Source organism: Juglans microcarpa x Juglans regia, chromosome 8D (genome assembly GCF_004785595.1).
Source record: "Juglans microcarpa x Juglans regia isolate MS1-56 chromosome 8D, Jm3101_v1.0, whole genome shotgun sequence".
NCBI classification, from domain to species: Eukaryota; Viridiplantae; Streptophyta; class Magnoliopsida; order Fagales; family Juglandaceae; genus Juglans; species Juglans microcarpa x Juglans regia.
Genome location: NC_054608.1, coordinates 9,550,472 through 9,622,560, shown reverse-complemented (window position 1 = coordinate 9,622,560; position 72,089 = coordinate 9,550,472). Strand labels below are relative to the sequence as shown.

General features: G+C 36.8%; 3 protein-coding genes across 3 annotated transcripts; 2 read left to right on the top strand and 1 right to left on the bottom strand.

Moving 5' to 3' along the window:
* Window positions 1–1,996: 1,996 nt before the first annotated feature.
* On the bottom strand, window positions 1,997–2,413 carry LOC121242189 (precursor of CEP11-like). Its single transcript, XM_041140083.1, has one exon. It carries the CDS (start codon window positions 2,411–2,413, stop codon window positions 1,997–1,999), a length of 417 nt encoding a protein of 138 aa, XP_040996017.1.
* Window positions 2,414–27,776: 25,363 nt separating this feature from the next.
* LOC121242188 (protein FAR1-RELATED SEQUENCE 5-like) lies at window positions 27,777–36,618 on the top strand. The gene is made up of 6 exons (XM_041140082.1): window positions 27,777–27,864; window positions 33,649–33,737; window positions 34,510–34,632; window positions 34,742–35,572; window positions 35,776–36,081; window positions 36,181–36,618. Exons 1-6 carry the CDS (start codon window positions 27,777–27,779, stop codon window positions 36,616–36,618), a joined length of 1,875 nt encoding a protein of 624 aa, XP_040996016.1.
* Window positions 36,619–42,171: 5,553 nt separating this feature from the next.
* LOC121243018 (patatin-like protein 2) lies at window positions 42,172–44,323 on the top strand. Its single transcript, XM_041141064.1, has 7 exons — window positions 42,172–42,348; window positions 42,554–42,735; window positions 42,884–43,070; window positions 43,158–43,319; window positions 43,413–43,715; window positions 43,812–43,987; window positions 44,080–44,323. Exons 1-7 carry the CDS (start codon window positions 42,211–42,213, stop codon window positions 44,153–44,155), a joined length of 1,224 nt encoding a protein of 407 aa, XP_040996998.1. The 5' UTR covers window positions 42,172–42,210; the 3' UTR covers window positions 44,156–44,323.
* The last annotated feature ends 27,766 nt before the right edge of the window (window positions 44,324–72,089 follow it).

Here is a 72,089-nt window from a genome sequence, read left to right as displayed (position 1 = left end):
ACGACCTAAAATTGTTCGAACAAAATTAGTAAAATCATTCGAACATTGATACAAAACATTTGAATGTAATCGTTATTAAACGTTCAAACAACATTGGAAATCGTTCGAGTGATAACATTGAACAGAAAATCAACGTTTGAACATCGTCTCATAGAAAATCGTTCCATCGTATCATAGTTTGATCGAATGGCTTACTTAATATGTTCAAAGATATTTTACTGTTCAATTATCAAATTTTGTGTTTTAACGTTTTCCATGCCAATTTGGTTGAAGGACTGGTATCGATCGATCACTCACGAAAAACACGTTCGTACATAATTGACGATCGAACATAATGTTTGTACCGATCGATCATACTGGGATGAAATTTAATTGTCTGAAAAGAAATGTTCTGTTTGAACGCGATTAAACGGTTTTGGGATGAAATTGATATTTTTCATTCTAAAATACCTTTTGGGACATTGTTATTGGAATGATGTTTGGACAATGTTTTTACGTCCCAAGAAGTATTTTGGGACGAAATCACAATTTTTTAGACGAAAAGTTTTATCCCAAAAAACCACTTCTGTTCTAGTGGTCACAAATCACGACCCTTTTTTATTTTTTTTATTTAAAAAAGAATGGCCATTTTTCTTGCATCCAAGATACACAAATTACATGAAAGTGTGCTAATTAAGCTAGCTGATTTCCCAATTCAGAAAATTCCAACAAATATACTTACTAATTAGGATAGGTTAAATGGAGTACAAGTAGTACTACTGGGCCTTCAATTGGCCGAAGATAAGAAAGAAAAAAGAAGTGTACACACCCACACACATTACTTTGGATGGCAACATAGTGTCAACGTTGCTATCAATCTCTTTGCTTTCCTATACATAGTTGGTCTACTGTTTGGTTAAACTTTCGTCAAGGGGTATTTTATTTGATTGTGGAGATAGCTTAATTTATTTGATCATCAATTATTAGAACAAATATGAAGAGTTTATATATAGTTCGGCTTTAATGATTCTATATATCTCATATATTAATTATCAATCATTAATTAGAACAATATTAACCACAACTTAAGTTTCCTTTCATGTACTTACTACGAGACCCATTAATTTTTTTAAAATTATATTCTCACGATATTAATTTGATACTAACAAGCTAGTTATGTGTAAATTATACAACATCCATGCACTTACTACGAGACCCATTACAGTTAAAAAAATGATAAAATATAAAAACTATTTAACGTTAGTTGTGTTAAACTTCTATATATTTACGTATTACAAGAAAAACAAATATTTGTGACGGATTATCTGCGACGGATTATCTACGACAATAACGATTATTTGCGATAAAATAAACTTGTTTTAACAGAAAATAATAATTTGTACTAGAAATAATTGGTTACAGATAAACAGTTTTCTTGTAGTCATGTTTATAGTCACTGATTCATGATGTGCAGTTTGGTGTTAAGATTGGGCTTGCAGATAGTTATTTTCTTCCAATTTATTAAGATTTTTGACAGATAGAGAAATCAATGAAAACCGGAACTCCAAAAGATTTTTTTAGCCATATTCTTTCTAGTACTTATTAATTTAATACTACAACCACAAATAAATCAATAGAGAATAAAAATAATTAATATCAATTAAAATTATTTATAAAAAGGCCAACCTCAACCACTGAAATACAAACATATAATTAACAACACCCAATAATTCAGTTGATTGATACCATGCATATATATATATATATATATTTATATATATGGAATGATTTACAAACATTACACAACTAGCTAGTCGAGGAACTTAAATATATTACACATGATAAGCATCACGATCTAGCGATAAAACCAAACCAAATCCAAACACCTAAATAATCCAACAATGAAAGTAATTCACTTATTTCTCTAAACAAGTAGGGATAGATGTATTAATAATGCTCATGCGTGCAATTATATATAAGTACGTGGAGACAAACAATAAATTATGTGTATATATGTCTACAGGTTTGGAATATCTGCGCTTCGAGGCCCTTTCGAATGGCCAGCACCGGGACTGTGTCCTGGCTCAGTGGGTCGGAAATCATCAGCACCGCTTGCTTCAACATTGTCAACAGTACCAGAGCGGCCTTGATCAGCACCTGCAGCAGGTTCAGAATCTGCTTCATGGTCTAAAACGTCACGGCGCATGAAGTAGTAGTACTTGTGATTATTACCGATGTAAGTTCTTCGACTCAATATCTCTGATGATCTTTCGTTGTTATCATCACAAATGGATATTGCATGGTTTTCACACGAGTACTTCTTGTTTATTTGTGTCCTTAACTGCCTTCCCTCCATGGAAATAATCTCATTGGAGAAAACTACTACTGCAAGAAGGAAAGCACTAGTGTAAATGATCTTGAAGCTAGTGGCCATGAATGAAAGACAAAAGGGATTAATGGTTTTGGGTTTTGTTTCTGAACTGAATTCAAGTGCCAAAAGGAGAGATAAAAGCTAATTCTGATCAATGTGCATGCAGATCGTGTGTGTTGGGGAGAGAGAACTTTATAAATATAGAGGGGGAGGCTTGGGAGGCAGCAATGGTATCCTGAGTGTATATATAGACCTAGGGTTGGGGGTTGCAGATTCCATCCATCAATTCTCTTCCAAAATAAAATGTGGAAAATTTAAATTAAAATGTTAAATGGTAAACGATTCCTATGATGATGTTTGCCAAGTTCTAATGTGGGTAGAGACTGCATGCAGCATGACATCATGAGTATATTCTTTATATATATTGCTTGAGGAACTGTAATTCTATTTTGCATGTGCCATCAACTATTCTCCATTCCTCTGCATATACATGCATACATATATATACACATACATATATATGTATGTATATGATCTTTTACTTTGAAAAAATGTCTAAAGCCAGAAGTAACATCTCCACCCACAAGGCATGATGAGACGTTTCTGGTACGAATCCAACATATATATGACTTCCCAGTGTTTTGCCCTTGAATCTCTCTGATTCAAAGGCTAGCTGTACCCATCGACTGTTAATTCGTCATATGTCACGTACGAAACCATCTTTGCTTAGACCCTCTAACGTATTACATTTCTTGAGCTAGCTTCTTTGTTTGAATGAAAATGAGGTCAAGTACTATACTTTGGCCGAATATATACCAAAATATTATCTCTACATGTCTAAACTTCTTCGCAGCAATGAGATCAAGTGGCTCTATGCATGTTTTCGTCATTAATGTTTTATATTAATTATTAATTAGTTGCTTAGGTATGTACTGGATTGGAGTTATACAAATCTAGTAATTAATTATAACTATATATGCAAGTAGAAAGAAAAATAATCAACTTCTGCACTACATATATTATTTAAATACCTGCTAGCTAGTGCAAGCAATTTAATTGAGCAAGATGCGTCGTCTGGTAATGATGAAAGAATCAAGGTACGATTTGGTGTGCTAGCCTAGCCAGCTTGTTTTGCTCTGTAAAAAGACAAGAAAATAAAAGAAAAGAAAAGGAAAATCATGTTTCATGAAGCACTGATCTTCAAAATGCAATATATAGCAGACAGCATGCAGTAGTACTAGTACCTTTAATTGTTGAGCACTTAAGAAGGCTGAGAACCGCCCAGCAAAAGGAAGAGCTAGGATCGATCGAAGAATTATTGAAAATAAAAGTTATCTATCCCCAACTTCAATTCCCTGATCTCCGGCCCTCAACTGTGTGTGCGCTCATGAAGTCCTGTAACATTTTGCAGCTTTGCACTTCATGACTCTGTTAATTTCGGTACTGGTGGGACTAGGGCTCCACAAGCACTGACCTCATGTTAGCGGAGGAGCAAGCTTCCTAGTGCATGGTAACCAGGTATAGGCATTTTTGATCGTATCTCAGAGTAACAGGTCGTGCATATAGTTGCAGAAGTAGTTCGTTCACACAGGGCGAGGCCTACCAAAGTCAAAACAAATTACCAATGGCTTAAAGAAAGACGTGATATCATATATACATTAGATCTAACAATCATATGAAATTACATTAATTTACCAGTTTACTTTTGTGAGATCTATTTGTGACTGTAGCATTTTGATCTATTTATTTATTACCACATCCAATGTACCACTCCTTTGACATGGAAGATAGATAACATAAATGAATATTGAAAGTACTAGTATAACTCTTTAAAATGATATCTTATACCCTAATTAAATTATGGGTATTAAGATAAAAAAAAAGAAGAAGGTGATGTTACACAATTTTAACTTATAGAACTTAATTAATGCATGGGGGTAGGCTACAAATTATAATTTCTTTTTATAGCTTCAAATGTAACTTGTTAGTTTTTATAGAGTGGGATGCAAATTAAAGTACAAAATTAATAATATAATTGTATGCAAAATGCATCTATTTAAAAAAAAAAAAAGAGAAAGAATTAATTACATATATAGGCGCCATTCTATAAGTATATTTTCCTATTCCCATAAAGTCATGACAATCACATCATGCAAATATAGTTTAGTTTGTCAAATTGGATTTGGGGATTCCATTCAAAGATCTGATCAGTGCATTACTAAAAAAGCAATGGATCTTGACCAACTGCGCACTAACTTTTCAAGACTTTGTTCTACTAAAAGAAAGGTCTGCAGCTTCTCAAACCCCACTGACATCGGTCCTACCTGAAGGAATATTGAAGACCAAAGATACCCAGCTAGCTAATATTTGTACGTACCCTCCATTATTTGAGAAGCGCCACTACAAGAAAAGCTTTTATTTATGTCCAATTATTTTTTATTAAAATAAATATATTTTTATTATAGATAGTCATTTTTATTATAAATAATCTGTTATAAATATTCGTTTTTCTTGTAATAAGCACTATATTTATAAAGAAATTTTATAAAAATAAACTTATAAATTGACATGGCTTTATATTATACGTTAGACATATTTTATAATAAAATTAAATAATTTTATAATCTAATGTATCATATTAAACTATGTTAATTTATTGATTTATTTTTATAAAATTTTTTTTTATAATTAAAGCATTTCTCCCATTATTTATGCGGCCTCTCTCTCTTTAGATCTGATATCTATTTCCATCTGGAATGTAAAAGATAATTAGGTTGTTTGAGAATTATGGGGTTGGCTCCTCGAGTTAGGGAAGTTCATCTCCCACTCAATGTAGTTGGACCCTAGCTAGACCTTTGGGTCACTCATAGTGTGGGATAATTTTGGGGCTGACAGAGACAAGCATTTCCCATCTGTTGATTTTTATTAATTCCAGTTAAGGGCCTCATGATTATGGAATCTTTGGATGGCACCACGTGGGATTCCCATTTTTTTAATACTGTTTTAAGAGTTTTTAAACAAGTGGCACACACATGCATGGCTTGGGAATCCATATATGTTGAATGATTATTGGTGCTGATCATGTTTTTTTTTCGAATAGAATACTAATGCATTTTTTTTCCGCAAAAACCGATTATGTAACGAGGAGTGATATACCTGTAAAAAGATTACATAAAAATAATTTTAGATATTGGTGTAGTTTCATATAATCTGTTAGATTTATTTTATAATAAAAATGTCTTCATAATCTGATGAATTACATCAGTTTGTGAGATTACTTTTATATAATTTTTAAATAATATATATCTCAATAAATTTACGCATGAGCTTCTTTTATCTTTTTTTTTCTTAAAAAAAAAATGATCTTTAGCTTTCTTTATCTCATTTTGTTTTGAAAGAAAACTTTAGTTAATCTCCCCAGCCTGGTCCGTTAATTTATAGCCCATGCTGTCATGTAAAATAGCAAATATATATATATATAATATATAGAATCATGTGATTATGATTAACATAATTATATATATATCTAAATAAAATGAGTAATTAAATAACATAATATTATAAGTTGTAGTAGTAGTTTAAATTTCCAATCTGATTATGCTTATATGACTAAATTGTCTGTGAAATTAATTAGGTAAGAAAAATGAAAATTTTGCGTGGATTAAGAACGTAAAAATGTATTTGTATTGAGGTTTGTGAAAGCGGATCAGTAGGCTAATTTCGTGGTTGTAGTTGTATCAGGGATTGAAAAAGTTTTCATTATACTTTAACCATGATTAATCTTTCTACTTAGCCAAAAAAGTCGTTTTGGAACATTAATATATATTCTCTCCTGTGCTAGTAGTACTTGCTTTCACATCAAGTACTCTTTGTTAGGATGAACACACATTTTGCATCAATTAAATAGTAAGATTTGATTTATAAAATTTAAAATTTAAAATTTATATTCTAAATTAAGTTACATGCCACGTAAGCAATGTGTAGTACTATAGAGGTTTTAGAATAATAGTACTCTTAAAATAAGAAGAAGAAAAACATCCCCTTTTCTTTATCACTCATGACTTTTTTTCTCTTCTTTTTGGGTTTTATATGGAAATTCTACATTATTGTTCCTAAGGAGAGTTTGTTTGTTTGTTTGTTTTTTTTTTTTTTTTTTTTTTTTTTTTTTTTTTTTTTTTTTAAATATCATACAACGCAATTAAGTGAGCATATATGTGGCGCTCCTGACCCCATATACGAAAATGCAGGAATCGAGATATCCGGATGATAACAACACGATCACACATCCCAACAATAGTGCTAAGTGTGTGTACATGTAATAATATACAATGAACAATGCAATCGATAATTTAAGTAAGTTAACTAAGTACCATAATTTTTAATACAAATTTAAATAAGTAAAACATTTAAAAAGAGTTATATAGTTATCCCGAAAAATATAATACAAGTCCAAATACATAAACGAGTGATCCCATATCACTCCTATGGCAGAACCGAATCCACAGGCTCGCCCTCAGCATCATCTGCATCAAAATCTACGTTACAGTACTGCAGGTAAGTATAATTTAAACAACTCATGAGAATAAAAATGCATTAATGCAACTAACAATTATGCATGCATATGCTGAAATATGCATTATGCCCAAAACATCATTTTCTCCGAAAATGAATATTTTTCAACGCAAGCCAAAATCCCATTTGACCCAAAACATATCCATAAAAACATTTTCCGCCATTCTCCCTGAAAATGGCCCAAAACAAAAATCCACAATTTTCCAAAAAAATGCTTCACATAAAATCATTTTATCCAACACATGCTATTTTCTCAGAAAATAGCCCAATAATCCATTTTAACCGTATGCACTATGATCTTCCCTAGGGATCATTCGAACACCCTGGCTCCCTTCGTCACACCACGGGTAACGACCGTGCGAGTGACTTCGTAACGAGCGATGCCCAGTTTTATGCTCAACTCGTTCGTGGCCAAGCATCCTCTAACCTCAGCCAACAGAGGGGCCACGGAGTCGGTACGAGAGCATTACCATCCCGTCCGATCCTGTTGTCGGCCAACGACAACCCAGGGGACATCACTCAGTATTTTCCACTCCCGAGTGACCAGAGGAGCTCCACCGAGATAATGCTCCATCAGCTTGGAGTCGTGATACACATGCACCCAAAATCATTTATCACATGAAAACCCAGTTTTCATTTATAAACATGAACATGCGTGCAAATATGCCATGTACATGAAACGACACAATATCCAACAACCAATAAATCACAACATAATCTAGTCAGACAAACAATTCCATCCTCCAATCCATCCGACCCCCTTACTCCTCGGACTCAGTCCAGCACAACAAACCAGATCACAATAAACATGAGTTAGTGCAAAAATATATTTAAATCACGAAAGTTCTTTGGAAAAATACTTACAAAGCTATGGTATAATTTTTGAAGGATCACGGAGGTGCTAGAAGTGGCGGTACAACAACATAACAGTGCAAAATGTACTGTGGCTGTGGGTTTCAAAAACTCACTTTTGAATAGGGACAAACTAAGACTCAAGATTACTAGAGAAGAGTTTAGGGATGTCGATGAAGCTAATGGTGGTGGTGGTTGGCCGTGGGTGGCGGCATGGGAGGTGTTTGGAGGCCAAAATGCTCAAATCAGAAAAGTAGATGGTGAAACTTCACTAATGGCAGATCGGAGCTGAGGATGAGTGGTTTAGGTTGCTGGGAGGCAAAAGGTGATGTGGTGAAAAGATGGCGGCCAATGGTGGTGCGACGCACGCGCGAACACAAGAGGTGCCGCGGCTTGATGTCGTGCGTGAGGGCTCATGGCGGCGCAAGAGGGGCTAGAAACCGGAGGGTGAGGTCGCCGGCCGGAGGGAAAGAAAACGGGAGGGGTGGTAACGCATACGAGCGGTGCACGGTAGCGCTGAGGGTGGAAGAAAAAAAAACGACGTGGAAGAGAAGGGAAGGTGTAGCACGAGCGGGGAGAGAAGCAGGGAGAGAGGAGAAAAGAAAAAGAGGGGAAAAATAAAAGAAAAAGAAAAGTAAAAGAGGAAAAGAAAAAAGGAAAAACAAAAAGTGAGAGAAAGAAATGAGGTCCAATCCTTACATTTTGGGTCACACAAATGATTCAACGAAAATGATTTCAAAACAGTAAGTTAAATAAAATAATTTAAACGTAGTAATTAAATGAAAATAAAATAATTAAATCCAATAATAAACTAATTTAAAATAAAGAGCAATTTAAATGTATAACAATAACTAATATTAAGAAAGCATATCAAAATAATTTTCACAAATTAAAAATCATAAAAATAAACCAACTAAAAATCCGATAAACTTAAAATAAGAGAATCACTTTTTGAATTAATAAAAATATCATTCAATTAAAAATACACTAAAATACTGGGTGTTACATCCTCCTCCCTTAAATAAAATTTCGTCCTCGAAATTGGCAATGTCAAACATTAAAGTTAGGACAGGAATAAGATTCGACTAAGAGCAGACTTAAGAAACATACCGCCAGGGTCCACCAAACAAGTACGGATATTGCTCTCTCATGTCGGGTTCTCTCTCCCAAGAGAAATCTTGAGATAACGGATCACCCCATGACACTTTCACCAAAGATATCGTCTTGGACATTAACCTTTACTCTTTCCAATCCATGATCTGGTCAGGGCAACTTCATAAGTAAGGTTAGGTTGAAGTTGGATACGTTCAGGGTCAGCAAAACGTGGTTCTTACTGTTCAAAACTCTTCTTCAATGACGATACATGAAACACATCATGAATTTTCCCAAAATAGTTCGGCAATGCAACTCTATAAGCAACAAGCTCAACCTTCTCTATAATCTGAAAAGGGTCAACATACCTTAGACTAAGCTTTCATTTCTTACCAAAGCACTTAAAGCCTTTCATATGAGAGACTTTGAGGTAAACTCAATCACCTACCTCAAAGGATAAATCTCTTCTCCTTGTATTTGCATAACTCTTCTGATGACTTTTTGCTTCTGCCATTTTAGTCCTTATAAACCGAACTTGATATTTCATTTCTTGAATTATCTCAGGCCCAATCAATTTATTCTCGCCAACTTCATCCCAACACAAAGATGATCTACACTTCCTTCCATACAAAGCTTCTTACAGGGTCATCTGAATGGAGGCATGCAAACTATTATTATAAGCAAATTCAATTAGTGGCAGATGATTCTCCCAACTCCCCTAAAATTCCATGACATAAGATCGCAACATATCCTCAAGAGTCTAAATAGTGCGCTCTGATTGACTGTCAGTTTGAGGGTAATATGCAATACTAAACTTCAACTTAGTGCCTAAAGCTGCCTGCAAACTTTTCCAAAAATAAGACGTGAACTACGGGTCCCGATCTGACATGATACTCTTGGATACTCCATGCAAACGCACTATCTCTTTGACATACAACTGAGTCAGCTTACACAAAGAGTCGGTATTATTGATAGGTAAGAAATGGACACTCTTGGTCAACAGATCAACAATCACCCAAACCGAATTCTTCCCACTAGGGGTCCTCGGCAAACCTACTACAAAATCCATAGAAATGTCATCCCACTTCTACTCAAGAATAGGGAGAGGTTGAAGTTTACTAGTAGGTCTTTGATGCTCAGGCTTAACTTAACGGCATGTGTCACATTTCTCAATAAATATGGCGATATCCATCATACTCACATTAGTCCCCAAGTGGCACATCATGCCCAGTATTCCTAGGGTGGCTATGTTATCCAAAATCTCATTTTTCCACAAGAACCTTAATACAACATCCAGTAGATTCCAATGATTAGTAGCTCCATACCATAGTCTGTGCTAACCTCAATTGACTCCTGTGCTACAACTTCCAAACCTTCATTGTATTCTACCTTTGGTAATCTAATAGACACTTCCAAAGCTAACCGTCAATAACATAATTGGTCCAACTGAGTGATTAATCTCCATCTACAAGTATCATCTCAAAAATTCAAGTCACCACTAATTTCTCAAAATCAACACAAAATTTGAACTCCTAAGTACAATCAAAATATTACGCTCCTACAGCGCACTCTGATAATTCACCACATGCATAAAATTTGTCCTCATAAAAAAAAAGACACCATCGAGTACAAAGTGGTTTCATACCTACTAACTAGAAAACTCTTACCACATTTTGGTAGAAAGTACTCACTTTCCCAAATCATGAGTTATCACTCATATTCCTCAATTAACTCCCACTATCTTAATCAAAATCAATATTCCGCAAAATACATCCATTATCATAGACAGAAAACCAATATCAATCAATCTCAACATCCCAAATTGAAAACAAGTAACATCACCCCAAAATACACCCGTCTCATCTAAGATAAGGAACATACACTAAAAGGCTCGATTCCAATCCGTCCAACCAATAAGAGCGCCTATAAACTCCTACCTGACAACCTAAACCCAAAAGCTCATCACTTACATTCTAAATAACATCTAATTTAACGGTGACTAAACTCACTACGAACCATCATTGACTTCACCAAAACATTAACAAAACCTTCTTGGTAACTTGCCCACCTACTTCTACTCCTATAAGCTAGTATTAACACAACTAGTTTCTTTAATAGCACATCACTATTAAACCTCAAGGCAAACCATACTGCTCAAAACTTCAATCCAGCAAAAGCCATTGCAAAGCACCCGTGGATCCTATTGCTTTATTAACTCACATACTTTATCATATTATCCACCACTGATGCCTAAGCTTCAACTTCCAAGATCTTATCATACACCATACATGACGACACATTAATCTCTCTTCAAGTTAAATAACAATGTCCTTAATTCAACCAACTGGACGCTCAATCTTCAAATGAAAGTATAGCCTCAAAATTTAAATTCCTAGGTAACCTCAAGTCACAATTAATTATTGTAGATAATCACAACAATTATTGCCAATCATCATTCCATTGAGTAACCCGCTTCGACTATACACTTCGATCAACTCATCAAAAACTAAAAGTCAAGGTCTCTTGAATTTAATACTATTTTATTTACTCCTCTTCAACACCTACCAAAGCCACTTCTTCCAAGCCAAAAAAAATGAAACTAGGACCTGTACTCTCCGAAATGCATACACACTCACCATTACTTCGCATCAATCTCATGCACCCTTAGCCAAAACCAATAATCCTCCAAAAGTGCAAGTGATCCATCACTACCATTTCCATCATTTGGACCTATATCCTCGAAATCAACAAGAATTATTTCCTAAATCTGCACCATCTATTATCCTTAAAATTGATAAGGATTAAATCCTTAACCTGTCACTGTAACCTTGAGCTAAAAACAATCATTTTCTGAACTAGATCAACATCTTCAATCCTCAGAAAATACATGAACTAGATCATTACCTTCCATCTCGAAAGAAATTCTCTCCTGAAAAATTCTCATATCAGTAACTCAAGTCTGATCAATCCTATTTTAATGGTTAGCAACTAATCAATCGCTAGAATAGATCAAGCTAGTGTACCAAGTCTACAAAACTAAGAACTCAAATCCTATTATAATTCAGCTCTTCAACTCTGCAATTCTAAAACCTTAAACCAGATAAGAATCATTTTCTGAAATCCTTAAGATCGATGACCTTAAATCTAAAACATTCACCATATAAAACTTGTAAATTCTAAAGCTCCAAATGTTATCAAACTGCTTATCAAAGTCGGCAAGATCGAAAACTTCTAATCTAAGTAATCCTTCAAATGTTTGTTGAACCAACCACCTTAAATCCAATTAACTTATTTCCTAAAAACTATAGGGCCTCAAACCTTAGATGAACTTCTCATAAATCTAACCATAAAGTTCGTAGAACTTACAACCTCCTACCCCATAGACTCATTACATAAATTCTACGGATCCTAAGACCTTAATTATCCTAAGTGATTTAAAACTATTCCCCTCCTCAGTTACAACTTGAATTCCTACTCCATAGAGTCCACCCATACCATGTCGTTAGAGCCTTGATATTAAAAACAAACCAATCGCCAAGAGTTCAGGCCTACGACACTAAATGTTCAAGTCTAACAATGGCATTCACAGTTGTACCATCTTCATTCCATAGTATAACCCTTAACCTACTTTTCAACTCTGAACAAAACAAACAAAACAAAACAAAATAAAATAAAATTCCATAAATAAATAACATACAACAAAATGAATAAAACAAATGAAGTAGTACACAATAAAATAATTAAAAAAAAATAAAATAACTTACCACAAAATAAAACAAAAAAAAAATAATATACAATAAAATAAATAAACAAATAAAGTAGTATACAATAAAATAAATAAAACCAATAAAAACAACATATTTTAAATTAGATAATTTCAATTTACAACTTTTAAAATTTCTGGTACCTCACCTAAGGGACATGTGGTTTTACCCAGAGCCAAATTGCTCTGATACTCCTTGTGGCGCCCTCGACCCCAATGTAGGAAAATGCGGGAATCGAGACGCCCAGAAGATGACAACACGGTCACGCATCCCAACGAGAGTGCCAAGTGTGTGTACATACAACAGTGTATAATGAATAACGCAATGGATATTTTAAGTAAGTCAACTAAGTATCAGAATTTTTAATACAAATTTACATAAATAAAACGTTTAAAAAGAGTTATACGGTTATCCCGAAAAATATAATACAAGTCCAAATACATAAACGAGTGATCCCATATCATTCCTCTGGTGGAGCCGAATCCACAGGCTTGCCCTCAGCATCATCTGCATCGAAATCTGCATTACCATAAACGGTACCGCAAGTAAGTATAATCCAAACAACCCTTGAGAATAAAAATGCATTAATGCAACCAACAATTATGCATGCATATGATGAAATATGAATTATGCCCAAAACATCATTTTTCCCGAAAATGAATATTTTTCAACGCACGCCAAAATCTCATTTGGCCCAAAACATATTCATAAAAGCATTTCCGACCATTTTCACTGAAAATGGCCCAAAACAATAATCCATCATTTTCCAAAAAAATGGTTCATATAAAATCATTTTATCCAACACACGCCATTTTTCTAGAAAATAGCCCAATAATCCATTTGAACCGTATGCACCATGATCTCCCCTAGGGATTATCCACACACCCTGGCTCCCTTAGTCACATCACGGGTAACGACCGTGTGAGTGACTTCATAACGAGCGATGCCCAATTCCGCTCTCAGCGCGTTCATGGCCAAGCATCCTCTAACCCCCGCCAGCAGAGGGGACACAGAGTCGGCACGAGAGCTTTACCATCCCGTCTGATCCTGTTGTCGCCCAGCGACAACTCAGGGGATGTCACTTAGTATATTCCACTCCCGAGTGACCAGAGGGTCTCTACCGAGATAATGCCCCATCTCGACTTGGGGTCATGATACACACGCACCCAAAACCATTTCTAACATGAAAACCCAGTTTTCATAAAATACACATGAACATATATGCAATTATGCGAAAATCTAATTTTCATTTACAAACATAAACAAGCGTGCAAATATGCTATGTACATGAAACGATACAATTTCCAACAACCAACAAATCACAACATAATCTAGTCACACAAACAACTTCATCCTCCAATCCATCTGACTCCCTTGCTCCTCGGACTCAGTCCAGCACAACCAACCAGATCAGAATAAACATGAGTTAGTGTAAAAATACATTTAAACCACAAAAATTCTTTAGAAAAATATTTATAGCACTATAGTATAATTTTCGAAGGATCACAGAGGTGCTAGAAGTGGCGGCACAGCAACGTAACAGTACAAAATGCACTGTGGCTATGGGTCTCAAAAATCCACTTTTGAACAGGACAAACTAAGACTCGAGATTACAAGGGAAGGGCTTAGGGATGTCGATGAAGTTAATGGTAGTGGTGATTGGCCGTGGGTGGCGGCGTGGGAGGTGTTTGGAGGCCAAAATGCTCAAATCGGAAAAGTAGATTGTGGAGCTTCACCGATGGCAGATCGGAGTTGGGTATGGGTGGTTTAGGTTGCTGGGAGGTCAATGGTGATGTGGTGAAAAGATGGCGGCCAATGGTGGTGCGACGGCGGCGCGCGAACACAAGAGGTGTCGCGGCTTGATGCCGTGCGTGGGGGTTCAAGGCAGCCCGAGAGGGGCTAGAAACTAGAGGGTGAGGTCGCTGGCCGGAGGGGAAGAAAACGGGAGGGGTGGTGACACACACGAGCAACGCACGACTGCGTTGAGGGTGGAAGAAAAAAAAAACGACGGGGAAGAGAAGGGAAGGTGTCGCGCGCGTGGGGAGAGAAGCAGGGAGAAAGGAGAAAAGAAAAATAGGGGAAAAAGAAAAGGAAAAGAGGGAAAAAAAAAAGGAAAAAGAAAAAGTGAGGGAAAGAAATGAGGTCCAATCATCACATCTTGGGTCACACAAATGATCAAACGAAAAAGATTTTAAAATAGCAAGTTAAGTAAAATAATTTAAACGTAATGATTAAATAAAAATAAAATAATTAAATATAACAATAAACTAATTTAAAATAAAGAGCAATTTAAATGTATAACAATAATTAATATTAAGAAAGCATATCAAAATAGTTTTCACAAATTAAAAATCATAAAAATAAACCAATTAAAAATCCGATAAACTTAAAACAAGAGAATCAAATTTTTGAATTAATAAAAATAATCATTCAATTAAAAATACACTAAAATACGGGGTGTTACAATATATATCTTTTTTTTTCTTTTTTTTTTTTTTCTATATCTATATAATATGCATGTTTGTTAGAGTAAAAGCTAATGAATAAAACCCTTTTTAATATGGTCCTCTCCTTTCTAAAGGGTGAAATGTGTGTTCTTTACCAAGGCAAAGACATTGCATGTCCCTTGGATGTGAGTTTGAAGTGGTAAGTATGGAGGACCGTTAGCAAAACTTTGGGAAAGATTTAGCTTGATGGATCAAGAAAAACATTAATTAGTGCTTCCTATAAAAGTATTGCATGATTCTATAAAATAAAAAAAAAAGGAAAAAGAAAATAGGAGACTTTGTCTGTTAGCATTGATCGTTGCTGATAAAGGGATAAACATAGAAGCTTTTAAGAATACTATTTCGAAATTAAGTTTGATAGGTGGATTCACTTCAAAGAGGTAGGTGAAAATCGATTTATATTGGAATTCAGAGTGAACTAGATAAGGAGAAAGTTTTGATGGGTCGAACTTGGTCTTTTGATAGACTTTTGGTGTGCCTTCAAGAGTTCGACGGTAGTACTCCCCCGAAAGACATCTCTTTCACCCCGGAATTGTTCTGGATCCAACTACATGACATGTCGCTTGGCTGTATGATGAAAAAAATCAGTGAACAAATTGGAGCGGCCATAGGAAGAGTGGAAATGGTTAATACTGATGGAAAAGGATTTGGTTGAAAAAAATTTGCATGAGTTGATCAAGTAGAGATAAACATCACCAAACCACTAGCTAGTAAGAGGCAGACTCTTGAAAATTGGTGATAAACAGATGTGGATAACGTTCAAATACAAACAGCTTCTAACATTTTGTTTCTATAGTGGTACTATTAAGCATGAAAAGATGAGATGTTCAAAGATGTTCTAAAATTAGTTTTGGTCACTGGAGACTGGTCCTTTTGGTGAAAATAGTTCCCAAATTTTATTTTTCTCATGGAGACTAAATGTAACAGAATTAAATATACTTGATCTGGGATGTGGAAGAATGTGGCCTAAGTGATTTGGGTTTTCAAGGTGTTAAATATACTTGAAATAATAGTAGAGAAGGTAGATCATTTACTAAAGAAAGGCTAGATAAGGCCTTTGAGAATTCAGCTAGGTATACTTTATTTGAAGCCACCTCAGTTTGGAGCCAAGCAATCCAAAACTCAGACCATTGCTCTCTTTTGATCTCAATGAAAAGTAAGCATGATGAAAGGAGTAGAATTAATGTGTTTAGATATGAAACAAGCTGTGTATGAAGGGAGGACTGTCACTCTTTAATTACTAAAAGATGGAAGAAATGTGCTAATCTTCCAATAAGCTTTTGTCTGCTTCCATTGGCCTACAAAGATGCCAAGAGAGTTTGATCAAGTGGAGTAAAGAGGCTAATGGTAAACAAAAGGGTCTTATAAATGAGGAGTATAACTAGTTGCAGAAACTTCATAATGCTAATAATGGGGATTTGAACAAGGATATCATAGTCTTGTAGCAGGAAATGGATAAGGACCTTGAAGAAGAAAACCTCAAATGGAAGCAAAGAGCTAAGCAGAGGTGGTTGAGGGAAGGAGATAGGAATACAAAGTTCTATCACATGTGTGCAAATCATATGAGAAATGCTAACACCATCAAAAGAATAGTTGATGAGGAGGGATTTGAAGTAACAACACAAGAGGAGATTAACTTTCAGTTTCAAAGATTTTACAAAGATCTCTTTACTACCTCTCAACGGGAAGAGATTGAATAATGCCTCAGACATATGGATTTCAAGGTGATTGAAGATATGAACTCTTACTTGTTGAGAAATTTGAATGCTAAGGAAGTAGAGGAGGACATTTTTCAGATGAATCCTCTTGGTTCCCCAGGTCCAGATGGATTCTTAGATGCTTTTTATTATAACCATTGAAGCATAGTTGGAAAAGAGGTATGTGCAGCTGCCTTACACTTTCTTAATTCTAATGGTTGGTTGGATAGCATCAATGAAACCTACATTGCCTTGATTCCTAAGATAAAATCCCCTTCAAAGGTTTCTAAATTCAGACCAATTAGCTTTTGTAATGTCATGTATAAAATTCCCTAAAACATATTGGCTAATAGGTTGAAAAGCGTTCTCCCCGAGCTTATTTCTCCCACACATAGTGCTTTTGTGCCAGACGGGTTGACTTCTGACAATATATATAATTGTGGCTTTTGAATTTATACATTCCATGAACAACAACATGTAAGGAAAATCAGGTTTTAGGACCATAAAACTTGGCATGAGCAAAACTTATGATTGAATATAGTGGATATTCTTGAGAGCAATAATGCATAAATTGGGTTTTGCTGAAAGATGGATGAACTTAGTTATGAGATGTATGGAATCAGAGTGTGGCGCCCTCGACTCCATGAGTGATTTGGCGAGAGTCATGACGTCGGGGTGCTAGCCACTCGGGTCACACACCCCAGCGCTAAGTGGAAGTAAGTGTGTGTATGAGTTTGCATTATAAAAGTGTATAGTTTATAAACGTAGCGAAAAATAATAAGGTGGTTCAAAAACCCAAGTACCAGAAAATTTAAATACAACCAAGCAAAGAAATCCCCCATAGGTTTATTATAGCCATCTAGCTGATTAAAATAAAATAAGAGTCCATCAACTACAATGGGAATAAACCCCTGGTCATCACTCCTCAGGTGGGGTCGGTCCTTTATGCTCAAATATGTCCTTTGCATCAAAGTTTACGGTTCCATGAAACGGAACTATAGGTGGAAACACCACAATGAAATTTCGTAATCTTAAATCAACAACTAGGAATTTCAAACATGTTAGCAGACATACAAATGCGCACAACAATCATAAGAGATTGTCCAAAAATACACTTTTTGTATCCTTTACCAAAAGTGTTTCAATTATAGCCACTCACGCCAAAAATCACATTTATACATGGATAACATCCATTTTTTACAGTGTGCACCATGATCTCCCTTAGGGACCATTCGCACACTCTGACTCCCTTCGTCACACCACTGGGTGCGTGTGACTTCGTATAGAGCGATGTCCAGTTTCACATCCGGTGTGTACGTGACTAGAAATCGTCAAACCCTTGCCAGCAGAGGGACCACAGAGTCGTACTGAGAGCGTTACCATTTTGGCTGAGCCTGTTATTACCTGACGACAACCCAAGTGACGTCACTCAGTTTTACACGCTTTTGAGTGACCAGGGGTGCACCACCAAGATAATACCTCATCTCAGCTTGGGGTCGTGATATGCACGTACCCACAAAATCCTCATTTTTGTCATAACACCAAAAATCACAATTTTCTATTACCATAGCACAACTAGAGAAACAGAGCACATGTAATAAAATAATAACAAGTAAAGGACGTTAAGAATGCAGATGCATGATAGTCAGTTATTGGATGGCATAGCATATTATAGTAAAATCACACCCAAAACAACACATTCATCACATTTCACAGTTTCATAGTTTTCCACAACTACACGAGATTCACAACGCTCTACCCGACCTTAGGCTGACATTCATCACACGACAAATTTAATAACCCAACACTCCACAGGGCCCTTGGCCACTTTCCTTCACAACCAGACTGTATCAACATTCAATGATAGTTTTCCACGTTAGTAATTCAAGGGTCGATCTAGAAATGTACTTACCAACACAGAGGAGATTTATGGATGATCGTGACATGCTGAGTCCTAAGCTGCCGATTGTGGTAATTTCGAAATAGTTCGTGTGTGCGTCCACATGTCACTGTACAGACGGATATAGTTGGTTAGACTGATCTGAACATGACAACAAATTTAAAGTATGAGGCAAGAGGTAGAAGGGCTTACTGTGGTGGCGTTTGGAGGGGCAAAATATGGTGGTGGCAATGGCAAGGCATAGTGGACAGTGGCGGATCTAGGTTATGATAGTGGTGTTACAGTGAGGAACGAGATGGAGACAATCTGATGATAGCAGAGAGTCTAATAGAGAGAATCTCGCAGTGATTGGACGGTAAAGCAAGCGATGGTGGAGGATCTATAAGAGACACAGAGGGACAGTTGCTAGAGAGAAAGGAAATAAAAGGAGGGATCGTGGAACAAAGATATTGATGGATGACTTTCCAGCAGCAGTAGGCTTGCAGGGGAATGCTCACCGTGGTCGGGGTCGAATGGGCGTGACACGACGGGGTGTGTGGTTGAGGCTTGGTGGACGGCGACCGTGGCTTGCTGGATTGACGACGAAGTGAGAGAGAGATAGAGAGAGAGAGAGATCAAATGGGGTTTGCTAGACGATTAGAGCAGAAGAAGTGCAGCCGATGAGCTCATGGCAGGTGTGGTTGGGGAGCAAAGCTCACAAGTTGTAGGGATGATGGTGCAGCACACAGGAAAAGGGAGGGAGAGTGAATAAAAGAAGAAAAAAAAAAGATAATTAGGGTTTTCAATTGTTAGTATGAGGGGAGATGGGCTTCAAAGTCTTGGGTTGGGCTTCATATGGGCTGGGCTTCACATAGTGTCTTACTTTATTCTCATCAATGGTGTTCCACAAAATTATTTTAAACCAACAAGAGGGATTAGATAAGGTGATCCTCTCTCACCCTATCTTTTCATCTCATGTTCTGAAGTTTTGAATAATCTTCTTGTCTATGCAGAAATCTCAAGATCCATAACAGGCATCCCTCTAGCTCAAGGACAACTCCATATAAAACATCTTTTTTTTGGAGATGATAGTATTCTTGTTTGCAAGGTAAACTCTTTGGAGTGGAGTAAAGTGGTAGACCTGTTGGACACTTATGAAAGGGCATCTGGTCAAAAGCTCAATAAGGAAAAAAACTTCCATCCATTTAAGTAGAAATACCAGCAAAGAAGTACAAGATATAATCTTAAGCATAGTTGGCATCATATCTACAAACTCTTATGAGAAGTACCTTGGCCTCCCTGCCTTAGTTGGAAAATCTAGGAACAAGTCTTTCAAAAGCGTTCTAGATAGAGTTAACCACATGCTCAGTAACTATAAAATGAAATTCCTATCCCAGGCAAGGAAGGAAGTCCTACTCAAGTCAGTTATTCAAGCTCTATCCACATACAACATGGGAGTTTTCAGACTTCCGAGTTCCCTTCTCAGGTAGATCAACAGATTGATGCAAAGCTTTTGGTGGGACCTGAAAGAAAATGAAAGGAAAATTCACTGGGTCAAATGGAATAAAATGGAGGAAGGCAAAGACAGCAGGCGGTTTGGATTTTAGAGATTTGGAAAGTTTTAATCTTGTGATGTTAGCCAAGCAAGGTTGAAGATTGATCCAAAACCTTAATTCCTTACCTTCTCAAGTGCTCAAGCTGGAGTATTTTCCTCAGATCCCATTCTTCTAAGCAAAAGTAGGGAGCAAACCTTCCTTCATGTGGATGAGTATTCTAGCAGCAAGACCTTTAATAGAGGAGGGAACTTTGTGGAGGAAAGGTAATGGAGAACAAGTTTAGATATGTACGGATAAGTGGATACTGTAGCCAACTTCATAAAAAATTCAAAGTCTGGTTAGTATCTTTGACGAATCTACAAGAGTCCATGCTCTAATTGACTCAAATACTAAGCAATGGAATTTAGCCTTTATTGATGAGATTTTTTCAAGGGAAGAAGTTGAAACTATCAAGAAGATCCCCCATAGTTGTTGTCATAGGTATTATAAATTAATTTGGAGAGAAACTACAAATGGAGAATTCTTGGTTAGAAGTGCCTATTATATGCAAAAAGAGAAGCATAACATAACAAGAGGGCAGTCATCTAGTAGCAACAACAGAAAAGATATTTGGCACAGGATGTGGAAATTGACCATACCAAGTGTAGACAAAGATTTTATATGGAGAGCATGTCTTGAGACTCTCCCAGCAAATTTGAATCTTTTTAAGAAAAAAGTAGTAGAGAACCCAAACTGCTCGATATGCTTGGAGGAAAAAGAAATAGTGGAACATGCCCTCTGGGGTTGTATTGCAACACAAGATGTATGGGACCAATGTTCAATACAGATTCAGAAAAGTAGGCTGAGTAAGGAGACGTTCATGGAACTATTTGAGGCCATGTGTCAAAAGTTCTCAAATCACTATTGGAGGAAATTGCAGGAATTACTAGAAGGATTTGGATGAGAAGAAATAGAGTCATTCTCAGATCAGAAATCATTCATCCAAACACCTTGGTGCAACATGCAAAATCATATCTGCTGGATTTCCAGCAAGCATAGATTGGAAAGTCAATAAAGTCTAGCATAAGAAAGGATCAACAATAGAAATGGGAAGCTCCCTCAATGGATATAATCAAGACTAACTGGGACACAACTAAGGGTGTTAAAAAAAACTGAAAAACAAGTTGACTTGGACCGGAACGGTATATATATTTATAATTTTTTATATTATGTTATATGCTAAATTATTAATTAATGTAACGTGAAATTCTAATCTTATTACTCAAGTCTATTAATCTTATAACATAAAATTAATATAACATGTGATATAATATAAAATTCATCTTATAATTGTTAAAACAACATTTGATGTAACATATAAATTTTAGTTTTAAACATAAACATTAATATTAAGTTATTAGTATAAACTTACTTATGATATATATATATATATATATATATAAATGATAAATACATTTTTAGCATAATAACTTATAATATATATTATTTTTGTAAATAGATTTTTATACGTTTGATCATATATACTCATATAAAAAGTCTAGAACTTATTAGACTATAGTTAAATTCAATACTATATTAGTATGTATTAATTATTATAAAATAATGTACTTATACTATAATATAAATAGACTAATAGTTTAGTATATATAAATATCATATCATTACTAACATAGATAATCCGTAAATTTGAAAAAATCGGACTGGATCGGATCGAAATCGGAAAAATTAGAAGTTCCGGTTTTGGTAGTGAATCGGTCCTGTATCAATTCTTAAATTTTCAAAACCGGTATATACCAGCACTGCAAGAATATTGATTTTTTGCGACCAATTAATTTCTATCCCTACATAAATCGACGCTAAAACTTTTTTTTTTGTCCAATTTTGTTTGGTTGCTAGTTTCCGATGCTAAAAGTGATTTTGGGAAAAATGAGCTGTTGTAAATATTTTGTGACAATATGTTTAATTTTTGCGAATATTTAGTTCGACGCAATATGATTATAGGGTTTTTGCGACCATATTATTTCTGTTCATACCTAAGTGACGTGAATACATGATATTTTTGCGTCCAAGTTAAAGTTATCTCAAATTTCCATCGCAAAAGTTAGATCTAGGAAAACGAATCGTTTCACTTATATTTTCGCATCCAAATTTGGTCATTTTGCATCAGTTTTACTTGATGAAAAAAGTTTGCAGCGTGATTTTATCCTCTTGTTGTCCAGGAAGACTCCTCTTTTATAGTTTATACACTCTCGTCAGCAGCAAATCTCCCAAATTTTTTTTTCAAATTTTTTCTTTTCCCCAAATCTGCTGAACCAAACGAGCATCTATCATAGTAAATTTCTAGTGAAGTCATTTCAATAAATTCTGTGGAAGATCTTCACATCATTCCAATATTTTTTTCAAGTCATTCCATCGTTGGTTTTATTTTGAAAAGAAGGATCACGGACAATGGTTCAGAAGATTATTGATCACAAACATATTGAAATGATTATAGGTAGGCCCATGCAATCGATTTCAGTTCTTTTCTCTTTTTAATGAAGAAAGGAAATACAAGTGGTCAGAAGGTGTTTGCTGAAATGCTTTTTAGAGATATATTTATTTCACTATGGCCTCTGTTTGCTGAAATGTTTCTTAGAGAAATTGTGAACCTTAATACTTTTGGTTTCATTGCTAGAATTGATTTCTCTAGCTTTATCTACACTCTGTGATTATCATGTCTTTGTTTTTTTCATTTTTGGTTCGGTAAACAAAACATGCTATTAAGAACTAAGCATGAGTTTAAGTATTGCTTTCACCATGCTCGATCTGCTTTGCAAGTTAGAGAAATGATGAAGTTAGTTGGATCCATTTTGGTTTTTCTTTTTCAATAGGTAGATTACAAACAGTTAGGCTGCTCGTTTTACTTTTATCTAAGTTTTTATTTTAGCTATCATTATTTTCTAGGTTTGAAACTGATTTCCTAGCATCCAAGTTTATATTCATCTTAGAATAATCTGCGAATATTGATCTATTCCATATTCGATGTGTGCAAATTGAGGAATTTTGTCCATTTATCTTCTCGACTAAATATTGAACATTACAATCTAAGCATTTTCAACTGTCTAAGCCTCCTTAATGATCAAGAATTAGAAGGTGAGTGAAGAAACATGGTACAGAGTTGGAATTAGTATGATGGATTTTGTTTACAAGTTAATACTAGATGATATTCCAATTTCTGGTCATGTCTCATTTTTTACAGATGGACAAAAGTTGGATGAATATCTCCAAAAGGTTTAGGTCAAGGGAATATGCCGAAGGGGTTAGACAGTTTCTGACAATAGCTCGAGCTCATGCTCATGGAAACAATCGTGTCAAGTGTCCATGTCGTAGATGCCGTAATATGGTGTTCATACCTATAAGTGAGGTCGAACGACATCTATGTATTACTGGGATAGATCAAAATTACACGCATTGGATATTTCATGGGAGCTAGAACCCCAGGACATTAATAGTGATGATGATAATGATAATGATAATGTTGACGATTCTTACATCGATGACATAGACGATATGTTAGGTGATATTCATGCTGCTACCATTGTCGGTATTGATGAAGACATGGCTGTACATATAGCGGGTCCCTCCTTCGTTGATCCCGAACCAACTAGTTTTGAGAAACTGTTGGAAGATGCTCGTTGTCCTCTTTACGACGGTTGCACAACATTTTCTAAACTATCATTCATTGTGAAGTTGTTCCACATCAAAACAATTGGTGGGTGGAGTATAAAGTCTTTTGACATGTTGCTCAAACTATTAAAAACTGCTTTTTCCCTAATCACTCTTGCTAGACTCTTTAGATAAAGCACGGTCATTGGAGCGAGGTCTCGGATTTAGATACATAAAAATACATGCATGTCCAAATGATTGCATATTATATTGGAAGGAAAATTCCAACAAAAAAGAGTGCCCTAAGTGCAAGGCATCTAGGTGGTTGTCTACCACACCTAAGCAAATACTAGTACCCCAAAATGTTTGTGATATTTCCCACTTAAGCCAAGGTTGCAGAGATTATTTATGTTCAAGAAAACTTTAGTATCTATGAGATGTCATCAATCACAAGGGTGGGGGATGAAAACACTTTGAAGCATTTCGTGGACTCCGAGGTGTGGACAACATTTGATAGAGAGCATCGTTGGTTTGCTGAAGATGCCCGTAATGTCAGACTCAATCTTGCTAGTAATGGATTCGACCCATTCAATAATATGAGTAAACCATACAGCATATGGCCAGTGATTCTGGTTCCATATAATTTGCCTCCATAATTATATATGAAAGACTTGTTCTTCATGTTGTTTACATTAATTCCTGGGCCTAAATCACCTGGAAATGAAATTGATGTTTATTTACACCCTTTAGTTGACGAACTAAATGATTTGTGGAAAAATGGAGTAGATACATATGATGCGATGGTTGACCAACGATTCTAATTTTATGCAGCTTTACTGTGAACCATTAATGATTTTTCCGTATATGGTAATCTTTTTGGGTGGAGCATTAAGGAAAAGTTGGCATATCCATGTTGCAACCTGGATACAGATAGCATGTGATTGAGACATAGTTGGAAGCATTGTTATATGGGTCATCGTCGCTTCCTACCTTTAGGTCACATATGGAGAACAAAGAAGACGATTTTTAATAGCAAAGAAGATCACCAGATGCCACCTAGACAATTATCTAGAGAAGATATAATGCATTAGTTAAATAACATGGCTCATGTGCATTTTGGCAAACATATGGAGAACAAAGAAGATGATTTTTAATGGCAAAGATGATTTTTAAAATTTGGGAACCACACCTACATTTTAGCCCTTGCTCGTGTCTTGAAGAAATACACCGATAACCCTCTGCTTATAGTAAGGGATTTAGCAAGCTAGCCTCAGGTTCAAAGTGTGGTGTGGCCGGCGTACTTCACGATCGACAACGGAAAATACTGTATTTTCTGGATTTATTTATGTTTCTTCGCATTATATATCCTTCACTATCTAATAGGATTTCGGTAGCAGTTTTTGATAATTACTGCATGCCGACTAGATGCATGTGAGAGATTTTTCTAGCACAAGAAAAACCATGTGGGTTGCTTTACTAGGAGAAAACCATGAAGTCAGCAGCATATTGATTGTTTGTTATTGGAGATGTTTTGATGGGGTTTGGGAGATAATAGGGATGGTAGTTTCCCGAATGATTTTTAAGCATATATAAGATTTAATAGTCCATAATATTGCCTCATTGGGCAAAGGTTCTAGTTTTTTCCTAGCTGATTTCCTGTATGATTTTTTCATGTATTTTCTATATCTAACATTGTGGTCTGCTCGTATTTTTTTTCCATATCAGACATGGTGGTTAGACGCATGATTTTTTTATGTACATGCAATTTAAGCAAAGGTTTTAGTTTTTAATTTATAATCAATCGTAATATTAACTCTTTATACTTTGAAATAGTTCGAATCATCTTCTTTTATTGCAACTTAGGCAAAGGTTTTAGTTTTAATTTGTAATCAACCGTGATATTCACTCTTTATATTTTGAAACAGTTCGAATCATCTTCTTTTATTGCAACATGATGGCAATATATTTTGGCCCAGATATGTTGTATTCTTCAACCTAGCAATATAGCATAATTATCACACAAAGTACAATAAAAATGGTAGAAGCTAAATAAAAGTTGTTGCCTGCATGATAAACATGTTTATCTAAGAAATTATTTAGGATTTTCAGATACATTTGACATGATTGTATGAATGCAACATATCTAACTTAGGGGAAAACTTGATTCACAGATGACAATGGTGAGAAGTTTAAGAGGAGGAGTTCGTGGACAAAAGGGGGAGGGTTTAGGGGCTCTGCGCATAAGGAGGGTTATAGAAGATGATCAATCACCACCAACATATGAAGCTAGACTAAGAGACAACAACCCTTCCTTGTCGGAAGACTACCCAACCACCATACGTGGTATTTGAAACCAAGTTTCTAGATTGGATAGAATGTACAGGTAGATTGGCATGTCCTTTAATTCTGCATGATAGCAAATTTTATAAAACATTCGAGATTAAATTTTTTGTACATATCCAACATGCTACATGGTTAGTTTTTTGTCTGTGGCTACCATATATATAATTGACATGATTTTTTATGAAATGAGAATATACGTATGATGCGAATAAGACAAACGGCCTTGGAGGTTATTTTTTTTCCATTGATGACAACGTGCTACATGGTTAGTTTTTTATCTGTGGCTACCATATATAGTATTGACATGAGTTTTTCTGAAATGAGAATTTTAGAATCTACGAGTAAGACAAAGGGTCATGGATGGGCAAAGGGGGCCAAGTTTGACATGTTGTGAAAGCTTGGACTGATTAGTGTGATGATCAAGGATGGGGACACTAAGGTATTATGCGAGAATGCAAGTATATTTAGTGGAAGAGTGACATGGATAGTGAAACAGGATTCTAATATGAGTTATGAACGTTGGAATGATGTGCCCGAAGTGGAAAAAGATGAGCTGTGTAGTCGCATCCACATAAGGAACGAATTAATCATGTAGCCCAAGGTTTTAATTTGTTTTCATGTAGGAAGTAGTTTGGCTAATTGATGTATATTTCTGTTGTGTTTAGGCCAATTTTGTGATACAATGGGATAAAAAAACCATCGGAAGGCGGTTACCGACCAACTACGGAGGAGATTTAACTCTTTCTAGTACAAGTTGCATAAAATATACAAAAGTTATGGAAGTCATAAAATGACATTAACAAAAGGAACCTAGTTGGTGGATTAAGTGGTTTGGAGCAAATTATGCATTAAATGGGGGAGTAAAGAGTTCAAGGTAAAGCTAGCATGTCTTATTTAGATGTTTTAGTTTTAATGCCTTTCTAAATACAATTAATGCAATTCACTATATATTGTAGTTTGTCATTGGAATATACTTTGCCACTTTGGTTTAACTATGTGTTATTAATGATATTTTGGACTAGGCATTGTCATTGAAAAATAAGTTGAATAGGGAACAACTACCTAATAACCATACAGTAGGAAGGAATTCCTTTGTTCAATTACTTGAAGATAAGGTATTAATTGTACATATTCAAATAATTACATGGGTTGGTACATATTCAAAAATTTATTAATTGGTCCTATGATTTTTTTTTGTTATTGATTGTTGCAGCAAGAGAGTGTGACAAATATGGTTGATTTTTATAAAGAGAGTCAACAGTTGTGGAAGAAGGGAAAGTTTGTGACAAATGTGACTGAAGATCTCTATGTGAGTAACATTAAACAAACTGCCTCCAGCATCATTATATTGGATTCTAATTAATTGAGTCATCCTAGATTTATACTGGCTTTGTATAATGAATGGTGATTAAAACATTATCTTTGATTATTGTGAAAGAACCAAATAGCGGAGAAGCTGAATGCAATGGAACCAGAAGCTTGAACTAAGGAGGCAGCGGCAGTTGTCTTCAGAGAGGTGATGGGCAAATCACCTGGATATGTAAGGGATTTGGGTGGGACGGTTGTGTCAGAAACATTAAGAACAACGAGAAGTGGTGAAAGTGCAGGTGCATTGTCATAGGATGCTCACTTTTATAAGGACCAACATGAAGCACTAAAAGCAAATGTTCAAGGAATTCTGTTAAAACAAGCCGAGTTTGATAAATTCATGAGGTGTTCAATATCACAGCAGCAATCACAAAGAGAGTCTCCATGGGAGACTCAGTTTGCTACCTAATTTTGGTTATGTTCCAATTTTTGGATTTTTTGAATTTTGGGAGATAACATATGACAATATTTTGGCGGTCGGGTAGATAAAGAATGTTAGTGGCTTTGTTTTGGTCATGGATGGGTTTGCCTCAAGATTTTGAAAGATGATTGGTAGATTGTCAGAATTTTGTGATTCAGAATGTGAAGACAAACAAATGTACTGCTGGCTGTTTATTATAACATAAGTTGAATATTTAGAGTAGCTTAGTCATTTGCTCTTGTGATGGTACAAAAATGTTACCTTCAATCCCTTTAATTGCTTTTACAACATGATGCTATTCCATCATAGATAAGCAAATTTTATGCATGCATCTACTTTAGCATGTAATGTAGTCAAGCTTGAAGCCGTAAATAATACATTTTCTTTCATTTAGAAAAAGCATGTAATAATGGATGATGTTCGAGGCTCTAAACGAAATTAATACCATTTGAAGTTTGAACTTATCCCTTGCATCATGTGTATCCTATAATACATATATAGTTTCTTTTTTAGCAAAAAGGAAAAAAAGTACTCAATTTATTAAATATATAACATACATAAGCATTCAGTTCGGCATGTATCATGTAACATCTACGACCAAGTTTATTATGTTTTTAATGTTTTGATCGGCCCTAAAAGTCATGCCATTTTAGATCTCCATTTTGTAATACAAACCAAAGAACAGTGCATGCCCTATAGGTCACGTACAGGGGCATCAAAGTGATTGAATTATTTTGTCGTATGTTTTTTTACCTTTTTTATTTTTATTCTTCTCTTTGACTTCATAGTGCACACATACGTTTGTGATTACTAGTCTTTTAATGTCCTTTTAACATTTCTCAATCTATTTAATTGTAAGAAAAAATCATGTATGCAGAAAAATGCTATTCTACCAATCACAAAGTTGATGGATGATCTTGAAGACATTGGAGTCAAGGTTCTTGGTTAAAATATGACTATGCTTCCATCAAGAACATTGTAAGAAGTTCTTGCAGTCTGCCACATATATAGTGTGCATAACACATTGAAGCAGTTATATATTTCTAGTTTATATGGAATCTGTGTACATATTTTGATTTTTTTACTTGGCAGACCAGTAGGATATAATGATTGATAATTAGACTTTTGTGTTTACATGTAAACATTTTTACATGTATCTGGAAAGAATTTTTATTTGATTTTTTTTTTTAAAAAAAAAATCATTTTAGGTTAATTAATTGAATTTTTTGTATAAATTCAATAGAAACATTAATGTTTATTTAATCTATTTTATGAATTTAATATTCCTTCCTACAGTAAACATTTCAAGCATATTTATTAACGACCAGAAATTTAAATATGCTATCTTGCTAATAATTTATTTGCGGCCAAAAGACACAATTTTTGCGTCTAAAATATACTGTGGGTAAACAGATTTTTGCATCCATTTTGAACCATTCATATCATTACCATCTAAAGAATATGTGACGCCAAAACTACTTACGCAAATAACTTTTTGTTTTTTTTTTTTTTGCTGCACTATTTCTCATATTTGCGACAACTTACATAGTTGCTATTGAGGATCCAAAATCCTTTTGCAACCACATACATGTGCTGGTAATAAGAATTGATTTGCGGCTATATGTTTTTACGACACATAACATAGTCGCAAATATATGCATTTGGTCATTGTATCCAACATCATTTGCAGCTAAAAAAATCTAATTTTACGTCGTAATATTATGACGCAAATAGTTGCGATATTTGCGACATTATTGACATTGGATGCAAAAGTGATTTTGAGACGTGGATGGAAATCATCATTGTGTCACTATATTTGGCCTTTTTACGTTAATTTGAGCTGTCAAGAATGAAAATTGATTTGCGGTTGTGTGTTTTTATGACATCATAACACCGTTGCAAATAGATAGTTTTGACAGTGTATCCAATATCATTTGCAATGAAACAATCTAATTTTTGCGTCTCCATATTATGACACAAATAATATATTTTTGCGACATTATTTACAATTGATGCGAAAAGTGCTTTTGAGAGCGAGTACTATCGTCTCCCTTGCGTCGATGAGGAATGGATGAAAATACTCATTTGCGTCACTATTTTTGTCTTTTTGCGTCTATTGAAGGTGACGCAAAAAGTCAGATTTCTTGGACTAATTACACCCCTAGGCACAACTGTCGATAGAAATAAGTGCAGAATTGGAATATGAATTATTGTTAGAGATTGGAAAAGAAGAGTTTTGGCAACTATGAAAAAGAATCGAGATTGCATCCCCGACCCTATCCTAGCAAAAATAATTGGTTCTCTACAAGCTCTTTGGTGCATATCTAGGACTAGGGAAGATTATACTAGAAGAAGATGCTCTCGAGTGATCAAAGGCATAACACATCCAGAGGAGTGATGGTTGGGTATCTCTGATGAGATTGTTGACATGGAAGCTAGTCTCTCGTATATTCTTTCTTTGTTATAAGAAGATTATCAATAAATTGATATTGATTTAAAAAAATAAAAAAATAAAACCCTTTTTATAGTAATTAAGCGAGTCTTGTACTTTATTGGTATAAATATGAAATAATCCTAATTAATGCTATTATACTTAAGTAGATTTTTTTTTCGTTTCTGTTTAGTTCACTCAAACAAAGTTTAAATCGTATCGATAAGATCAGAAGCTAATTCATAACATTCTCTACGAAATCTTGACCATCCAACCTAAGATCAATAGATTAGGTCAAGGACTAGAATTCTTCCCTTTAAACCACCACTTTACTATTTTATTTAATTCCACATAAAAAGTTATTCTTTACCCACAACATTTATTTATTTAAAAAAAAAAAAACACTTTTAATTTTAGGCTTAAGTGAGCATTGGGCCACATTCATGGCCCTAGTTTTTCCTAATTCAGAAAAGAAAAACAGGCCATCGAGAGTCTCTAGTTCCATTATATATGGGCTCTAGTCTCAATATTGCAACTTCTAGAGGCTTTTTTACTCAACTGAAACCATATAATTTTGAAATAATGATAAGGTTATTATACTCTTACTATTTATTTACAAGTTTTTTTGAATTTGATTTTTTTGAATTTTTTATTTTACTTAATAGTTAAGAAAGTGACTATTAGTAAAATTATATATATTTTTAATTTTTTCTTAATAATTAAAGATGTTAAAAAAATAATGAAAAGAAAATGATAAAAAAATACAAAACTTCAAATACACTATAAGTAATAAATGGGTAGTAAGAGAGTAATAACCCTATTACTATCCATAATTTTGAGACTTATCCCAACTAAGAGTAAAAAACAGAGTTATACAATTTGAAAGTCTTTACATTACATATAATCTATAATGACATAATTTGATTTGTAAGATTTTTAAAATTTATATTCAAAATCAGCTTGGCCTTGTTTGGATGTTGAGATGAGAAAGTTGTAATGATTATGTAATGATTAGATGAAAAAATTAAAAATTTAAGAATTGAAAATTGAAAATGTTTGTATTTTAATGATGTTTAGATGTTGAGATAAAATAAGATGAGATGAAATGGATGAGACCATCTCAACCTCCAAACGGGGGGCCTTAGGCGCCTTAGTCAGTGGTTCTAATGATCATTATTAATCTGTTTGTAACAAATTTCAGAAATGTTTGGTATGTGTCCTCACAAAATTAAGAAGAAGAGTTTTACTATTTACAAGCAAGTTTGCGTACTAATCTGCGTATTAATATTGTTGCCTTCATATTTTAAATTTAAATTAGTACTGTTTTCAATAAAATCTACTTTCTGACTAATTATATTGAATAGATGTACGTAATAGTACGTAAAATCACTTACAATTAAATTTTTATTAAGAATAATCATATTGTTCATATGCATTATTAATCTGATCGGTTTCTTTAGCATGCATGCACGCACGAAGGAAGAGAAATGACACTGATGATCATGATGTGTTGACTATTCTATATATTTATAGAAAATGATAAAAATGCAGGTTCCCATGCAGTACATAGCTAGGGACTAGGGTCAATTCCTTAGAAATTAAGTATTTTACCATGTAAGATTTTTCATGTCTCAATTAATCATTCTTATTTTAGTAATTAAAAATCACATCATTTTTCATTCTTAAAACATGTTAATTAAATACGATAAATTACATCAAATGCAGGATTGTTTATGGATATTATATAGGTCAGATTAGATAAACATCAAAGAACTTAAAATTACTATTATTTTTTTATATTATTATTATCTCGAGATTTGAAAAAGTCAAATTTTTTATTATATTTTATGTAAAAATTTAAGAAAGTTTTATCTCTGCTGAGTAGCACATTTTGAAAGCCTTTACACCCTACATTATTTATATGGCCTAATTTAATTTGTAATATTTAAATTTTAAAATTTATATTTTAAATCAAATTATATCACATAGATAACATATGATATAAAAGATTTTGAATAGTATAATTCATCATTTTATTAATCATATTCTTGCGTGACATTAAAGACCAACCGGATGAGTCAATATTAAATGATGACATAATGACTGAATTATTTACATAAAAATATTGGTATGGGCGGCTGTAGAACCACCGTTGGGAATTCCGCTGGTTTTTGCTAGTTGATTTTGTGTGTATTTTTTTATATTTATATTTTTAACATTTTTTTAATATATTTTTTAAATATTATGATATTATTAAAATATGCTTACTTTATCATTAAATAATAATAATAATAAAATAAAACCAACGGCGACCGAGCGAAAGCTAACAACTACATATATATATTGTAGCCTAAGATTGCGGGTCAAAATTACTCGTCAGGCTGCCTATGCATGCGCGCACTTCTTTTCAGATATAGTCCTCTAGGATGATTAAAAAAATCAACAATTCTATATACAACCGGGTTTAACACCCGCTGCGGAACCGCGACTGCCACGTCAGCCCATAATGTTAAATTTAAAAAAAAAAAGAAAAAAAAAAAAGAAAAGAAGAAGAAAATAAAAAAAAAACTAAACAGAGAGGGAGATTTTTACTGTTTTCCAAAGAAACAAAAAACCAAACAGAGAGAGATTTGAGGATTTTAGATGAATCTCGGTTTGGGAGATTTCAGGACAAACGAAAGCTGCTGTGATTGTAGTTCGAAACCAGAGAGGGAGAAACTGAAAGAGGCCGAGGTCCTGCCGTGCATTCAGCCGTCGTGCGTTGGATGCTTGTTGCAGTGCCGTCGTGCAATGGAGCTGTCTTGCAGTGCCGTTGTGCGTTGGAGGGAACAAAAAGCTGCTTTGGGTTGGATTTTGTAGATCGAAACCAGAGAGGGAAACGATAGAGCGAAACCAGAGAGGTCGCCGTCGGCCAGAAAGGATCCATTTGTGCCGTCGTGCATCTTTGGTGGCCGTAGTTCATTCCGCGGCACATCCTGCAAAACAAAAATGAGCAACTGCTTGAGGCACCCTGGCTTATAGCGAAAACAGAGAGTGAGACTATAGTGATTTGATAGAGACCCAGTCCTACTCCGAATACTCTTGGTGAATTTCTTCAGCAAAAATTTCTTCAGACATTTATCATTTTACGTTTGAAAATTTTTGTCAATAAATGACTTTTGTATTGAACAGGTTGTTGGGTACTTAGCACTGCAGAGTTCGTGTTCATGGGTGGATCTGGTAGAGGCCATCATCTCAGTGGAAATCATTCGAAACACTGGGTAATAACAATTGTTCATATTATTGTATTACTTTTATAGCATTAATGGAGATAACAGATTTGTATGAACTCGTTTTTTAAAGCTGAGCTGAAGAAATTTGTTGAGGGCCTGCTTTCCAGAAAAAGAAAAGGGACCCAGAACACACCATTAAAAAAAGCTGAAAAAATTTGAAATCATTTGCTAATTTATGTGTAGTGGTTTTGAGAAATTTAGAATGCATTCATGTTGTAATTTTTTAAAGGTTAAAAGACTTCGAAACATGATATGGAACGTGCACACTGCTTTTATGTTCTTTATAAGCTTCAAACTCATGTTCATTAATTAGTGTTTTGGTGAACATATTTTGGTGGCGCCATTGTTCTTCATGACAAGATCATAAATTATATTTGTGATATATAGGAAGAAAACAAATGTCATTAGTTGAACTGTACGTAATAGAATTCTTACTTTGTCTCATAAATAATGCAAAGATTTCTTACTCGGATTTTAAATTGGTTATATTTCTTACTCGGATGTGAATGTCATAGATTTGCAATGATTGACTTGAGTTATACAATATTTATATTTACAAAGCACTTGTCTCCCTCTCAGCATGGGAAACGGGAAAGAACAACCATATACCGTAACAACAACCATCTACCGTAACACCATCTAGCTCAAATTCTCCATCCGTGGTATGTTATATCATTTAATATATCAATAACATTGGAATTTGTTGAGTTGATATTGAAATTTCAGAATACATTAATAACTTTATATATTAATATGTTAGGACATACTATCAACTTGTCCAAACATCCCAAATTACATGCCTGCTTACTATGGACCAGTGCCTGCGTGGTCACCGGCTTTTTTGCCATATCCAGTTGGTAACCAATATCCAATCAACATACAGGTGGTTGGTTATATTTATCTAAGATAATTTTTAATAAGTTGGTTTCTTTTTAGGAGTTTAATTGTAGTTTTTTTTGTGCTTTTTGTAGAATGTTGGTAACCCACTTTAGCATGACATGGAACCTTTGAGTCCTCTCATCAATAGAAGCTCCGCTACAAGCAGACTAGTTGGTTCAGATGATAATAGACTTGATGGGGTAAAAACTGATTCGCTATGTACATCTAGAGTTGAAGAAAGCAATGAGGATAGATCAAATCCACGGGAAACCGATGATGGCAATGCCGGTTCATCTCAGAATGTGGATTGTGATGATATGATTGAGGAGCCAAAGTCAGTGATGGAGTTTAATTCCCTGGAAGATTTAATCAATTATTATAAGCAATATGGTAAGAAATGCGGGTTTGAGGTGATGACAAAAAAGGCTGAGAAGGGAGATGATGAAACTGTTAGATATGTCACCCTTGTTTGTGCCCGCGGTGGGAAGGCCCAGAATAGAATTTTGAATGTCGCCAATCCACATCCGACAGGAAAGACTGAATGTAAGGCAAAGATCAATACGTTAAAATCTGAGGGAAAGTTCCAGTTGACTACAGTTCATAACATACATAACCACTGCCTTAGTCCAAAGAAATCTCGTTTCTTTCGATGTAATAGAAAAGTGAGCGATGCTCTAAAAAGGGTCTTAGATACAAATGATATGGCTGGCATCAGAATGAATAAGAGCTTTGGATCTCTTGTTGTTGGCGCGGGTGGATTTGGGAACCTCCCGTTTTTAGAAAAAGATTGTCGTAATTACATCGACAAGGCAAGACATCTAAGATTTGGCGCAAGTGGTGCTGGAGCGCTTCAACAGTATTTTTTACAGATGCAGTATAAAAATCCTGGATTTTTTGCATTGATGGATTTAGATGATGAGGGGAGGTTAAAAAATGTCTTCTGGGTAAACCCCGTAGTAGAGCAGCCTGCCAATATTTCAGGGATGTGGTCACATTCGATACCACTTACCTGACGAATAAATATGGGATGCTTTTTGCACCATTTGTTGGTGTAAACCACTATGGGCAATCAATTTTGTTGGGAGCAAGCTTGATTTCCAGTGAGGATACCGAGATCTTTGTGTGGTTATTCCAAACCTGGTTACAGTGCATGGATGGTATAGCTCCAAAAGCTATTAGAACTGATCAGGACAGAGCCATGAAAAATGCCATCGCTATTGTTTTTCCTAATAGGCGACATCGATTTTGTTTATGGCATATATTGCAGAAAGTTCCTGAGAAGCTTGGCTCCTATGGATCATACAAGAGTGGGATGAAAAATGACCTGATGAAATGTGTGTATGACACTCAAAGCGTTGAAGAGTTTGAGGAATGTTGGGAACATTTAATTATCACTTACAACTTGCATGAGAATGTGTGGTTGCAAAGTTTATATGCTGAGTGTGAGCATTGGGTACCGGCATTCTTGAAAGAGTATTTTTGGGCTGGAATGAGTACAACGCAGCGGAGTGAGAGCATGAATGCCTTTTTTGACGGTTATGTCCATGCTAAGACAAACTCGAAGGAGTTTGTCGACCAATTTGAGAACGCATTGAAAAAAAAATTTGAGAACGAAAATACTGCGGACTTCCACACATTTAATGTCACAATTCCCTGCATATCTAGATCTCCGATTGAGAAGAGGTTTCAAGATTTGTATACAAATACTAAATTCAAGGAAGTTCAGCAACAAGTTACCGGCATCATCGACATGGATCCAAAATTACTTAAGACGGATGGTTCAATAAAGACTTACTTAGTAGAGGATGAGGTTCGTCTGGAAGAATTCACTAAGCTGGTTACGCATTATGTGGACTTTAGTGAGGAAGATACATTTGCAAAGTGTTCTTGTGGTTTATTTGAGATGGGAGGCATATTGTGTCGACACGTTTTGGCTGTATTCAAATGTAACGAGATTAAATCTTTGCCAGATAGATACATTTTGGATTGATGGAGAAAGGACATAAAAAGGAGATACACATTGATGCACATCAGCTATGATGGAGGGGAGCAGCGAGCAGATTGTAATAGATATTCAAGTCTGCTGAATATCTGTTATCAAATGATCACCCACGCAGCGGGTTCGAAATTGTATACTGAGGATGCAACTACTAAGTTATATGCGATGATTGACTTGTATCGTGCCAATCAAGAACCCCCATCGATGACCCAAACGGGTTCTAATGTTGGTTGTACAACAAAGGACACAACCACAATTGGTAGTTCTAAGCAAGTACTCAGTTCATGTGTTGTGCGAGGGAAAGGCAGACCCCCATTTTTGAGGAAAGCATCCAGGATGGAGAATGACATGCAGAAAGCTAAAGTGAAGAAAAAAAACGCACCAGAAAATGGAAAACGTAAAGAGGTGGTGAAGATATTTAATACCTGTTTTTTATTTATATTTTATAAATAAAACTATCACTAATGTAATCACTAATGTATCTTGTTATATCTTACTTGATTAATAGCGCGATGGTGGAGATACACCAGTCGTAAGACAAACATGTAGGAATTTATTCGTTACTTCAGAGATAACTATGTCAAATGTTGGTGGCGTGCAAGTATATTAATATTTTATTTTTGACACCCTAATATTTGGCTGTGATTTAACAAGTACTTCGGACCAGGCTGTTCCAGAAAGCGCAACTATTGACATTACTAGTACCCAACTTCGAGAAACAATGCTTGAGAGTCAAGAAAGTGTAAGTGGATCCCAAGTGTTTTCGATATATTTAATTCTAAAGATCGATAAAAATTAAAGTAATTGTGTTTTTTTGTTTACAGTTGCAATTTGGAGTGGATGGGTCACAACCAATGCACTTTGGGGAAGATGCATCATAAAGTTTGTCATAGAGGTTGGATATGCGCTTTTTGAGTGTCTAGCTATTAATTGCTTGAGTGTCTAGATATTAAGTTAGGATCTTTGAAACTATTTTGGAACCGAGTTTGTAGCTGTTTTGTTTGAGTGCTTGAGTGCTTGATCAGTAATTTCTTTACACAGTTGCAATATTTCTGGAACTATATTGAGGCTGTTTTGTTTGAGTGCTTGAGTGTCTAGATATTAATTGCTTCAGTGCTTGATCAGTAATTAATTTACACAGTTTCAATAATTCTGGAACTATATTGAGGTTGTTTTGTTTATAGCTAGCTTTCGAAACTTGGTGGATGGTTTTTTGAACAACAATCACATGATGCATATGATATATGGCAGGGTATGGTATACACTTGATTTATGGCAGTTAGTGATGGATGAGTTAGTAGCTCAATGTTTGTAAGATTTATGGCATACACTTGATTTGTCATTTACGAGGTGGGAAAAAACTTGGGATAAATTTGGACAAGCAATAAATCTAGAGCTGGGAATAAATTTGGAGCTGGGAAAAAACTAATCAAGCAGGATTTTCCTTCTTTCTTTATAGCTATCTTCTTTTTTTTTTTTTTTTTTTTTTTTTTTTTTTTTTTTTTTTTGCTTTTTTAATTTATTTTCGGATGAATGATACATCCCTTTTTTTTTCATCCTTCTTCTTTTGTTGTACGAGGGCAAAGATAGTAATGAGAAAAATGTTCTTTCTTTTCTATCCTCTCTACCTTTCATCTCTCTCTTTGAAAACTCGATTTTTCTATAAGTATATTCATAGATGGGTTTTGGTGCAACTTGCTTTGAAGAATCTGCGGGAGCTATTCTGCAACTCCTCTTATTTGCTCTTTCCAAGGTCTGGTACATAGTTTTAAGGGAAGATGATGATGAGCAGTGGATAGAAAAATATCTGGTGCTTTTGAACTTATATTTCTTTTTGGTTGCTCTGTTTGAGATGACGACTTGTTATATGTTGGAACGTAAGGATGATTTCCTTTTACGAGCAGAACCTGTTGGATGATGAGCATGACATGAATTCTTGCATGATTTGTAGTTTGGAGATGGGGCTCTTAGCTGAAAACTTTTAAATGTGTATATAAGACTGCGTTGATTTATGGCATATGGTTTTCTTTTCTGACCAGGTAAAAGAATAGCGGACGAAATGGTGGATTCTGGGAACAAATTTAGTGTCTCAAATTTAACGCTTTTCGTCTTGGGAATGTTGGATTGAGTTTAAAAATCTAATTTTGGCATGTCAATTTGGTCATTATGGCATGGCTTTCCAATTGTGTACGCATTTTGTTTTAGAAAAATTAAACTTGTAAGTTGATGAAAATCTGGATACATGTTGTTTACACTGTTTACATTTAAAATCAGATTTATAAGAGATTTCCTTAAGACAAAGATCAGCTACATCTGCCCATAATTGTAAAAAAAAATCCTGCTTTAGCTCACAATTTTCATAGTATATATCAGTTCAAGAATTTCATCCTCAATACCCTTTCAATTAAATTATTTTCATACAAGTCATAGGCCTTTGCATAAAAATGTTAAAAGAGACTATTTCTACTGGTCTACTTGAACATTTATACAAATTGGCCAATAAACAAAGTGAGTTTAAGATTACAAGTTAGTCACCAACTTTGGGCAGAATCTAAGAACTTTATCTACATCAAGTACGGAGTCCAATACAACAAGTAACTACGAATGCAAATACCCAATACAACCGGAGTAGCCTACGTTCATGCGACATTTCAGCTTCACGTACAACAAGCAACATCTCCCTTTTTTTGACATCGTCGAGTCTCTTCTCGACTTCTCTTTCCTTTCTTAACAGTTCTTTTGTTCTTTCTCGAAATTGGAGCTCATTCTCTTAATTACCGTCTACCCACTTGAAAAATTTACAATATAGTAATCCCTGATCATTTCATACATATATAAGAAATGTTAGCTGTACAACATATTAATCATTAAATATTAAAAATGTATTATGTACAAATGATATAGTCAACTTTGTGTTGTAGTTTGGACACCCTAATAAGGGTCGTCCTGAATTTTTTGTAGTATTTGAGAATTTTAATGTGGCTTCGACGTTACAGAAGCAAAATGGTTGACCCAAAATTGTTGATGATGATGATGATGACGACATTCTAAGATTAACTGCAGATTCTTGTGGTGAGATTGTAAAGAGAGAGAATATACAAAACAACTTTGATGAAACAAATTCATGCCTCATGAAAGTTGTTTTAATTAATCAATATTAAACAAGGCTATATATTGACATAATTCTCTACCTATTTAATTAATCAATATTAAACAAGGCTATATATTGACATCATTCTCTATCTATTTAATTAATCAATATTAAACAAGGCTATATATTGACAACAAATATTTAATTTCACACGTTCAAACATGCATGCATGCATGCTCTCTATCTCCAATTTTAACATCCACGCACGGACGCATGCACCCATTTAATCTATTCATAATAGATATATATATTGATGAGTAGAAACACATGATATATATAACAGAAGGCTATGCATGTGGGAGGTGGGGGACTCAATTTCTCTCCCACCAAATTACACATTTAACACACTGAGTCACTTTCTCTCCCACCAAATTACACATTTAACACACACTAACACAAAGCAGAAACATCAAGTAACACACATCCACCACTAGTTTCCAAGACACCCTACATCATTTTCATTTTCAACACCAATGAAAGCCCTCGATAATGGAGTTCATCAATCAGTGGACACGATAAGATAAGTCTTACAAATGATTAATCATAAGACAACTTATTCATAGAACTGGTACTATAGCTATCAACAGAGAAACAATAAGTCCTACAAATGATTAATTATCTACGGCAACCAACTACGATTCCACATCATTATCAAAAAAAAAAAAAAAATGATTCCACTGGTATTGGGACATGTATCTGAGCTATTCAAATAATCGAAAAAAATTAAAGTATAGCTAAGGTTTGTTTGTTAAAAATGGAACCTTACCTTGAAGAACTTGTCCTCGTGCGTTAGTTCCTCTGTTCACTCCCACAAATGGAACCTTTCAGTTTGAGGAATGTTTGAAGTTTTAAACTTAGAAAGGGTACAGGTTAGGTCGTGGGTTGGGGTTTCGGGCTCTGTGGGTAGGGGATTTCAGGGTACGGGTTTGGTCATGGGTTAGGGTTTCTGGGCTCTTGGGAAGTTTGTTTCAGATCTGGGTGGAGAAGAAGAGAAAAGGGGCTTTGTCGATTCGTGGGTGTGGCTTTGTGGCTTCGTGGATACGACGATGAGAAGAGACCCATCGTGGGTTCAGCAGTGTTTGTGGTCATTTTCGGGGGACCAAACGCAATTAAAGAAATTCGTGTGTTCGTGGGTGGATTTGTGGGTTTTGTGAAGACGAAGGTGGAGTTCGTGAGTGGATCTAAGATGAAGGGAGAAGAAGAAGATTTCCTTCTTCGTGGGTGGGGTTACGGGCTAGGTCGAAGATGCAGATGGAGTTAGAGCTACGGGTTAGGTCGAAGACGAAGATGTGCTGGAGCTTTCTCGAAATAGAAGGGAGAAGAAGAAGAAGAGAGAGAGAGAGAGAGAGAGAGACAGAGACAGAGAGAGAGAACGTGGGGCGAAATGAATAAACAAGGCAGATCTGAGGTGTCTGTATATGACGTCGTTTTTCATTTATGCCACGTCGGATGCGATGCCGCAACGGGGACGCAGGCGGTTGTATACAGACTTTTTGTAAAAAAATATATTACATGACTTTTAGAGTTTGAATTTTAAATTTTATAATTTTTAATAAAATTATATATTATGATATTATTAAAGAAATAAATTTAACATAAGTTTTTCTTAAATATATTTAATATTTTTCTAAAAAAAAAAAATATTAACGTTTTGGAACATGTCAACAAATTGCAATCCTAAATACTGGTTTGTACTTTGTAGAGATCAGACAGCTGAATCATTGTACACTAAATACAAAACAAACATCCTTAATTTCTCCGTTAGTTCTTCCGCCGCGCGCAATGTTTGATTAATTAATAGAGGATTAGGATCCTTATTTGAAACGTGCGTGCGTGCATGCATGCATGCATGTCACGCGCGTGTACAAACGTCTCAGATTTCTTCGACTAAACTTACGTATGAAGTTGAAGTTCTTATTTACAGTCTGGATATTGAATTAAACACGTGATGATCAGCAACATTATAAAACACTTGTACCGGAAGTTTATTCTGTTGCATTTATATATATATATATATATATATATATATATATATATATATAAACATGCATGACTCATATATGATGGTATCAAACACGCGTTTCTGGTTTTTTTTTTTTTTTTTTTAACATTCATCCTCGTACCACGTATTTCCAGAGACGAGTATACGACAAACAATAAATATTGAATAAAGCTAGATATATACATTTATAAATTATGTAAAACCATGCACTGTTTTTAAAAAGAGTAAAATTTATTCTTAAAAAATTATTTTTTCATATACATATTATATTTACTTATTTTTTTTAAAAAAAAGAATGCGCAACGTTTACGAATTCTATGACTATAAATATTATTAATTCTCATAATTATAAATCCCACGCTAGATGTTATTAAATCATAAATATCAAAGTACTTCGATCGAGTAATTACCCATTAATTTCATCTTTTCCATGGAAAACACAATGTCGGTTCATCCTGATCAGCAGCCAACATCAAAGAACTTGATCACCATTCTAAGCATTGATGGGGGCGGCATCAGGGGGATCATCCCTGCAACTATACTTGCTTTCCTTGAATCCCAACTTCAGGTATACATATGATTACTTTTTATTTACAAGAAGGTTTCAGGGTTTTAATTTACAAAAAGCCATACAACCATATACATGTATATATATATATGTGTTTATATATATTATATAAAAGTTTATCATAATTATATCCAGTGCAGAAGAAGATGTAATAGCGTCACAATGTCTATGCACTACTAACAAGTATGATATAACAATGGTGCAGGAGTTGGATGGTGAGGAAGTTAGACTTGTAGACTACTTCGATGTGATTGCAGGAACAAGCACAGGTGGTCTTGTTACCGCCATGCTAGCTGCTCCAAATGAAAAGAATCGACCTCTTTTTGATGCTAAGGATATCAAGCCCTTCTATCTTCAACACGGCCCTCAGATTTTCCCACAGGAGAGGTACCACTCTTCATACTTTAAACCCTCCCTTCATCAGATAGCGCGAAAGCATGCAGCTCTATATGCTGTGCAAAACTACGCCTTTTCACATTCTTGATACTTTAATATTAACTGGATGAGCATAATGTGTTGTTTTTCCTTATTACAGCGGCATATATGGAGCAATCAAAAACACATTCAGATCCCTGATAGGACCCAAATATGACGGGAAATACCTTCACCGGATTCTAAGAGAGAAATTAGGGGGAACTCGACTGGATAGCACATTGACCAACGTCGTTATACCAACTTTTGATATCAAGCAACTACAACCAACCATTTTCTCAACGTCTGAGGTTTGATCTCTCTCTCTCTCTCTCTATAGAAAATCGTTGTTTGTTAAACTTGAGATCATTGTTTTTACATATTCTTACTTTGTGCAGGCGAAAAAGGACTCCTGTTTGAATGCTCGACTGTCAGACATATGCATAGGCACTTCGGCAGCTCCAACCTACCTCCCTGCCCATCACTTCATGCACCAAAATGATGTAGGAAATGTTAGAGAATTCAATCTTATAGATGGTGGTGTTGTTGCAAACAATCCGGTACAATTTTATCATTTTAGTGTGTTTTCCAAAAGTTTCAACATCAAAGTTCCAAAATATTAAGCTTATCTTTATCTGTTTCCCATGGTCCAGGCTCTAGTGGCCATAAACCAAGTGACTAAACAGATCAATGATGCAAATCCTAATTTCTTCCCAATCAAATCCACGGATTATGGTCGCTTTCTAGTAATCTCAATAGGCACAGGTACTGGAAAGATAGAAAAAAGATACAATGCAAAAATGGTAGCCAAGTGGGGAATTCTGAACTGGTTACTTCATGGTGGTTCAGTACCATTGGTGGATGTGTTTACTCAATCAAGTGGAGATATGGTTGATTTGAACCTAGCTGTGGTGTTCCAAGCCCTTCATTCCGAAGAGAATTACCTCAGAATTCAAGTAAGAAACTCTTCTTTAGGTTTTCAATTCATCCAAGGATTATTGAGTCTTAAAATTTCGAAGTTGATAACTATTTTTATGAAATGCTGTGGTTAGGATGACACATTGACTGGGACTGAAGCTTCAGTTGATGCGTCTACGAAAGAGAACTTGAACAAACTCGTAGAGATAGGGGAGAAGTTATTGAAGAAACCAGTATCAAGGGTGAATTTAGAGACGGGTTTATCAGAACCAGTTAAAAACTGTGGCACAAATGAGGAGGCTTTGAGAAAGTATGGAAAACCTTTCTTCCATGTGCACTGTAGCTTATCTTTAATCGTATTTTGCTATCAAACTAAGTGTGCATCATAAAACTGTTTTGCAGATTAGCAAAAAAACTTTCACAAGAAAGAAAGTACAGAGAGGAAAAATCTAAGACACGTGGGAAAGTTGCACATTGATGCAGATTACTTAACTCGTCTCTAAAGTACTTGAGCTATTAATCGTATCCATTTCTACGTGATGTAGTAGTCAAAGATGTGTTCATTTTGCAGTTCAAATTAATCTTTTCGTCCTTCAAATAATTTGGTGTAATGTGTCCCATGAAAGGAAAGGAATTCATTGTTCAATGATTGTTAATTTTAGAGTTACAATGACCAAATAGGATGGGTATTCACATTTTGGCAGAACCACAAAAGTATTGATTTTTTTTTTTTTTTTTTACACTAAATAACCGCAAAGGGCAACAACCTAGATTGATAATTTGTTAATTCCATAACGATGTAATTTGACGTGATTTGTCAAATTTAATTTATAATAAAAAATATTTTACAATTTGATGTATCGCATTATAATATATTAATTTATATATTCACTTTTGTAAAACATATATTTGAGGTAAAACTGTACAATATTCCAGATGATTGGGATCACGTTCCCATTATCAAAACTAAGTGCATAGACAAGACTAAAAACCAAGTGGTTGGAAAAGGTTTCGAATTCAATCCATGGTTCCTTTCATTGAAGACTACTTCTCCTTATTGGATCCCCAAATCTTCGTAGTAATGCTCTCTTTTTTCTCAAGCTTTTATCATTATGGATGATCGTGACGTGCTGAGTCCTAAGCTGTCGATCGTAGTGATTCCTCTCAGATTGAGAGGAAACAGTACGGGTGCATGCACATGTAGCTGCAACAGGCAGAACGGCTTACTATGGTTGTGTTTGGAGGGGCAGAGTATGGCGGTGGCAGGGCATAGAGGATAGCGGCAGATTTGGGTTCTAATAGTGGTGTTACAGTGATGAACGAGATGGAGACAATTTGTAAGAATAGAGGGTCTAATAGAGAGAAGCCCATGGTGGTTTGTGGTTGCTGGCGACGTCAGAAAATCCTAGGAGAGAGAAAAGTCGAAATCAAAATATGACTTTTTACAAGGGTGAGGCTGAGAGGTAGGGCGGAGGTGGGGTGGTCGGACGACTTTCAGTGAGCACTTGAGGGCGGTAGACCACTGCAGCACACGACGGAACCCTAAGGAAAAGAAACAGAGTGAGACGAGGAAAGAGAATCTGAGAGAGAAAATGGAGGGATCTGAGGGATGAAGTTCGAGATCAAGGAGCCCACCATGGCTAATGTTGGACTGCAAGGCAAGTGGTTGAGGAGGAGCTATGAGAGAGACAGAGGGAGAGTCACTAGAGAGAAAGGAAATCAAAGGAGGGACCGAAGAATAGGGATATCAGATGACGACTTACCAACAGTGACAAGCTTGCAGGGGAATGCTCACCGCTGCTGGCATCGAATGGTGGATAGCGACCACGGCTTGCTAGATTGACGACGAAGTGAAGGAGAGTGAGCAAGAGAGAGAGGGCAAGAGAGGAGGGGGGGGGGGGTTTGCTAGATGAACGGTTCAGAAGAAGTGTGGTCGACGAGCTCATGGCGGGCATGGGTTGTGGAGCAGAGCTCATAGGTTGTAGGGATGATGGTATGGCGCGCAAGAGAAAGGAGGGAGAGAGAAGAAAAGAAGAGGAAAGTGATAGTTAGGGTTTTTAACCCTTAGACATGAAACAATGTCGTTTGTGAGTATGAGGGGAGATGGGCTTCAAGTCTTGGGTTGGGCTTCACATAATTTCTTACTTTATTCTCATCAATGGTGTTCACAAAATTCTTTTAAACCAACAAGAGAGATTAGACATGGTGACCCTCTCTTACCCTATCTTTTCATCTTGTGTTTTGAAGCTCTGAGTAATCTTCTTGTCAATGCAGAAATCTCAGGATCCATAACAAGTATCCCTCTAACTCAAGTACTACTCCATATAAAACACATTTTCTTTGCAGATGATAGTATTCTTTTCTGCATGGTAAACTCTTTGAAGTGGAGTAGAATGGTAGACCTGTTGGACACTTATGAAAGGGCATCTGGTCAAAAACTCAATAAGGAAAAAACTTCCATTCATTTAAGTAGAAATATCAACAAAGCAGTACAAGATATCATTCTAAGCATAGTTGGCATCACATCTACAAATTCCTATGAGAAGTACCTTGGCGTCCTTGCCTTAGTAGGAAAATCCAGGACCAAGTCTTTCAAAGAGTTATGGACAGACTTAAACACAGACTTAGTAACTAAAAAATGAAATCTCTATCCCAGGCAGGGAAAGAAGTCCTACTCAAGTTAGTTATTCAAGCTCTGTCTACATACAACATGGGAGTTTTTAGACTTCCAAGTTCCCTTCTCAGGTAGATCACCAGACTGATGCAAAGCTTTTGGTGGGACCTAAAAGAAAATGAAAGGAAAATTCACTAGGTCAAATGGAATCAAATGGGGGAAGGAAAAGATAGCAGGAGGTTTGAGTTTTAATTAAGGATTTGGAAAGTTTTAATCTTGCAATGTTAGCCAAGCAAGGTTGGAGACTGATCCAAAGTCCTAATTCCTTAGCTTCTCAAGTGCTCAAGCTGAAGTATTTTCCTCAGACCTCATTCTTCCAAGCAAAATTAGGGAGCAGACCATGTGGAGGAGTATTCTAGCAGCAAGACCTTTAATAGAGGAGGGAACTTTATGGAGCATTGGTAATGGAGAAGAAGTTCAAATATGGAAGGATAAGTGGATACCTTAGCCAACTTCATACAAATTTCAAAGTCCAAGTTAGTATCTTGGATGAATATGCAAGAGTCCATGCTCTAATTGACTCAGATACTAATCAATGGAATGTAGCCCTTACTGATGAGATTTTGTCAAGGGAAGAAGCTGAAACTATCAAGAAGATCTCCCATAGTTGCTGTAATAGCTATGACAGATTAATTTAGAGAGGAACTACAAATGGAAAATTCTTGGTTAGGAGTGTCTACCATATGCAAAAAGAAAAGCAGAACATAACAAGAGGGTAGTCATCTAGTAGAAGCAACGTAAAGGATATTTGGCACAGGATATGGAAATTGACCATACCAAGTGCAGACAAAGATTTTATATGGAAAGCATGTCTTGAGGCTCTCCCAGCAAATTTGAATCTTTTTAAGAAAAAAGTAGTGGAGAACCCAAACTGCCTGATATGCTTGGAGGAAAAAGAAATAGTGGAACATGCCCTCTAGGTTTGTATTGCAGCACAAGATGTATGGGATACAGATTTAGAAAAGCAGGTTGAGTGAGGAGACTTTCATATGCATGGAACTATTTGAGGCCATGTGTCAAAAGTTCTCAGATCACCATTGGAGGAAATTGTAGGAACTGCTAGAAGGATTTGGATGAGAAGAAATGGAGTCATTTTCATATCAGAAATCATTCATCCAAACATCTTGGTGCAACAAGCAAAATCATATATGCTGGATTTCCAGGAAGCATAGATTGGAAAGTCCATAAAGTCTAGCACAAGAAGGGATCAATAGCAGAAATGGAAGCTCCCTCAAAGGATATAATCAAGATTAATTAGGACACAACTAGGGGTGTTAAAAAAAAAAAAAAAAAAAAGAAAAATCGGTTGAACCGGATTGGATAGGACTGAATCGGTAGATTCGGTCCGATTTCTAAGCAATCCGATGTGAAGTTATTAATATAAACTTACTTTTGATATATATATATATATATATATATATAAATGATAAATACATTTTTATACATTTGATCATATATACTCATATAAAATGTTTAGAACTTATTAGACTGTAGTTAAATTCAATGCTATATTAGTATGTGTTAATTATTATAAAATAATGTACTTGTACTATAATACTGGACTGGACAAGACCGAAACTGAAAAAATCGAAAGTTCGGTTGCGGTAGTGAATTGGACCGGTATCGGTTATTAAATTTTTAAAATCGGTATATACCGGTTCGATTGTAAAAAATGTACAAAATTGGATCAAACAGGACCGGTTACACCTTTGGGCACAACTATGGACAAAAATAAGTGCAAAATTGGAATATGAATTATTGTTAGAGATTGGAAAGGAAGCATTTTGGCAACTATGAGAAAGAATCGAGGCTGCATCCTTGACCCTTTCTTAGTAGAAAAAATTAGTGCTTTACAAGCTCTTTGGTACATATCTGGGACTAAGGAAGATTATACTAGAAGGAGATGCTCTTCAAGTGATCAAAGGCATAACACATGTAGAGAAGTCATAGTTTAGCACATGAATGCTTACAAATGATGTAAAACAAAAAATGCTTTGCTTTGAATTTTGGTCTGTGAATCATGTAAAAGGAAGGCATTTGTGGTTGCACATACGTTAGCAAAAAATGCCTTGGGTACCTTTGATACGATTGTTGACATGGAGGCTAGTCCCTCGTGTATTCTTTCCTTGTTATAAGGCGATTATCAACAAATCAATCTTGATTTAAAAAAAAAAAAAAGAATAAGACCCTTTTTATCGTAATCAAGTGAGTCTTGTAATGTGATACCCCTTATTTATGTGTATTTTAATTAAATAATTATTTCATCTATTTTATTATTGGTCCTCTTGTTTTAAAATTATATGAGTTTTGTTATATTATTTTATGATATTTTAAGTTGTGAAATCTATTTCAATGTGTCTTTCTTGTTATTAGTTATTGTTTATTATTTAATTTGCTCTTTATTTTAAATCATTTTATTATTGGATTTACTTTTTTATTTTATTCTGTTACTACATTTAAATTATTTTATTCAACTTACTATTTGAAATTATTTTCGTTGGATCAATTTTATGACCCAAGTTGTGAGGATTGGACCTCATTTCTTTCTTCCACTTTTTTCCCCTTTTTTTCCATTTTTTTTCCGGTGCTTCTTTCTCCTCCCACGTGTGACAACCCCATCCCCTCTCCCCGTCTATTTCTTCGTCCACCCAGTGCACAGATGTGCACCGTCCGTGAGCGACACCGCCCTTCCCATCTTCTTCTCCATCGGCTAGCGACCCTCCCCTTCCGGTCTCAGCCTCTCTCGTACCATCGTTAGCCTCCACGCATGGCTTCAAGTCGCACAGTCTTTGTGTTCCAGCGTCGTCGTCACGTCACCATTAGCCACCATCTTTTCACCATACCACCATCGGCCCTCCAGCTACCTAGCCTACCCTTCCTCAGTTCCGACCCACCACCCTTGAAGCCCCTCCATCTCCATTTCTGATTTGGGTGTTTTGACCTTCAACAGCCGCAGCCCATGACCAACCACCACCATCGAAAGCTTCATCAAACACCCTTAAGCCCTCCCCTAGCCATCCCAAGTCTTCGTTTGTCCCCCCATTCAAAAGTTAGGTTTTTGAGACCCCCGACCGGTCTTGGCGTCACTCTTGATCTTCCAGAGTTGCCTTTCATCTTTTTAAGTATTTTTTCCAAAGAAATTTTGAGATTTAAATGTATTTTTACGCTAACTCATATTTACTGTGAAGTGGTTGGTTGGGCCGGACTGAGTCTGAGGATTAAGGGGGTCAGTTGGATTGGATGATAGAGTTGTTTGTGTGATTGGATTATGCTGGGATTTGTTGGCTGTTTTGGGTTTAAATATTGGTGTTTTGGGTTTGACATTGATTATGGTGGATGTTTAAGTTACTATTAGAATTGATAAATGGTCATTTGGATGGATAAATATGATTATTTAAACTGTGTGGTGTGGCGGTATTGTAATTGTTAGGTGTTGTAATTTGAGTTAATGTTGATTGTTGAACTTGTGTTATCGAGGGTCGAGTTGGGTTGCGACGTTTGTGGGCTGTCAATGTCGTAACGAGTTATGAAAGTGAGCTGATTGGTTGGACATGGCGTGTTGGGCTGATGTTTTGGAGGTTGTGTGTGAGTATTCTTATACCATGTATTGAAACCGAAGCAAAGTGATGTCATGTGTGGGCTGAATAGAATCACAAAATTTAGTTAGTTTTATTGAATTCGTATTTATGTGGAGTATTAACATGTTAGTGAATAATTTTCTGTTTAGGTCGTGACATTGATAGAGCTGAAGTTCAAGATTCTAGTTATAACACTCCGTATTTTAGTGTATTTTCACAGAAGGATTATTTTTAATAATTCAAAAATTTATTCTCTTATTTTATAATTATCGGATATTTTAAATGGGTTATTTTATGATCTTTAAATTGTAAAAATTAAATTGTTATGTTTTCTTAATATTTATTTATTGTTGTACATTTAAATTGTTCTTCTTTTAAATTAATTGATTGTGGGATTTAATTATTTTATTTTCATTGTATCATTACGTTTAAATTATTTTAATTGACTTGCGGTTTTAAAATCTTTTCCGTTGGATCATTTATGTGACCCAAGATGTGAGGATTGGACCTTATTTATTTCCCTCCATTTTTCTCTTTCCTCTTTCTTTTTTTTCTTTTCTTTTCTTTCTTTTTTTTCTTCCTCTTCCTTTTCTCTCCCCGCGCGCAGCCCCTCCCTCTCTCCAGTCCGATTTCTCCTCCACCCAGCCTGCCGCCTTCGCGCCGCCTTGCGCGACACCGCCCTCCCATCAGCTTCCCCACCGGTCGGCGACCAGCCCCCTCTATTTCCAACTCCTCCATCGCCGCCGTTAGTCTCCACGCATCACTCCAACCCGCGGCGCATTTTGAGCTCTAGCGTCGCCGTCGCGCCACCTCCGGCCACCATCTCTTCACCACTTCATCCTCGACCTCCTAGCAACCCAATGGACCCAACCCCAGCTCCGATCCGTCACTGGTGAAACACATCCAACCTCATTGTCGATTTGGGTATTTTTGGCCTAAAACCACATTTTGCGTCGCCACCCACGGCAAACCACCACCACCATTGGCTTCGCCGACCTCTCTAGGCCCTACCCTATAATTTCGGGTCTTCGTTTGTCCCCATTCAAAAGTAAGTATTTGAGACCCACGGCCACAATGTATTTTACACTATTACGTTGTTGTGTCGCCACCTTTTGCAGCTCCATGATCCTTCGGAAATTATTATATAGAACTGTAAGTATTTTTCCAAAGAACTTTCGTGATTTAAATGTATTTTTGTACTAACATATTATTGTGATCTGGTTGGACATGCCGGACTGAGTCCGAGGAGTTCGGGGGTCGGATCGATTATGGACGAAGTTGTGTGTTTGGTTGGTATTGTGAATTGTTGGTTGTTGTGGTGTTGTTTCATATATATGGCATATTTGCATGCATGTTCATGTTTGTAAATGAAAACTGGGTTTTCACATGATTGCATACATGTTCATGTGTTTATCTGAAAATTGGATTTTCATGTGAAATGATTTGAGTGTGTTTGAAACGACTGGATTGACTGGTTTGAGAAAAAGGAAAAGAGACTGTAGGGATGGTGGTAAGTAGGGATGGTGGTAGAGTCCCACCTGCGATTCCCGCCTACTGTGCACGCGATAGGGATGGTGGTAAACAGGGATGGTGGTTGTGTTCTGCCTGTGATTCCCGCCTACGGTGCAAGCGGTAGAGATGGTGGTAAGTAGGGATGGTGGTATAGTCCTGCCTGTGATTCCTGCCTACAGTGCTCTGATTAGTATTCATTGTGTGTGATAAATATTCATTGTGTGGAAAGGAACTGTAGGGATGGTGGTAAGCAGGGATAGTGGTAGAGTCCCGCCTGTGATTCCTGCCTACGGTGCACGCGATAGGGATGGTGGTAAGTAGGGATGGTGGTTGTGTCCCGCCTGTGATTCTTGCCTACGGTGTCCAATAAATGGTTTGTTTTGTGTAAATCATTTTTTGGAAAAATGACAGACTATGTTTTTGGGCCAAAAATGGGATTTTTGGCGTGTGTTGGAAATAATCATTTTTCTGGAAAAAATGGTATTTTATGGCTAAGTGTATTTTGTCATATGAATGCATGTTGGTTGCATTAATATGTTTTTATCTCGAGAGTTGTTTGGTTTATACTTACCTGCTGTACCACTTTTTGGCAACGCAGATTTCGAGACAGATGAGGCTGAGGGTGAGCCTGTGGATTTGGCTCCGCCCGAGGAGTGATCTGGGATCACTCGTATTGGTTTGAGACTTGTAAAATATTTATTTTTGGATGATTGTATAATTTTTAAACCTTTTTACTGATTCTTTAAATTGTATTAACAATTTTGGTACTTAGTTGTATTAATTATCCGCTGCGTTATTTTTATACACTGTTGGATGTACACACACTTGGCACTAATGTTGGGATGTGTGACCATGTTGTTATCATCCCAGTGTCTTGATTCCCGTGTCTCCTTACATGGGGGTCGTGGGCGCCACATTAGTAACTCTCCACAAAAGTCAGGTAAGCGGGATTCCAGTGCTAGACTTTGCATAAAAATAAAATGGACTGAGGTCAATTTTGAAATTGTGCATGTTGTGTTATGAAAAGAAATGTTAAGCGATCTTAGTTATTTGTTTTGCATCGCTCATGAGATTTTGTATAAGAATAAAATATTTTCCGACATGATTGGTGTAGATATGAACTTATTTTTTACATTCTGTTATTAAACTCAGAAAAATATGAACGAATATGAAAATTAATAATTTTTGCATGTGATGTGAAGATATTCTGAATCTGTTTTGGAAAATGTGAAATGATTTGAATTTGTTCAATACTCTGTTTTGGAATGATTTGGCATCCAAAAAACCTTTGGCATGAAGTTCTGATTCTATTCTGACTCTGACTCTGATTTTTATGTGATTTTGTGTGGCGCCCCCAATCCCCCTTATATAAATACACAGGGATCGAGACTCCAGGATGGTGACAACACAGTCACGCATCCCAACGAAGTGCCAGTGTGTGTGCATGCAACAGTGTTCAAATAAAATAACGCAGCGGATAGTCAACTAAGTACCAGAATTTAATTACAGTCAAACATCAGTAAAGATTTAAATAGCAGTTATACAGTCATCCATAAAAATATTTTACAATAGTTCTAAATGTACAAACGAGTGATCCCAGATCACTCCTCAGGCGGAGCCGTCTCCTCCGGCTCGCCCTCCTCCTCCTCATCAGCATTAAAATCTGCGACACCACAAAATGGTCTCGCAGGTAAGTATAACCCAAACAACAATGTAATACAAAATGCATTAAATGCAACTAACATGCATGCACATGAAAACATGCATTTTTCCACAAAACATCATTTTTCCCGAAAATGATAAATTTCCAACACACACCAAAATCCCATTTTAGTCCAAATTATTCGTAAAACATTTTCCCAGAAAATGATTTACCCAAAAATCAACTCGCACTATTTTCCCAGAAAATAGTGCATTAATCCCAAATGCACCATGCATTATTTCCATATGCACCATGGTCTCCCCTATGGACCATCCGCACGTCCTGGCTTCGCAGCGGTGCTCAGTTCCGCGCCCAGCGCGTACATGGCCAAGCACTCACACTACGCAACGAGCGATGCCCAGTTCCGCGCCCAGCGCGTACATGGCCAGACATCCTCTAGTCCCCGCCAGCAGAAGGACCACGGAGTCGGCACGAGACCATCTCGTCCGATCCCATTGTCGCCCGGCGACAATCCAGGGGACGTTACTCAGTATATTCCGCTCCCGAGTAACCAGAGGAGCTCCACCGAGTTAATGCCCCATCTCGGCTTGGGGTCGTGATACACACGCACCAAAAATATTAACACATAAAATCATAGCTTTTCAAAGCACATGAACATGAATGCAATACACGAAAACCCAGTTTTCTTTTACAAACATGATCATGCATGAAATGATGAAATGCACATGTACCAACACAATATCCAAACCACCAAATCCAAACAACCCATCAACAACAAATATCCAATCAACCAAATCAACCAAACAACTCCAATCACAAATCCATCCGACCCCCGAACTCCTCGGACTCAGTCCGGCATGCCAAAAATACAGTGAAATGGGTTAGTGCAAAAATACATTTAAATTACGAAAGTTCTTTGGAGAAATACTTACAGTGCAATATAATAATTTTTCGAGGATCGCGAAGTTGAAAAAGGCGACGTTTGAGCAACACCACAGTGTAAAATACACTGTGGCCGTGGGTCACAATTACCAACTTTTCAACGAGGACGAACGAAGACCCAAGATTGATAGGGTAGGGCCTAGGGAGGTCGGTGAAGCTAGTGGTGGTGGTGGTTTGCCGTGGGTGGCGGCGCAAGGGGTGGTTTTAGGCCCAAAAAGTGCAAATCGGAGATGGACTTGGTGGGGCTTCACCGGTGACGGATCGGAGCTGGGGTTGGGTCCAATGGGTTGCCAAGAGGCCGGGGATGAAGTGGTAGGAAGATGGTGGCCGGAGGTGGCGCGACGGCGGCGCAATGGAGGAAAACGTGCCGCGGCGTCGTGGGTTTCGTGGGCTTCGTGGAGGCTAACGGCGGCACGAACGGCGGTGATACTGGTGGGGTAGGACGGCCGGCGGCTGGGGAGTCTAATGGGCTGGGCGGTGACGACCACCGCCGGCGGACGGCGGCGCTGGGAGTGGACAAGGGAAACGGGCGGAGGAGAGGAGAGAGAGAGATCGCGCGGGAGAAATAAATCCGAAGGAAAAATAAGAAGAAAAAGAAAAAAAAGAGGAAAAGAAAAGGAGAGGAAAGAAAAAGAGGGAAAAAGAAATGAGGTCCAATCCTCATAACTTGGGTCACAAAAATGATCCAACGGAAACGATTTTAAAACCACAAGTTAAATAAAATAATTTAAACGTAATGGTAAAGTCAAATTGAAATAATTAAATCCCACGGTAATTAATTTAAATATTAAAAGCAATTTAAATGCATAATAATAAATAAATATTTGGAAAGCACATAAAAATAATTTTCACCAAATAAAAATCATAGAAATAAACTCACTAAAATCCAACCAATTTAAAATAAGAGAAATTATTTTAATTACATAAAAATAATTCCTTCAGTAAAAATACACTAAAATACGGGGTGTTACATCCTCCCCCCCTTAAAAAAAAAATTTCGTCCACGAAATTGGCAAGGTCAAATATTGCACCAAGACAAGATCAAGATTCAACCAAGAGAATACTTAGAACATACCGTCAAAATCAATCAAACAAGTATGGATATTGCTCCCTCATGTCGGCCTCTCTCTCCCAAGAGAAATCTTGAGCCAACGGATCACCCCACGCCACTTTCACCATAGGTATTACCTTGGACCTTAACTCTTGCTCTTTCCAATCTACGATCTGGGTCGGGGCAACTTCATAAGTAAGATTGGGCCGCAGTTGAACGCGTTCGGGATCCACAAAACGTGGCTCTTGCTGTCCAAAACTCTTCTTCAATGAGGACACATGAAACACATCATGAACATCTCCAAAATAATCTGGCAAGGCAACTCTATAAGCAACAAGCCCAACCTTCTCTACGATCTGAAAAGGGCCAATGTATCTTGGACTAAGCTTTCCTTTCTTACCAAAGCGCTTAACGCCTTTCATAGGAGAGACTTTAAGATAAACCCAATCTCCTTCTTCAAAGGATAAGTCTCTTCTTCTTGTATCTGCATAACTTTTCTGGCGACTTTGCGCTTCAGCCATCTTCTTCCTGATAAACTGAACTTGATCCTTCATTTCTTGAATTAACTCAGGCCCAAGCAATTTGTTCTCGCCAACTTCATCCCAACATAAAGGCGATCTGCATTTCCGTCCATATAAGGCTTCGTACGGGGCCATCTGGATGGAGGAATGAAAACTGTTATTATAAGAGAACTCAATAAGTGGTAAGTGATTCTCCCAACTTCCCTGGAATTCCATGACACAAGACCGCAACATATCCTCCAGAGTCTGAATAGTACGCTCTGATTGGCCGTCTGTTTGGGGGTGATACGCCGAACTAAACTTCAATTTAGTGCCTAATGCCGCCTGCAAACTCTTCCAGAAATGGGACGTGAATCGCGGGTCCCGATCTGACACAATACTCTTGGGTATTCCATGCAAACGCACTATCTCCTTGACATATAACCGAGTCAACTTACCCAACGAGTCAGTATTATTAACAGGCAAGAAATGGGCACTCTTGGTTAACCGATCCACAATCACCCAAATGGAGTTCTTCCCACTAGGAGTCCTCGGCAACCCTACCACAAAATCCATGGAAATATCATCCCACTTCCATTCCGGAATAGGGAGAGGTTGGAGTCTACCAGCAGGTCTCTGATGTTCAGCCTTCACCTGTCGGCATGTGTCACATTTCTCAATAAACAGGGCGATGTCCGACTTCATTCCTTCCCACCAGAAATTCTTCTTTAAATCCCTATACATCTTTGTGCTTCCTGGATGAACCGAATAAGGAGCTGCATGAGCTTCTGCTAAAATTCGCTCTTTAAATTCAGAGTCTCGGGGAATCACTCTACGATCCCGAAACCTAAGAATGCCATCCTTATCCAAGCTGTAATGCAAGGGTCCTCTAGACTTTCTGACTCTTTTCCTGATAGCCAACAGATTAGGGTCCTTTCTTTGAAGAGTCTTTAATTCATCAAAATCCACTACTCGGACATCCAAGACTGAAGATAATAATTCTTCTTGCTGTGAACTCTCGATAAGAAGTCTCCTCATTCCACAAAGGAGAGAGTCCACATCTGAAGATTCCGCTTCATCCACTTGTTGTGACTTCCTACTCAAGGCATCAGCGACTAAATTTGCCTTTCCTGGATGATACTTGATTTCACACTGATAGTCGCTAATTAGCTCTAACCACCGTCTCTGCCTCATGTTTAGATTCTTCTGAGTAAATAAATGCTTCAAGCTCTTGTGATCAGTATAAACTTCACAGGCTTCGCCATACAGATAATGCCGCCAGATCTTAAGCGCAAAAACTATTGCCGCCAACTCCAAATCATGCGTGGGATAATTCCTTTCATGAATCTTCAGCTGACGAGATGCATAAGCAACAACCCGTCCCTCTTGCATAAGAACGCATCCCAACCCGAATTTGGATGCATCACTGAAAATCACAAATGGCTTGTGTGGCTCCGGAAGTGCCAAAATAGGTGCCGTTGTCAATCTTCTCTTCAACTCTTGAAAACTTCTCTCACATTTGTCAGACCATACAAACTCAGTATTCTTCCTAGTCAAGGCAGTGAGAGGTCCTGATAGCCGAGAAAAACCTTCCACAAATCTTCGATAGTAACCGGCAAGTCCCAAGAAACTTCGTATCTCACGAACTGTTGAAGGGCGAGGCCACGACAAAACAGCTTCTACTTTACTAGGATCTACAGCCACCCCTTCTTGAGAAATCACATGTCCAAGAAACTTAACTTCTTCTAACCAGAATTCACACTTGCTCAACTTAGCGTACAATTGATGTTCTCTTAATTTCCCAAGTGCCAGGCGAAGGTGACAAGCATGCTCTTCCAAATCTCGAGAATAAATCAAAATGTCGTCGAGAAACACCACCACAAAAGAATCCAAGAAAGGCCGAAACACCCTATTCATCAAATCCATAAAAGCAGCAGGGGCATTAGCTAACCCAAAAGACATCACCTTAAATTCATAATGCCCATACCTCGTCCTGAAAGCAGTCTTGGGCACGTCCTTATCTCTTATTCTCAACTGATAGTACCCTGACCTCAAATCAATCTTCGAAAAGGTAGCCGCTCCCTGAAGTTGGTCAAACAAATCATCAATTCTTGGTAGAGGATACTTGTTCTTAATAGTCACTTTGTTAAGCTCCCGATAATCTATACACATTCGGAGAGTACCATCTTTCTTCTTGACAAACAACACGGGCGCTCCCCACGGAGAAGTACTAGGCTGAATAAATCCCTTGTCGACCAGTTCTTGCAATTGAGTCTTCAACTCTTTTAATTCAGCCGGTGCCATGCGATAAGGTGCTTTATGCACAGGAGCCGCACCAGGTTCCAAATCAATAACAAACTCCATATCGCGAACGGGAGGCAATCCGGGCAAATCATCTACAAACACATCAGGAAACTCGCCCACAACTGGAATATCTACTAACGACTTCTTCTCAGATGACGTAGACTCAACTTGGACCAAAAAAGCATCTGCTCCACGAGCTATATCTCTCCTAGCTTGAATTGCTGATATAATTGTTGGTTTTGCCTTCAACTTACTTCCCGCGAATTCCACATAATCATCATCCGAGAGTTGAAAACCAATTACCCGACTTCTACAATCAATATTTGCTGAATATCGATATAGCCAGTCCATTCCCAAAATTATATCAAATCCCAGCAACTTGAATACAATCAAATCTGCATCCAGTGTCCTCCCTCCAAAATCCAAAGGACAGCCCAAAGCAACTTTAGAGCACCACACCATCTCACCATTTGGAAGTGCCACTACTAGAGTTTGCGATAAAGGCTCCGTGACCAGATTACACATCCGTGCAAAAGTGGCAGACACAAAAGATCGAGACGCCCCAGAATCAAACAAAGTACATGCATAGAAATCATATAGGCGAACTCTACCTGAAGCAAACACATCCACCAGACAATCCCAAATAATCCAACCATAACAAATATTAAATCAAATTAAAAAAAAAATAATTAAATGCATACCAGTAATAACCCTAGCATCGTGGGTCTCTGGAGCTCCGTAATCCACATCACCAGGGGTCACTGCATAAACCCGAGCTTGTACCAACAGTCTCTGGTTGCCCCTTCCACCTCGTCGACCTCCTCGCGCTCCTCGCGCTTCTTGCCCTCCTTGAACTTGACCAGGACACTCCCGAGCAAAGTGACCCGGCTGGCCACATCTAAAACACTGAATTCCTCTCTGGCCACACTCACCCTCATGGGCTCTATTGCACCTGTTACAAACTGGAGCTCGACCTCCAGCACGAACACCGGTGGTCGTCTGCGGACGGGCACTAGTCCTTTGCACGAACTTATGAGGCGACCCAGAACTACTCCCTTCGCCAAGGTAACTCCGCCTTTTCTGACCCGGAGGGGAACCTGCTCCAAAACTGTTTTCCCGCTCTGCAATGCTGGCTAAATCCACTAACTCTTGAAAGTCCTTAATCCGAAGGCAGGCCACTTGTTTACGTACCTCATGGCGCAAACCCTCCAGGAAGCGCTCGACCCGCAACTCCTCCGTAGAAATGAGGTGAGGAGCGAACCGTCCAAGCTCCATAAACTTTCTTGCATATTGCTCCACAGTCATGCCACCTTGGACCAAATTATTGAACTCCCGAGCCTTTTGCCTTCTCACTGAAGCAGGAAAGAACCGGTCATCGAACTCTTTCTTGAAACGCTGCCAAGACACAGCAGCCAAGGAACCCAACTCCATTTCTAATAATGTCCGCTTGGTCTCCCACCAATTTGCCGCTTCACCTTGCAGCATATAACTTCCATATAATACCATCTGAGCTTCCGTGCATCCACAAACTTCAAATGTTCTTTCCAAATCTTGAATCCACCTCCTAGCACGCATTGGGTCCTCCTCCCCAATGAAGGCAGGGGTCCTATGCGTTAGGAAGCGCTCATAGGGACACCCCACTTGGGCTCCTCTACTTGAATCTCCCTGCGGCGGTCGGAAATTCTGTTGAAGAAATTCTGTCATTCTATTTAATGCTCTTGCCATAGCATAATTTCCATCTCCTCTAGGTAACTCATCTTCAGGCACCTCAGCTTGCCTTCTTGGTCTCACCATAATCCTGTCATAGAACATTCTCCAACCCCGCTTAAATCCAGATAATTTATACTCAACCAAAATAATAAACAATAATTAAAACGATAAATAAAATAATTTAAATAACAACAATTAACATAAAATGACATAGCAACAAACTCATAATATAAAATAAATAACTTAACTTACATAACTTTAAAATTTTTTTTTTTTTTTTTTTTTTTTAAAGAAAATAAAAATAATAAAAATAATTTTCTGGTACTATCCTAAAGGACATGTGGTTTTACCCAGAGCCGAACTGCTCTGATACCACCTGTGGCGCCCCCAATCCCCTTATATAAATACACAGGGATCGAGACGCCAGGATGGTGACAACACGGTCACGCATCCCAACGAAGTGCCAGTGTGTGTGCATGCAACAGTGTTCAAATAAAATAACGCAGCGGATAGTCAACTAAGTACCAGAATTTAATTACAGTCAAACATCAGTAAAGATTTAAATAGCAGTTATACAGTCATCCATAAAAATATTTTACAATAGTTCTAAATGTACAAACGAGTGATCCCAGATCACTCCTCAGGCGGAGCCATCTCCTCCGGCTCGCCCTCCTCCTCCTCATCAGCATCAAAATCTGCGACACCACAAAATGGTCTCGCAGGTAAGTATAACCCAAACAACAATGTAATACAAAATGCATTAAATGCAACTAACATGCATGCACATGAAAACATGCATTTTTCCACAAAACATCATTTTCCCCGAAAATGATAAATTTCCAACACACACCAAAATCCCATTTTGGTCCAAATTATTCGTAAAACATTTTCCCAGAAAATGATTTACCCAAAAATCAACTTGCACTATTTTCCCAGAAAATAGTGCATTAATCCCAAATGCACCATGCATTATTTCCATATGCACCATGGTCTCCCCTATGGACCATCCGCACGTCCTGGCTTCGCAGCGGTGCTCAGTTCCGCGCCCAGCGCGTACATGGCCAAGCACTCACACTACGCAACGAGCGATGCCCAGTTCCGCGCCCAGCGCGTACGTGGCCAGACATCCTCTAGTCCCCGCCAGCAGAAGGACCACGGAGTCGGCACGAGACCATCTCGTCCGATCCCATTGTCGCCCGGCGACAATCCAGGGGACGTTACTCAGTATATTCCGCTCCCGAGTAACCAGAGGAGCTCCACCGAGTTAATGCCCCATCTCGGCTTGGGGTCGTGATACACACGCACCAAAAATATTAACACATAAAATCATAGCTTTTCAAAGCACATGAACATGAATGCAATACACGAAAACCCAGTTTTCTTTTACAAACATGATCATGCATGAAATGATGAAATGCACATGTACCAACACAATATCCAAACCACCAAATCCAAACAACCCATCAACAAAAAATATCCAATCAACCAAATCAACCAAACAACTCCAATCACAAATCCATCCGACCCCGAACTCCTCGGACTCAGTCCGGCATGCCAAAAACACAGTGAAATGGGTTAGTGCAAAAATACATTTAAATTACGAAAGTTCTTTGGAGAAATACTTACAGTGCAATATAATAATTTTCCGAGGATCGCGAAGTTGAAAAAGGCGACGTTTGAGCAACACCACAGTGTAAAATACACTGTGGCCGTGGGTCACAATTACCAACTTTTCAACGAGGACGAGCGAAGACCCAAGATTGATAGGGTAGGGCCTAGGGAGGTCGGTGAAGCTAGTGGTGGTGGTGGTTTGCCGTGGGTGGCGGCGCAAGGGGTGGTTTTAGGCCCAAAAAGTGCAAATCGGAGATGGACTTGGTGGGGCTTCACCGGTGACGGATCGGAGCTGGGGTTGGGTCCAATGGGTTGCCAAGAGGCTGGGGATGAAGTGGTAGGAAGATGGTGGCCGGAGGTGGCGCGACGGCGGCGCAATGGAGGAAAACGTGCCGCGGCGTCGTGGGTTTCGTGGGCTTCGTGGAGGCTAACGGCGGCACGAACGGCGGTGATACTGGTGGGGTAGGACGGCCGGCGGCGCTGGGAGTGGACAAGGGAAACGGGCGGAGGAGAGGAGAGAGAGAGATCGCGCGGGAGAAATAAATCCGAAGGAAAAATAAGAAGAAAAAGAAAAAAAGAGGAAAAGAAAAGGAGAGGAAAGAAAAAGAGGGAAAAAGAAATGAGGTCCAATCCTCATAACTTGGGTCACAAAAATGATCCAACGGAAACGATTTTAAAACCACAAGTTAAATAAAATAATTTAAACGTAATGGTAAAGTCAAATTGAAATAATTAAATCCCACGGTAATTAATTTAAATATTAAAAGCAATTTAAATGCATAATAATAAATAAATATTTGGAAAGCACATAAAAATAATTTTCACCAAATAAAAATCATAGAAATAAACTCACTAAAATCCAACCAATTTAAAATAAGAGAAATTATTTTAATTACATAAAAATAATTCCTTCAGTAAAAATACACTAAAATACGGGGTGTTACATTTTGATTCTGTTTTGTTATGATATGTGGCCTAGTCGTGAGAGATAATAGTGACATTTAACCTTGTCATGAGAGATAATAGTGACCTCTGTCCCTTTCACGGGATACAATAGTGACCTTTGACCCTGTCACGGGATACATTTGTGACCTCTGGCCCTACCACGGAATATAATAGTGACCTCTCACCCTATCACAGGATATAATAGTGACCTCTCGCCCTATCACGAGATACAATAGTGACCTCTGACATTGTCATGAGATATAATAGTAACATCTGACCCTATCACGGGATACAATAGTGACCTCTGGCCTTGCCAGAGGATATAATAGTGACCTTTGGCCCTGTCACGAGAGATAATAGTGACCTCTGCCCTACCACGAGATATAATACTGACATCTAGCCCACCACGGGATATAATAGTTATTTTCTATTCTGAGTGTAGTCACTTTGATATTTATGGTGATTTATGTTTTGTTTAGCTTTCCGCAAAATGTACAACCATACCACGGGGGTTAAAGATGGTATCTATTATGATATGACATGTTAAGATGAGGATGTTCAATTTTGCTTTGCCAAAGGGAATTTTAAATAATAATATTTTCTGAGAGCTTCGCTCTTATATTTTTGGTAACATATTTTGATTTTGCATTCTGAAAACAAGTTTTCTAATTCTATAGTTTGAGAGAAAATATTTTGTTCAACATTTTCAAGTCTGATAAATGCTTATGTTTACATACTAGTATATGTTCTCTGCTTACTGAGTTGTTGATAACTCACCCTCTTATCTCTATAATATTTTTAAGATAATTTGAATATTTCAGTTGAGGATCAAGAATGAAAGCGGGGAACCAATAAGATTGTTATGTGGAGGGGGCAAGTAATGCTGAATTTCTGGAGACTACTATTTAGAAGACTTGTTCTATCGATTTAGGTAATGTGATATTGACACTTTTATTAAAACCTTAAGGAGTTGATCTATTTGTTAGATTATTTTTTTGATGATCGTGTAGAAGGAGTTTTATGTATTTTTTGGTGGTAATGGATGTATCTATATTTATGGAGTTCTTTTGAAATTAAAGGAGGTTATGTTTATGGAGTCTTTCAGAATATCCTTTTTTGTTGTGAAAGATGATCTTAGATGACAGGTTGTAACTCTCCAACCTCTTTGGGGACTAGGACGTTACATGTAATCTAAGAAGTGGTCAGGGGCAAGTGGAAGCAATGATCATATGAAGAAGATACATAGGTCACTAAAGGAATGTAGTGAACCTCTTGATGGCTGGTGTAGATAGAGAACAAGAGATGTGAAGGTGAAATCAAAAGGAAAACAGAAAGACTCAAAATGTTACAAGAAGATGAAGATGCACAGTGCAGTGAGGAAATAAAGAAGCTACAAGCATAATTGGGGAATATGCTAGAGCAAGAAAATCTCAAATGGAGATAGAGGGCCAAAGGGAATTGGTATCAGTTTGGGGATCACAACACAAAGTATTTTCATGCCTGTGCCAGTCGAAGGAGGAGAAAGAATAGAATTACTCAAGTCACTGATTCAAACTCAAGGATGCTGAGTGAACAAAAAGATATTGAAATTGCTTTCAAAGGCCATTTTGAAGAGGTGTTTACTTCTAATACACCTTCAAAGGAAGTGATAGATGAATGTTTACAATCATTAGCACCTCGGGTAACAAAAGAGATGAATGAGGGATTGTTAAAGGAATTCACAAGAACTAAGATTAAGATAGCTATTCAACAGATGGGACCTTCTAAGTCACCTGGACCAGATGGTTTTGGTGCAAGCTTCTTCCAAACATACTGGAGCATCGTTGATGATGAGGTTTGCAGTGTTGTCTTCAGTTTTTTTTACAGAGTGGAGGTATGACACAACCCATGAATTACTCTTTGATTGCTTTAATTCCTAAAGTTAAGTTCCCTGAATTTTTGAATGAGTAGAGGCCAATTAGCTTGTGTAACATGATTTATAAAATAATAGCTAAAGTCCTAGAAAACAAATTGGAGAAAGTGCTCTCAAACATAATTTCTTAGTCGCAAAGTGCCTCTATTCAATGGAGATTGATTACTGACAATATATTGGTGGCTTTTGAGTTGCTACACTTGATGAAAAATAGGCAAAAAGGGAAGATAGGGAGTATGGCTTTAAAACTTGACATGTTAAAAGTCTATGATCGAGTGGAGTGGAGTTATCTGGAAGCAGTGATGAGAAAAATGGATTTTGACAAGAAATGGGTCAGTTTGATAATGAATTGTGTCTCTACTACTTCTCACTAGTTCTGGTAAATGGTAGGCTAGGTGAGAAATTTTTTCCCTCAAGGGGATTAAGGCAGGGTGACCCTTTGTCCCCTTATTTGTTCCTATTATGTGTAGAATGTTTGAATAACCTTCTCAATCAGGCATAAAATAAAGGGGAAATTAGAGGTGTAAATGTGGTTAGAGGTGGGACAAGCGTTAACCATCTAATGTTTGCAGATAACTACATTCCTTTTTGTAAAGCCACCTTGGAGGATTGAAGACATGTAAAAGAGGCCTTGGAACTTTATGAAAATGCGTCCAGTCAGTGTCTTAACAAACGGAAGTCGATTATATTTTTCAGTGGTAATTTAAAGGAGCAGATGAAGAAGTAGATACTAGATATAGCTAGGGCTAGATTGAGTGGTTCTTGTGAAAAATACTTGGGTCTACCATCTATGGTTGGAAGATCCAAGTATAATACTTTTAGAGGGATAAAAGAGAGGGTTTGGCAGTGACTGAGTAACTGGAAAAACCAGTTCTTATCTCAATCTGGGAAAGAAGTGTTACTGAAAGTTGTGATCCAAGCCATCCCAACTTACTACATGAGTGTATTTAGGCTGCCAAAGAAGTTGTGTTGTGAGATATTTGCACTAATGGCAAAAGTTTGGTAAGGGTAGAAGGTAAATGTCAAGAAAATCCAATGGAAGAGTTGAGAGAAGATGGGAGCCTCAAAAGAAGCTGGTGGAATGAGATTTAGAGATATAGATAGCTTTAACAAAGCTATGCTTGTAAAACAATGCTGGAGGTTTTTTACAAATACCATCTCTTTACCTGCAGTCTTGTTAAAGGAAAAATATTTCAAGAATCAGGACTTGTTGAATGCAAAACTGGGTTGCTATCCATCTGTGATGTGGAGAAGTCTGTGGGGCTCTTTGAATTTGTTGAGAGAGGGACTAATGTGAAGAGTTGGAAATGGTAGAAGCATAGAGTTTTGGGACGATAGGTGGGTGATGTCCTCTTCTTCGTATTGAAAAATACAAGCTCCAGCCAACACTCTCAGTAGTAACTCAAGGGTGGAGGACTTTATTGATACAGATAAGGGTGAGTAGAGAGAAGACATGTTAAAGGCAGTGCTGGGACTTAATGATAAGTAGATATGGGGTCAAACAAAATCAGTCAATTTCTTAGTGAAAAATACATATAATCTAGAGATGAGTCTTAAGAGGAAGGTAAAAGGTGAATCCTCTAGAAAAAATAGTTAGAGCAGTATATGGAAGGAAATCTGGAAGTTAAATGTACCTGCTGCAATAAAACAATTTTTTTGGAAAGCAGTTAATAATTGTTTACCTACACATGAGAACTTGTTAAAGAGGAAAATTGTTGAAATACCCTTGTGCCCTATCTGTAACAGAGAAGTGGAGTCAGTAACTCATTCACTTTGGAGTTGTGTAGCTTCTATAGATGTATGGGCAGAACATGAGAGTCTTGCCAAAAAATGGCCAAGTAATGAGATGGATTTTTTTCATCTCTGGACATTGTTAGTGCAGAAGGTAAACCAAGAGGAACTAGAGAAAGTGGATGCCATCATTATAAATATCTGGTTGAGAAGAAACAAGTTTGTCTTTGAAGAGAAGTTTTCTAGTCCAAATAGAACTATAAGAACAGTTTTGGAAAATTTAGAAGAGTTTCAAAGGGCACAAAAGGACCTGATAAGAAATCATTGTGCTACAAGGACTGAGCGAAGTGTTGGGAAGTGGAAGAGGCTAGGTGAGGAATTGGTGAAAGTAAACTGGGATGCTTCTTTTGACTCTAGGGACTTGAAGATGGGTGCAGGTATTGTCTTGAGGGATGTAGAGGGTGAGGTTCTAGTAACTTTTTGCATGAGTAAAATGAATATAAGTCATCCAATACTTGCTGAAATTTATGCACTATGGAGAGTTGTGGAATTATGCATAGAACTGAACTTGAAAAATTTAGTTTTTGAAGGTGATGCTTAGGTAGTGATAGGAGCTGTAAATAGTAAAGAGGAGATATGGGTGTGGTACGGTCTACTAATAGAGGACTTGAGAAGAATCTTTAGCAGTGGAATAGATTGGTAGTTACAAGACACTTATAGGGAAAGTGATAAAGTGGTGCATCAATTAGCAAAAATAGCAATGAGAATTAAGGAGGAGGCAGTATGGATTGAAAATGGTCCATCTGAGATCTTTACACCTATATTACAAGATAAACTCTGTATTCCTTAATACTAGATGAAATGAAATTATACATGTTTACTTCAAAAAAAAAAGAGGCTTGTACTTTATTGGCATAAATGTGAAATAATCCTAATTAATGCTACCACTACATGAAAATAGGCATTTTCCAGCAATTTTAAGATCGTCACAAAAAAAAAAAAAAAATTGTCCCAAAAGGTCATTATTTACAGTGATTTTTAAGTTTACGTTGAATTCCCTCACAAAAAGGGGAAACGCTGAGGGAGATTTACTATTCATTTTTTTGCGGCGACTTTTTATACCTACTGCGGCAATTTTTTTCATCACAACAAAGTATTGTAACTGTAGTGGCATTTTATTTCCGTCGAATTTTAGAATCGCCGCAATAGATTCTTTTTGCAACGAATATTATCGTTGTAAAGATCTTCTTTGCCAATTAATACCATTAGCGGCGAATCAAAAGCACCGAAAAATCTCATAAAATGTAAAACCTCTGCATTTTCCCTTCATTCCTTTAATTCCCTTAAGTGTCTCCTCCCACCTCCCGTCTCTCCCCAATCCCTCTTCTCCCCCTATCTCCACTCTTCCTGTCGCCATGCATTCACCGGCCAACTCAACCAAGTCCCTCCCTCGCGGCTTCTCTTTCTCCCGCAGATCTCCCTCTCTCTTCTCCCTCGAATTCCTTTCTCCCTCGGATTCCCAGTGTCGCTGCGTCCACAGTCGCCGCACCACCTCTAGCTACCAGTGTAGCTACCCCCCAACGATCCCCAGCCCCTCCACCAAAGCTCTCCCTCTCTCTCACCGTTAATCTGCTCTCCCCCTCACGGGTCTCGCTCAAGCTCCTATACCCACCATGCACCGCCTTCCTCCACGGCACAACACCATAGAAATTGCAACCCATTGTATTTCAGAATCTAGAAATTTCCAAAACAGAGGCTTGTTGTGCCCAAAGCTTCTATCTTTTCCGCTGTTTGATCATGTATAAAAAATGTATTGTCTTTGTTTGGTTTTTGAGAAAATTAAATTTAAAAAATTGGAAATCTTGCAAGATTTTACTTTTGATTCCTCAAGCGGTGTTTGGTAACAAAAATAAGACGATGAAAGACTCGGGTTTGGTTTGGATTAAGTGTTGCATATAACTAAGTTAGGGTTTAAGTAAGTAAATTTAGTTTTGTTGTTGTTGCTGCTGCAAATTAGAGAATTCGAAATATGGAAATAGAAGGTTTTGTTCATCTATGCCTTTTGTTTTAGAGAAACTAGTAGAGAACTAATTGAACATATCAATTTCGATGGGGTTTTTTGCATTTGGGTTTGGACAAGGACATAAGTTGACTAAAGAGGAAGTTGTCAATGTACTGGCAGAGGTTTTTCTGCATCAAAACTATACAATTGCTAGTGTAATTTATTACCAATTCTTTTAATCATTGGCTTTTTTCCCCTTCCTTTTTGTGAATACTTAACCGTTGGACTGAGATAATTTTTCCTTTGCCCTTTATGGCCATCTTGATGGCTCGTTGAATTTTTTTTAGGAATTTTATATTCTATAAGCTGTATTGTGTACATGATAATGTGGGGGTCATGTGTTATTTATGCATTTCTGAACTTTAAGCATTGTTGGAGGCTGCAGTAGTTGAAAGTTCAATTAGAATCTGATTTGTCTAGTGCTTTAGCTAGGAATAATGATGTAAATGTTTTTTTCCAAAACATGGTGAGATATATATATTCCTTGAATATCTTGATGGTCAATCACATGTTGGTTCATAAGTTTGGTTTGACATGTCAATCCTTCTATTTTTGTAAACTTGTATCTGTTTACGTATCAAAGTACATTGTTACAAAGTTTGGATTTTGTCCTTTATTTTTTCAGTTTGTTAACCAATATGATATCCATGTGCATTGGATCAGTTCTAGTCTATATGCAATGGGAATGCGGTCACTTCCCTTTAGGTCCTATATGAGATGCCATATGCCTCTATATTTTAACCAAGTTATGATTATGTTACAGGAAACTTAGCATGGGAAATGTGTTTGTAAAAATGATTGTAAATTTTTTTGTCAAGCAATTGTTAGTGACTGACTTGAAATGGAGTAATTTTAGTAGTGACTGTTTTTGTTTTAGCATTAAAAAAAATGCTTATTAGTATTGCATTTGCCAGCAAAGCATGCTCCATATTTTTTATAAATGAATCTAAGACAGTTGTGGTAGACACTGTGACCAAATTGCTTGCAGTAGCCATGGTCTGAAATGGCTCAGCAAACTAAATGTTGTCATGTGGTAGCTGTTTAATTCTACTTCTGAGTAGGGGTGTTCATCCATGTTCCGACCCGAGAACTCGGGTATACCCTGACCGGAACTCGGAACGGGTTGGTCTGGGTCAAACCCGAGCCAAAACCCGGGTGGATCCGGGTTGTACCCGGATTTTTTTTTTTTTAACAAAAACCTATGTCATTCAATTTCTTTCAAGATGCATTTTTTTATTATTATTATTCTAAGAGCCTATATTTTATTGTAATTTTTTCAAGAAAAAATGTTCATATTCTTTTATATATAAAACTAATTACCTTTATAACTAAATGCATCTAAAAAAACATAATGCAATCACTACATATTTCATTATCTAGTATTTATACATTACATTGCAAAACACAAATTACAATATATAAAATTACATATCAAAAGTAGAGCCACCAATACATAATATATATGCTTCATGCAATCAATGTATTCCTCCACAATTGAGTTTAGTTTATGATGAATTTCCTGTCTCAAAACAACCATTGTTGGTCCAAGCATATCAGCAAGATGTATTCAACAGAAAGGTGATAACTGCAACTCTGTGGCATTAGTTGAATCTGGGACTACATGACCATTCATTCATTAAAGAAATAATTAAAACATCTATCCAAAGGAACGGGAAGTGGGAAACCAACCACGGGTAAATAATTAAAACATGCTTAAAGCGACCAGTGAAAGAGGGAGACAAAGCCCGCAACATTTTGCTAATATTGCTAGCACCAAAAACCTTGGCAAACTTGTGAGGGTCATCAGAAGGGACAATGCCGACTCCATTTGGGTCTTACACTTGTAGAGTTACGTGTGTCCATTACACAACAAACATCATACTTGGTAACCAGAAAATATATCCATTACACAACAAATGGACATAATGGCATAAAAGAGTTTAGAAAATACCGAGTCCCCTGCAACCAGCTTCTTGTGGTTCACGAATGTGCTCCACCCAGTTGTCAAAAGAGTATAATGGCATAAAAGAGTTCAGATAGCAATTTAACAAAAAAACCCATGTTTACACCCATGTTTAACAGCATATACTTTATACCCATGTTTAACAAAATAACAAAAAAAAAAAAAAACCCAGATCTATCAAAAATTCTTCCATTCAAACATTTTCATCAAAATAGACCCAAATCAACAAAGTAATAAAATGAGAAAACCCTAAAAAAACTGTTGCAGAGAAAGCAAGCCAAGACCAGTACTACTTGATGCTCCGAGGGTGAGTTTTTTTTCCCCTTTTCATTTTCTGTACCACACTCCATTCTAGGTCGTTATTCATTTTCTACACAAATGTTACAGAGAAATATTTGAATTTTAAATTTGAATTTTAAACTTTATAATTTTTAATATTTCAATAACTATACATGAAGAAATATTGGTATGGGCAGCTGTAGAGCCACCGTTGGGGATTCTGCTGGGTTTCCACTAGTTCATTTTGTGTGTATTTTTTTTAAAAAATGATGATATTATTAAAATATACTTACTTAATCATTAAATATAATAATAATAATAAAAATAAAACCAACGGTGACAGAGCGGAAGCTAACAACGGAAAGAGTAGCATTTTCCACACACATACATAAACATATATATATATATATATACATACATACATATAGCGGTACTATTAAGCATGAAAAGATGAGATGTTCAAAGATGAATGCAAGAAAGCAAATAATTGATGAGGTGCAATCCTAGTATGGACATGACTTTGGGATAATCCTGGCAATTTCAATGGCTTCGAGGCAAGGGTGGTGGATTATCGGCAGATTCTCACCTATCGTTCGACGGCAAGTTAACTTCGGCAAGAGGACAATGGAAAAGGCAATACAAAATCCTAGGCACAAACATTGGAAAATTTGGAGGAAATCTCGATGAATAAGGAGAATCTTGTGCCGTTAACAAACATATCACAATCCGAGAATCAAGCAACAGATAATCATAAAAAGTGGAGAGAGAGAGAGAGAGAGAGTTTGCTTTGAAAAATCCCATTGATGGCATTAGTAATTCGACAGTAGAAAAGCATGATAAGGAAAGTTTATCCTGGTTTAATATAGGAGCCAATTATGGAAATTTCTCAGATCCTGGGGAAGAAAATTTCAAAGGATTCTAGTGCAATACAACAGCTTGGGATGGCTCTTAAAGATCACAAAGCAGTAATGAAAATTACTAAAACCCTGAGTCAAGAAATTTCAAAAGATCCTGGTGATGCACTAGAACAGACTAGGATGGCTCTAGAACATCAGGTAAGCTCCTTAGATGATTTTATCACTGAGCAAATTACAGTTGTTAATAAGTCTAAAAAATTAGCTAGCTGGAAGAGAAGAGCCAAGGATAAATTTTTTAATAAACACTCTGCTTTTGAAGATACTAATGAGATGGAAGTCATAAAGTTAGCTAAAAAAAGAGAGAAGCTTTTAACTTTGAGGCAGTATCTCAGATAGAAGGCTTTATTAAAAGATCTAAATTTTCACTTTGTCTTGAAGGGAGTATAAACCAGGAAGAATTGGTGGAGGCTGTTAAGCAGTCCCACCAACAACTATGATTTGCCTAAGTTGGAACTATTTGGGAACCCTTGCACAGTTAGAGAACTTCACCTTTTGGTGAAAACAGTTCCCAAATTTTATTTTTCTCATGGAGAGTAAATGTAACAGAATTAAAGTGGAAAGGGTAAAAACTGCTAGAATTGAACACAATTTTGTAGTGGATAACAAGGGCTTTAGTGGAGGTGTTGATTTCTTATGGAAGAATTTGTATAATGCAAGTTTAGACACATTCTAATCATCACATCTCACTTCAAGTTATTGATAATGTTAGTGGTTTTTATAGTAATCCTTCGACTGCAAAAAGAAAGGACAGTTGAAGACTTCTTAAAGCTTTGAAACCTATATGGGATGTGACATGGTTATGTATGAGAGACTTTAATGAGATATTACACCACCATGCATGAGAGGTATAGGGATGTTGTGAGACCTTTTACCCAGATGGAAGCATTTAGAGAGGTTGTGGAAGAATGTGGCCTAAGTGATCTGGGATTTCAAGGTATTAAATATACTTGAAATAATAGTAGAGAAGGGAGATCATTTACTAAAGAAAGGCTGGATAGGGCCTTTGAGAATTCAGCCTGATATACTTTATTTGAAGCCACCTCAGTTTGAAACAAGCA

Excerpts from the sequence above, each read along its gene's own strand:
- LOC121242188 (XM_041140082.1), top strand. The coding sequence starts at position 27,777 with ATGGGCAAATCACCTGGATATGTAAGGGATTTGGGTGGGACGGTTGTG. Across the intron at positions 33,738-34,509 it reads GAAATCATTCGAAACACTGG|GACATACTATCAACTTGTCC; the intron begins GTAATAACAATT and ends TTAATATGTTAG. Across the intron at positions 34,633-34,741 it reads AATATCCAATCAACATACAG|CATGACATGGAACCTTTGAG; the intron begins GTGGTTGGTTAT and ends AACCCACTTTAG.
- LOC121243018 (XM_041141064.1), top strand. The coding sequence starts at position 42,211 with ATGGAAAACACAATGTCGGTTCATCCTGATCAGCAGCCAACATCAAAG. Across the intron at positions 42,736-42,883 it reads CAGATTTTCCCACAGGAGAG|CGGCATATATGGAGCAATCA; the intron begins GTACCACTCTTC and ends TCCTTATTACAG. Across the intron at positions 43,320-43,412 it reads GTGTTGTTGCAAACAATCCG|GCTCTAGTGGCCATAAACCA; the intron begins GTACAATTTTAT and ends CCCATGGTCCAG.
- LOC121242189 (XM_041140083.1), bottom strand. The coding sequence starts at position 2,413 with ATGGCCACTAGCTTCAAGATCATTTACACTAGTGCTTTCCTTCTTGCA.